General features: G+C 48.1%; 1 protein-coding gene across 1 annotated transcript; it reads right to left on the bottom strand.

Moving 5' to 3' along the window:
- Positions 1-7,015: 7,015 nt before the first annotated feature.
- Positions 7,016-33,979, bottom strand: ATP12A (ATPase H+/K+ transporting non-gastric alpha2 subunit). The gene is made up of 23 exons (XM_065896315.1): positions 33,666-33,979; positions 32,752-32,980; positions 29,644-29,703; positions 28,660-28,863; positions 27,780-27,893; positions 26,720-26,854; positions 26,476-26,593; positions 25,947-26,215; positions 24,593-24,791; positions 24,348-24,457; positions 22,568-22,702; positions 19,049-19,241; positions 17,021-17,196; positions 16,175-16,311; positions 13,444-13,594; positions 10,196-10,364; positions 9,947-10,101; positions 8,680-8,803; positions 8,404-8,549; positions 7,855-7,988; positions 7,625-7,726; positions 7,129-7,220; positions 7,016-7,044 (listed from the first exon to the last, which is right to left on the bottom strand). Exons 1-23 carry the CDS (start codon positions 33,977-33,979, stop codon positions 7,016-7,018), a joined length of 3,495 nt encoding a protein of 1,164 aa, XP_065752387.1.
- Between the last annotated feature and the right edge of the window lie 31,336 nt (positions 33,980-65,315).

Here is a 65,315-nt window from a genome sequence, read left to right as displayed (position 1 = left end):
AAGTAAGGGTGTAAATGCACCCTTACTCCCCACACTCTAGTCAGATATGCCATTAAATGCGGGTCACAAACTCTGGTTATGATTCTAACAGGATGGCCTCCATTGGATGGTGGCTTCTGGGAGAAGATGAACAAATGATGGAGGCGTGTTTAATTAAGCTTGCTGTGGTGAAGGGGAATTTGAGAGCTACGAGGAATGGAGGCTCACCAGGGAAATTTAATTCTCAGCCTGTCTCAGACACTCTCCTCTTACCTTCTCCCACCTCCTCACCTTTTATCTGAATGGCAAATACAACTCACATCTGAATTGACAGGAATTTTCTGGAAACCAATACACTCATTCCAATATTCACCGGCCCATCTCATTTTAGTGAAAACAGTATATTAAATGTCATATTTCACCATGGTTTTTATACATAAAGCTGCTTCCTTTTGTACACAAACCTTCCCCACCAGGGCTGAACCCGGGTGGTGGATTCCCAGCAGCACCAAACACTCTTTTCAAATCTCTTTTTCTGCACCATCCATTTTAGCATCCAATTACTCTCTTTTTTCTTGGTCTTTGTCTCACATGATTAGCCTTGCTTTTTGAGGCAAACTGCATTTTCCTAAAGATAGCCAGCATATACGTTATCCCCTGCAATGCAATGCTGACACCCTTCCTGTTGTCACCCCCAGTCTGGGCTCAGTGTACTTTCTGATTTGTTCACTTTTTTTTGGATGGCTATTGAGAGCCTATTATTTGTCTAAAAGTAGGCTGAGCTCCATGAGGATGGTAAAAGAACTAAACTCACTATTCCTTTTTTTTTTCTTTTGGCCGCACCTCTTGGGGGATCTCAGTTCCCCCACCAGGAATTGAACCCGGGCCTCCAGCAGTGACAGTGCCAAATCCTAACCACTAGACCACGTATTGTGTTCACGGTTAATTCCCTCAACTGCCCCATGAGGTTTTGTTTTTCACGGTTAATGCCCTCAACTGCCCCATGAGGCAGGTATTATTATCCCTCTCCTGGAGCTGACAAAACTATGTGACAAAGAGTGTTCAAACCAGCTCTATCTGGCACCAGTGCCCAGGACACTTTACTCTGAAAAATTGCTCACAAATTCTAGGATCAGTCCGCAAATTCTGGGATCAGTCCGCCCCCTCTTTCCTTTGCCTTCTGAGTGTAGGTCTTTCCATGTTCCTGTTTCTCAGCCTCTTTTCATGCCTCATTCCCTCTCTTTTTCTTTTCTGGCTGCACCGTGCGGCATGCAGGACCCAGTTCCCTGACCAGGGATCGAACCCCGGGCCCCCTTGGGTGGAAGCGCAGAGCCTTACCCACTGGCCCACCAGGGAAGTCCCTTGCCTCTTTCTCTTGTTGACGGTCTGTTCCTTGCTCTCCCAGCCATTCATTCACCAAACATTTACTAAGCTTGTACTGTGTGCCAGGCAGGTCCTCTCCTGAGCAGTCCCTGCCCTCCTGGAGCTTACACTCCAGGCTAAAAGCAGATCAGCAGTAAAGCGTGAGGACAGATGCTGGGATCTGCTATGGAGAAAAGGGAAGACAGGAAGGCGAGGGGAGTGTTGGGGAGAAGGGGTGCTGGTCAGGAGACTCGGGAGGGGTGGGAGGGGAAGCAGCCAGGGGTTGGGGGGCGTCTGGCAGAAGGTGTCTCAGTGGAGCAAGCAGCCAGCTCAAGGCCCCCGAGCTGGGTGACCAGGGCCTGTGTGGACAGGTCAGGAGGGGTCAGAGGCTCACCACAGGGCTGGAGGCCACTGAGGACGGTCACTTTCTGACCGACAGGGTTTGCCATCAGCCTCCCGATTTATGGGGACGCTCTACCATCCCTGCTCCGGCCCTGGGTGCGTGGGTGAGGGTGTTAACCCCACAGGGAAGCTCATTTCTGCCTCTCAGGGGTTTGGGTCACAGATACTGCAGCCCCCCAGGTACGACAGGGGGCAGTAATGGGCCCAGGCTCACAGGAGCTCTGAGGGCGGAGCTGTCTCCACCCTACCGTCACTTCCCCCGGGAGCTTGAAGCTGCCCCAAGGGCGCCGGCTTCCAGGGCCACATCGTGACAACCGCCGCCCCACCCCCCACCACCGGTGTGTGCATCTCTGGTCCCTGCCGCTTCCCTCCCCGGGTGCCTGTGAGGCTCTCCCTCATCTCTGCCACTGAAATCCCACCTCGTCAAACTTGAGCTGGGCCCCTGAGGGTGGCCCCTGAACTCCACAACCCTCCGTGCCTCTGCTGTGGCCTCCAGTCGTGCCCCGGACGACAGTTTATTTACAGTCTGTCTTTCCCGTCTCACCGTTCCTGCTCCGAGGCGGCACCATGTTGCTCATCCTCAGCTCACACCCTGTAGCCTCGTGCCCTGTCCAGCAGGTGCTTCATTTGTCAAGAAATGAAAGCAAGAGGAAGAAAGCCCATGTTGCAAATATAAAATGTAGGCAAAAACACCAACTAATAAATTCTAGTACTTTTAGGCTTACAAAATACTTTTCTCCACAGTATCTCAGTTTATCTTCACAAGTCCGTAGAAGGGAGTTTCTATCCCTTTAAAATGAATCAGGCTTTTGCCTTAAATTTCCATTACACTTTATCTTAGAACCTCTGGACCAAAAAGATAAAATCCCCTGAGTTGGGTTCTGGTATGTTGCGGGGAGGGCCGGGACCCAGGAATGGGGACAGAGGAGAGGGAACCCGCCCAGAGATCTGGTCTGAAGCGGAACAAGCAGCATCAGTGAAGCGAAAGTGCAGGACAGAGCCGGCCCTGGAGCCCGCGCGCGGGTGCCGGCCGGGGGAGCCCTGATCCTGCACGGCAGCTGAGCGGGCAGGTGTCTGTGTCAAGGCCCAGCGCCCCTGAAAGGAGTAAATACTGGTTTTCTGCCTCTCTTTTCAGTGTGAAAGGATAATGTTCAAAGAAAAGGTAAAATCGTGGCTCCCATCCAGATATAAAATGAACAAGTGTTAAATTTCTTCTGTTCAGTCGCACGTGGGAACTAGGCAGTTGCTAGAACTGGTTCAAGGAAGCAGAGGCCCCCGTTCATCTGGAGATGCCCGAGGGTTGTGCAAGTGCAGCGAAACTGGCTTTTCCAGAGGACGGAGGGCTGTCCCTGTGTTTGCATATCGCAGACGCGGACTATTCTGAACTGCTATCAGTTCTCCATAACCTCGGATCTGCAGTGTGCCTGAAGGGTGCGCTTTGTGCAGTGTGCAGTCTTCTGTCCAAGCACAGATTCTCCTGACATGACCGCACAGATTCTAAAGTTGAGCCGCTTCACTGGAGGGGAACTGACAGTGCTGGACAGTCGTGCAAGGTCGGCACTACTAACTGATGGGGTCGTCGTGAGCATTAAGGAGACCGTGCTTTTAGGTTATCACAGCACCCGGGGCATAATAGGTTTCTGATAACTACCAGCTGCTGACACTGTCCCGTTAGGAGACATCTCACACACACACACACACACACACACACACACACACACACACACACGGGCCCAGGGCTTCACGTGTGGGCCTCACACCTGTCACCACCTGTGCGGTTTAATCATCGTTTCCCTTGCTCCTAACTCACCTGCTCGTGCCCATTCTTGCCTGGATGTGCTCCCACCCTCCTCACAGAAGCCAAAGTGACCTGAACATGTGAACTGGAGCAAGTCCCTGCCTTTGTTAATAATCTTCAACAGCCTGGTGTCGCGTTTGCAATGAAACCCTGGGAGACCCTGTGTTCTAAGATTCCCGCCTGCTTCTCCAGCTGCCTGGTGAACCAGTCTTCCTGTTGCGTCCCTGTTCCTGCCACACCTCCTGGAATTCTCCTCTGTGCTCATTCACCTCGGAAAGGACTTTCCTGACCCCCCCTTTAAAGGGGGCTCACCCAATGCCCCATCCGATAATTATCTAAGCCTCTTTCCACCTATTAAAACCCTGATCGCAATTTATGATACTTTTTCTGCCCCTCCCCTGGAGCACCAGTTCCACGAGTCTGTCTTGTCCCTGCTGTTTTCTCAGACTGCACGGCAGACACTGAGTGAATAAAAATCTCTTATAGTTGACAGATCTTTCATGTCCTATTGACAGGCAAGATATTCACTTTATTACTGCTGGTAGTAATATAAATTGCTACAGCTTATCTGAAAATAAATTTGGCACTATTTATCAAGAGCCTTAAAAATACTCTTAACCCCTTAATTCCATTTTGAGGAATCTATTATAAAATAATAAGAGATGTGGTATAGGGCTTCCCTGGTGGCGCAGTGGTTAAGACTCCGCCTGCCGATGCAGGGGACACGGGTTTGAGCCCTGGTCCGGGAAGATCCTACATGGCGGCGGAGCAACTAAGCCCGTGCGCCACAACTACTGAGCCCGCGCTCTACAGCCTGTGAGCCACAACTACTGAGCCCACACGCTGCATCTACTGAAGCCCGTGTGCTCTAGAGCCCATGCTCCGCGACAAGAGAAGCCACCACGATGAGAAGCCCACACCCAGCAAATGAAGAGCAGCCCCCGCTTGCCACAACTAGAGGAGACTGTGCGCAGCAATGAAGACACAACACAGCCAAAAATCACGAACAAAAATAAATAAATTAATGGAAAAAGAGAGATATGTGGTATAAGATTTAGTGACAAGATGCAACCTTAAAAAAAAACCAAACAGATGACCAGTAGGAAATAGATGCACCATCCTACAGTGGGGATATGGTAAAAGCACTCTCAATATGGAATAATGCGTAGTCATTAGAACCATATCCTCCATGTTAAATAAAAAGGCAGAATGGAAAACTTTATATTTCAATTCTGCCTAAAAATAAATATATGCATAGAAAAACCCTAAAGAAATAACCACTCTTGTTTACGTATATAACTAGGTAGTGAGATTCTCAGTGGTTTTAATTTTCTTTTTACTCTTGGATATTCCAAATTTTCTAAGATGAGTTACAATTTTATAATCAGAATAAAACAGATTGTTTTAAAACATGCTCTATAAATCCAGCCTCATCTCTATATCTCTGAGTTTACTCTGCCACACCAATTAGATTTAAATTAACTGTTATTTTTTCTAAAAAGTGTCTAGGCCTTAGTGGGTCAATGAAGCAGTCTCTCTAAAACAACACAAAACAAAAACCCTCTGATATGAGATTTTATTGCCTCTTTTCTGTCTAAAACTTAATCAAGCTACTTGATATAACTTGATATAATTTCTGTGATTCCTTAAATTTGTTACTTATTCATTTTACAAACATTTGAGTGTCAGCTTTTTGCGAGGGTAGGTACGTACAATATGAAAGTTATTCCAGACAGGGTTCCTCTACTTCAAATTTAACTCCTTTCAAGTGTAATCCAACCCACCATAAACCCCTTACAGCTTTGTGCTCTATTTACAGCCTTCTCCCACTGGCTCTGGCAGGACCATAAGCTGCCAGCCATCACAGCTAGGGGCACTTGGACAGCCTGGCAGGGAAAAGAGTGAGGACAGATTATTCTTAGTTGAAGTTTAGGAAGCATTACTGCCCTGCCAGGACTGGAATGAGAAGGCCGTCATGACGCTGCCTGGAAAGGGTTCTGGTTCACTGAATTACTAACGTCAGATTAGTCCAGTGATAATTGCAGCTGAAGACAGAGATGAAAACCCTCGAGATTAAATACATTATGTTAACTTCAATACACACAGTGACACAGTACATTATGATCTATTTACATGAAGTTACAATGATGGCCCTGAGAACACGGCAGAGAACCATGGCTCCAAGACTCCCTTTTCCTGCTCCAGAGACACAACCTAGTGCCGTCAGCGGCGGAATGTCCTTGCCTGCGCGAATGATGGAGAAGAGGTGGAGAAGCAGCCACTGAATGGGAAAAGCTCACCAATGTCATCCTGTCAAATCAGTTTGTGCTGGGCGTGCAGCTGATGACGGAAAGGCTGTGAAAACAGCTTTCTCTCGCACGCTGCTGCTGACGGACAGACCCTTCCACAGAAATTCTGCCTTAAAAGTGTGCGCACATCAGAGAGGGGACAAAGCAACGATGTTGGTGAGGGAAGAGTTCAGACCTTCCATGGAAAAGTAAAATGACCAGAAGAAGTAAAAAAAAAAAAAAAAAAATTGAAATCACATCTGTCCTATGCTCTGCATTTTAGACAAACTCAAATTAATTAGAACACCACCCTCAGGCCTAGTTTTATAAAACATCTTTTACTTAAAAACGAGGCCTCTCTGGGGTGTCAATATGGGTGTGAGCACACATGTTACACATGAATAAGTTAAAGCATGAAACATAAAATTAGTGCTGCAGAGTGCTTTGCGACTGTCTTACAAGAAATAAATATTACGTGTTAAGTCACAATGGTCCTCCACTGAGGATGAATCCTGGTAAATGAAAACCCTTTTGGGCCAGGGGAGAACCTGGGGCTAGCCTATGCCAACGCCCCCCGGAGCTCCCTTTTGGAGCTGGTGGTCAGGGTGGTTAGCTCGGGAGGAGGGAGGGCATCACAGGACCACGCCTCAGAGTCAAACTGAGGTCGTCCCAGTTGCTGTGATGTAAATGTGCCATCGCTTCATCCCTTGCAAACCTCTAGCTGAATTAGCCTTTTCTGAGCAAGGTGACTGTGAAGTAATAAATTCCCTGGGAATTCACAGGAATCTTAGGGAGGTCACTGGACTTTTAACGGAGTGTGGAATGGAGGTTTGAGCAGTCCTGTCTAGAATTAAGGGACAGCGAGACCCCAGCAGATGTCTGGATTACCCGAGATTATTTAACACGAGTGACCTTTATATATATATAAACACGCCATGCTTCCCTACACCGTTCCCTTGAAATTCACATATTTTAAAATAACGAGCTAGATATATAAATTAAAATCATGTATAAACAGTTAAATCTCTGCTTTAAATTACAAAACATTAGTGAGCATCTTTCCTACAGTTCTGTCATTTCTTAAACGCGTTCTGACGATGTCCCCACGGCTGCAATCGCCCAGCTGGCGGCCGGAAGATGAAGAACATTCTGACGTGCAGCTGGGGGCTCGGGAAGTAAGGTGATCTTAATAGTACATGTTCTTATCCCACCAGCCTATAGAGGTAGAAAACAGTAAGCTAGAAACTGAGGGGAGTCTGTTGCACTAGACAGAGACCCCCAAATCATACTACTACTTACTTCCAGGGTAGAGTCTGATGGCCAGTTTCCGCACCTCATCATACACCCAGATCAGAACAGCGTGTGGTACAGCCACGAACCAGTACTGAGGCCTGGGAGGGGGCGGAGGGAGGGAGATGAGACCCACGCACCCAGAGGGGGGCCCGCCCCACAAGTGGAGGAGCTTCTCGGTCACTTCCCTGCCTCACTGGAGAGAACGACGCCACTGCGTCACACAGCGTAAAACCACACTGGACTGTGACCACTAGAAACAACGCCTGCCTGGGAAGTGGTCTGCCGGACGAGGGTACAGATGGGATGGTGAGGGATGGAAAACCCACCTCATCTTCTGAAAAAAACTAGCAGGTCAAAGGCTCAGACTGATATAAAACCGGTTTCATTTTACCTCCTTTGAAAGACTTGAGGGGAAAGAGTCTCTGGAACCCTAGTGATTATTTAGGCCGTGACAGCAGATGGCGGCTCACTCCTCCCTCCCCACCGTTGAAGGGAACCTCACCGAAGCATCGTGAAGTTCAGGGCCACGATACTCCCGAGGCCGTAGGAGAGGATTAGCGCGATGATAACCTGCGAGGCAATCCCCACCCAGATGACTTTATTTCTGTAAGACACAAAAGCGAACAGATTCTGAACTCCCAGGCTCAGCCCCACACACCCAGCACAGTCAACGCGTCGTCATCCCGGCAGCAAAGGCCCAGGCTGAACCATGAGGGTGGATGCCGGCCGTACCTGAAGAGACCCTGCTGGAAGATGGAATTCCTCCGGGTTTTCCTGATGATCAGATCTGCTATTTGCTGGATCATGATGCCAACAAAGAATGCTGTGTAGCCCGTCCATTCTAGGTATTTCCTCTGGTAGCTTGTCTGTCAACGGCCAGAGAAAGAGAAGTCCATGAGGGCCAGGATGGAAGCTTCAGGGAGGCATCAGCACACTTCCGTAAGCCTCTACTCTCTCCCCCTCACCAAGACCGAGCGAGGATCCCCTCCTTGTGGTTGGAAAGAAACCTTTCTTGCCTTTAACCGGCTGAGTAGGAAAAGACGCTAACTTAATGGATTTGGCCCAACTGTGACAATGTTGGCTGGTTACTCTTACACACCTATCGCAAAGCTAATGTGAAAAGGTGAGCTCTAGGCACCTAACTCGAGAGGTGAGCTGAGCCCCGACAGAGGCAAACCGCTGTGACCAAGGGGCCCACAAGCCCCGTTAACCGAGAAAGCCGTCACCTGCTTTGTCCCCTCACGGTTCCCAGGAGGACACTGCTGGAGGGCCCGCCCTTACCCATTCTTGTCCATAGCTGTCTTCCAAGTCGTTCACGTAGCCCTTTTCCCACTCCACCCGGAGGTTAAGGAGAGTGCTGGGTCGAAAGCCCTCCTGCGCGTACACGGTGAAATATACAACAAAAGCTCCCAGGGCCTGCATGAGGCCTGAAAGAACAGAAGAGGTTCTGTAATGACTTCAGAATTGCCCCGACCTCATTCTCCTCTGGGTTCCTCCTCACGTCCCAACCCCGCCCCACAAGGCGAAAAGAATTCTCTGGGAGGCCCCTCCTCGCACCAATATGCAGGTAGGAGTACACGGCAAGTGGCTTGTTCACCAGTCTGTCCTTCTTCTTGTGGCGAGGCTTCCTGTTCATAATGTCACTTTCAGCTTTCTCATAAGCCAGGGCGATGGAGGGAATCTAGAGGGAGAGAGACCCCGTGAGGCCCGGCCCTGAAACACTATGACACAAGGGGACAGCAGCTGCATAGCCAGGGGCCGGGGCGTGGCAGTGGGGTTAGGGAACGGGTCTCTCCAGGGTGCAGGCCTCAGGGTGTGTCGTCTGTAGAGAATTTAAGAATCAGTTGGCTTCTGATCATTGCCTTGTGCTTCCAGTTCTAAACAATGCTAGTTATAAAGCGCTTTTCTCTCCTGTCGTCTCCCACTTCGCCCGGCCACTGACCAGTGGTCCTCTCACAGGTCCTCCCCCGCTGGAGGGCAGAGAATCTGCATTTCTAACCAGGTCCCTGGTGATGCCTGGAAGAACCACTAGAGTGGAGAAAATGAGCAAACTTCAACAGCCTGGAAAGTGATCTGACTGCAGGCTCTGGGGCCTCAGCTCCCCACTAACGTAAAGATACCCCCAGCCCCCTGCAGCGTGGAGGGTGCCCTGCAGCTGTCCTATGAGACGAGGGAGGAGGCGGCAACTTGCAGGGCTATGAGTTCTGCTGCTGCCTGTCACCTGTGTAAGCCAGAGCCACGGGAATAACTGCCACAAAGCTTTCTTAAAGGGATTCGTCCGAGAAGGGGAGAGGGTTTAGGTGACGTTACTGTAGGTCAGCGTGCCGCTTTACAGAGTGTTAATCGTGGCTACTTCTTACTGTGTTTGGTGAGGGGCTTCGGGGTCACAGATTCTTTTACTTAACAAGGAGTGGCTGTGGGTTATCACTTCAGCCACTGGGCCCCCAGCAGTACAGGGACTACTTTGATGACATCTGCATCTTCTCAAAAGAAAAGGGAGGCCTGTGAGCTGAAACTGACTAATGGCATGCTTTTTCGGAATGGTGAAGAACTTATATCTTGAAAAGTTCTTATATGGAGCGCAGTGGTTTTAATTTTCAAACATATGACAGATCTCTCTAGTCCTTTGCTCTGAAGTGTGGTTGGTGGACCAGCAAACTCGGCATCACTTAAGAGCTTGTCAGAAATGCAGAACTTCAGGCCCCATCACGTCGAGGTTTGAGAAGCATTGATTTAGTGCATCTCTTGCTCTTGAAGGTAATGACTCTGAAGTTTCCATCACCTGGGGGATTTATCAGACGCTGTTCCCTTTAGGGCTACTTACTATGTCTGTGCCCAAGTCGATGAACAAGATAGTAATGGTGCCAATGGGCAGGGGAAGCCCAGCGATGATGTAGATCAGAAAGGGGCAGAGCTCAGCGATGTTCTTGGTCAGGGTGTATGCGATAGTCTTCTTTAGGTTGTCAAAGATCAGGCGACCTAGGCAAAGACGTTACGTTTCTCCTTATAGGACTCGCTTCTGATTTTGCAGGTGGCCCCAGCCCTCGCTAAGACCCCTTGAGACCCCACTCACCTTCCTCCACCCCTGTGACGATGGACGCGAAGTTGTCATCCAGCAAGACCATGTCGGCTGCACTTTTGGCTGCATCAGAACCCGTTATCCCCATGGCGATCCCGATGTCTGCCTTCTTTAGAGCCGGGGAGTCGTTAACTCCGTCCCCTGTCACAGCGACAATAGCATCCTATGGGGACACCAAGAGGAGGTGAGTGAGCAGCCTGGGCAGGAGACACCCACTCCCTTTGTCTTGAGGCTGCGAGGTCAGCCAGAGGCAAAATGAAGGCCCGCTTTGGGTTTGGGGGGAGAGATTAAGACAGCAAATCCCAGAAGCAAGAGCAACAAGCTCCAAACAAGATGTGTGCGAATAATTAAAACCAATGTGAATCCAAATTGGAAAGGAAGAAGTGACACTGTCACTGTTTGCAGATGACCTGAGACTAAGCAAAGAAAACCCTAGACTCCGCCGGAAAACTATTGGAACTAATAAGCACAAAATTAGCAAATAGAAACCTGCTGCATTTCCATACACTAACAACGCACTCTCAGGAGAAATGAAGAAAACAGTCCCACTCACAATTGCATCAAAAAGAATAAAATACCTAGGGATAAATTTAACTGAGGAGGTAAAAGACCTGTACTCGGAAAACTATAAGACACTGATGAAAGATACTGAAGATGACACAAACAGATAGAAAGAGATACTGTGTTCCTAGATTGGAATAATATTGTTAAAATGACCATACTACCCAAGGCAATCTACAGACTCAATGCCATCTCTATCAAAATATCAATGACATTTTTCACAGAAGTAGAATAAGTAATTATAAAATTTGTATGGAACCATAAAAGACCCCAAATAGACAAAACAATCTTGAGAAAAAACACCAAAGCTGGAGGTATCACACTTCCTGATTTCAAACTATACCACAAAACTACAGTAATCAAAACAGTATGGTAAAACAAACAAACAAACAAACAAAAAAAAACAGTATGGTACTGGCACAAAAAACAGACACATGGATCAATGGAACAGAACAGAGAGCCCAGAAACAAACCCACACTAATGTGCGCAATTAACCTACAACAAATGAGGCAAGAATATACAATGGAGGAAAGACAGCCTCTTTACTATATGATGTTGGGAAAACTGGACAGCTACATGCAGAAGAATGAAACTGGACCACTTTCTCACACCATATACAAAAATAGACTCAAAATGGATCAAAGACTTAAATGTAAATGTAAGATATGAAACCGTAAAACTCCTAGAAGGATACATAGGCAGTACACCTTTGACATCAGTCTTAGCAATATTTTTTTGGATCTCTCTTCTCAGGCAGGGGAAACAAGAGCAAAAGTGAACAAGTGGGACTATATCAAACCAGAAAGCTTTTGCACAGCCAAGGCAATTATCAGCAAAACAAAAAGGCAACCTACTGAATGGGAGAAGATATTTGCAAATGATATATCCAACAAGGGGTTAATATCCAAACTATACAAAGAGCTCATACAACCTGACATTAAAAAATAAACAATCCAATTAAAAACTGGACAGAGAACCTGAATAGACATTTCTCCAAAGAAGATATATAGGTGGCCAACAGGCATATGAAAAGATGCTCCATACCACTAATCATAAGGAAAATGCAAATCAAAGCCACAATGATGTACCATCTCACACCTGTGAGAATGGCTATTATCAAAATGACAACCAGGGACTTCCCTGGCGGTCCAGTGGTTAAGGCTTCGCCTTCCAGTGCATGGGGTGCGGGTTCAATCCCTGGTTGGGGAAGTAAGATCCCACGTGTCTCGTGGCCAAAAAACCAAAACATAAAACAGAAGCAATATTGTAATAAATTTAATAAAGACTTAAAAAAAATACAACCAATAGCAAGTGTTGGCAAGGATATGGAAGAAAGGGAACACCTGTGCACTGTTGATAGGACTGTAAATTGGTGCAGACACTATGGAAACCAGTATGGAGGTTCCTCAGAAATTTAAAGATAGAACTACCAGTGGATCCAGCAATTCCACTTCTGGGTATTTTTCTGAAGAAAACAAAAGCACCAATTAGGTAAGATACATGCACCCCAATGTTCATTGCAGTATTATTTACAATAGTCAAGATATGGAAGGAACCCAAATGCCCATGAATAGGTGAATGGATAAAGAGGATGTGGTGTGTAAATTTGTTACTCCGCCATAAAAAAAAGGAATGAAATCTTGTCAGTTGCAACAATGTGGATGGACCTAGAGGGTGTTATGCTCCACATGACATAAGTCAGAGAAAGACAGATAGCGTATGATTTTACTTATATGTGGAATCTACAAAACAAATGAACAAACATGACAAAACAGAAACAGTCATAGATACAGAGAACAGGTGGTTGCCAGAGGGGAGGGTGGGGGTGTTGAGTGAAACAAGCATGGGGGATGAAGACACACTTTCAGTTACAAAATAAATGAGTTGCAGGGGTGAAATGTACAGCGTGGGAGACACAGTCAACATGTAATATCTTTGTAAGGTGACAGGTGGTAATTGAATTAATTGTTGTGATCATTTTGAATTGTAAAGAAATATCAAATCATTCTGTTGCATACCAGGAACTAACAGTGTTGTAGCTCAGTTATACGTAAAAACAAACAAACAAACAAACACATAAAAAAAGAGATCAGATTTGTGGTTACCAGAGGTGGGGGGGTGAGGGGAGGTGGAATTGGAGGAAGGGGGTCAAAGGTACCAACTCCCAGTTACAAGGAGTACTGGGGATGTAACATACAACATTACAGGAAAGCTGTTGAGAATTCATCCTGAGTCCCCATCACAGGAAAAAAATTTTTTTTCATTTTCTTTAATTTTGTATCTATATGAGACAGCTGTTCATTAAACTTACTGTGGTAATCATTTCATGATATACGCAAGTCAGATCGCTGCACGCCTTAAACTTACACAGTGCTGTGAGTCAATTATATCTCCACAAACCTGGAGGGAGAAAACCCAGTGTGTGTGCAGGCGACAGTGGGTACGCTGTCTTATGGCTTTGCGCTTTCTGTTCTGCGTCCACTCACATCCCCCATAGCTCCAAACTTCCTTGTCGCAAGGCCCTTGGGGAGCCTGCAGCAAGGCCCCAGGGTGAGCAGAGGGTCAGCCCCGACGGGTGGAGATGTGGGGTGGTGAGGATGGGGGCCCAGCGCTCAGCGCTGCATGTCCCCGTGGGATGGTGACAGACCTGGAAGGCTCCCCCAGTGCTGCGTCCACCCACCTGCCTCTGACAGCCCTCCACAATGATCAGCTTCTGCTGGGGGGACGTCCGGGCAAAGACGATCTCTGAGTGGTTGGCCAAGAGCTCGTCCAGCTGCGCCGGGCTCATGTCCTTTAGCTCCATGCCGGTCACCACAGCGGCCTTGGCGTCCCTAGAAGGGCAGAAGGAACTGGCTGAGGCTCAAGGTTGAAACACTGTTCTGGGCGGGAGGTGGGCTGAACTTCTTTGATTTTACCTGGAACCCAAAGTCCTGACACCTAGTCCTCTGGTGGGATAACCGGGTGTGTGAGTACTGGGGATACTTTGGTCTCATTTCAAGACAGTGAACTAAGGCTGACAAATAAGGCATTTCCTTGCGTCACTCAACAGTAGGAAAAAGCCAATTAGCCATTTCCTTCCAGGAATGTGTGAGAGGTGGTACTTCCCGGGGCAATGCTTTACTCAACAAGTAAAAGGAGGGTAAAAAAAACCTGCCTGTTTGTACGTTTTGGGTCCTAGAATCCAGCGTATGCCTAAACACATGGGTAACAATTCTTTACTGTCATTTCCTATTTATAGTGTCTGCTATGCCATGAGCTATGCAGGGAGAAAAGTTTATTGAGGTCTTCTCTGAGGAAAGCTTTTAACTGCTGACTATAAAAGTGAGGTTCTAGAAACTCTGTGCAGATCTGACTGTGCTGTCCCCTGTGCACACTCTCCCGAGGCTTCCGCTGTGCTTTGAGCAGACCCCGGAATCCCTACTCGGTCTGCAGGGCTGGGTGCAGCCCATGCCATCTGTCCCTTCTGACTCTTGCCAGCAGCCCACTAGGCTTCTCAGTTCTGAGCCTCCGGACTCTCCGTGCAAAGGCCTCACACGTCCTGCTACGTCAACTTCCCTTCCCTTGGTGAACACTCCAGCCTTCTAATCTCAGCTTAAACATCCTTAAGTACAAAACACTGCATGCTTTTTCCATTCTTAAAGTTCTGAGCTTTTTTCCTTTTTTTTTAGGTCTGTTCTTTCCTATCGGTGCTAAATATTGGAATTCTAGCACTTGACTCAAACTACAGGTCTTCCTATATTCTGGTAAGAAAATGTATATACATGGGGCTTCCCTGGTGGCACAGTGGTTAAGAATCCGCCTGCCAGTGCAGGGGACACGGGTTGGAGCCCTGGTCTGGGAAGATCCCACACGCCGCGGAGCAACTAAGCCTGTGCGCCACAACTACTGAGCCTGCGCTCTAGAGCCCGCGAGCCACAACTACTGAAGCCCGCACCCCTAGAGCCCGTGCTCTGCAACAAGAGAAGCCACCGCAATGAGAAGCCCACGCACCACAACAAAGAGTAGCCCCTGCTCGCCGCAACCAGAGAAAGCCCGCACTCAGTAACGGAGACCCAATGCAGCCAAAAATAAATAAATAAAAAAGTAAATAAAAAAATTAAAAATATATATATACAAATAAAAGTAAGTTAAGAAAGAAAGGGTGTTTCCTTTCTCCCCAGAGCTGCAAAAAGTGTTATTCTATGATCATGAAGCTGGAGTTGATACAGTGGACAATTGAAAACGTTCACAAAGCATCCACCCCTTTCTCCTGTGTGGTAACTTGTAGGAAAAAGTATAATCCTATTATTTAAAAAATCAAAACAGATAAACAAAAGCTCCAAACCTGTCTTCATAGATGAATGCTATTGACACAAAGGAGCAGTGGAGACCCTTGGACTTCAGATACCGTTGCTGTGCCCAGAGGCCATTCAACTGTTTGGTTGTCTTAACCGGTAATTCGTTGCCCTGGTAGTAATTCACTACCTGACAGCTCTATGTTCCTAAAAGGCATAAATGCTTGGGTAAACTAGAAGAGGCTCTTTGGTTTTTCCCTTTTTTCCCCACATGCATGAAAGTATAATAAAGCCAATGACACTAATTTTCAAACTAAGACTTTGGAGCCTTTGACTCATATAAATGATCAACAGTCCAGGCTCCCACTGCCAGCTCCTTCATCCCTGTGTGTCCTTCACTGAACTTACCACATCACAGTTAATTTATTTTTCTTCCCTTCTGGCTCAATGGAAAGCTCCCCAAATGTGGGGAGAGTGTCTGGTCTGTTTCTGCTATAGCTCCAGTGTCTGGCACAGTGCCTGGTAGACACTAGGCACTCAACAATTATTTGTTGAAAGAATACAGAACAAATGGACAGATGACTGGACTAAAGGATGAACATGATTTAAAGAATTAGGAGACACAAGAAAAACAGTCTTTCCTTACGAAGCTTCCATTCTATTTACTACCAAGTAAAAAGTAAAGAGAAGTATGTTTCCACAGCTACACATTATGAAGCCAATGGAATAAATACGCAAGATGCAGACTGGGAGGGCACATGGAATGCAAAGTGTTCTCAATATTCTTGATTATACAACTGCATCAATGGCTGGTAATTTCCTGTAAAGTCTTTGCTTCAGTTTCTTCACGCTAAGTCAGGCACTTAAGTTTTCAGATCTACTTCATTGGGTTGAAATTTCATACAAGACATGCATACAGGTAACCCTCATGGTATCAGTACCATGCCTGGCACATGTCCGGCGCTCAATCCAATTTTGAGGAAGGAATGGATACATACATTATAGAGTAAAGCAGCCTCGCATAACCCTGAGAGGATATCTGGCAGGAAGGGGTTTGCACCCACAGCATGGCTCTTTAGAGGCAACAGGGCCCCGTGGCTAAGAACCTGAGTTCTGCTGGGTGGGTTCTGAGCTCACCGCTTGTTAACCTGTGCCACAGCAACGTTGAGGCGTTTTGCAATGTCTTCCACCGTCTCACTGTTGGCGGAAATGATACCTACACTCTTGGCAATAGCTTTGGCTGTGATTGGATGATCGCCAGTAACCATGATGATCTAGAACACAAACAGTGAGAAGGGCATGTGGACGGTGAGGGACTCAGGTACCCGAGCAGGGACCACTCTGGCATCGCCTGCTCCACCATGGCCCTGTACAGCACGGCTAGGGGTGACTATGCTTTGCCCTAATGAGCCGTCCTTGATCTTTAGGTCAGAGAAGCAGCTGTCTTTGAAGGGCACACTGATCCCACGAGATCTACCCTTGCTCCTAAGCTTCTTACATTTCCTCCTCTGACATCCAGCCTTTCCTTCGGACATAACTTATCTGTGAAAGGGCTGACAGGATGTCTCCTTGGGTAGCTTCATGACGCTGCACAGCCTTGGGATTTACACGGTAATGGAATTCACATTTTGGCTTTTGTATCAGGAGGGAAATGGAGTATGGAAGCTGGACCTCGAGATTAAGCAATAAAACCTATTACTGTCTATCACAGTCTAGGGCAAGATGTGACCACCTCATGGCACAGGGACACAGCTTTCTGCTCGCTGCAGTTACTCTTGTGGTTTATTCCACACAGACACAATCACTTTGCTTTTATGGGACAGTTACTAAAATCTTAGTACAGTGAAAGTGGAGACTAAAAAAAGGGGAATTATGACATTTAGTTGAAGAGACCTAAATACTGACTCTCCCATGACAAATGTTCCTAGAAAGGGATCCAACATCAATGGAGGACTTGTTAATTCAGGAATGTGTATGTCCCACCTTGATCCCTGCACTCCGGCACTTGGTGACCGCATCAGGGACCGTGGACCGAGGCGGGTCGATCATCGATAAGAGGCCCACAAAACAGAAGTTGGAAGTAGGAAAGTTCATTGTGTCTACATCAAATGAATAGGTTGCTGGAAACTCGTCTGCTGGCAGGTAGAGATGACAGAAACCTGAAATGGGTATAAATTTGGGAGTCAATGAAACTAGGATAAGAAATGACACAAGAAAGAAGGAACAACAACAAAGAAAAAAGAATGAAAGAAAGAAGGAACGTTTTCATACACTCTCAGTCCTTTGTATTTTACCAATACTTTAGAGTTTAACCAGAACTGTTTAATTCCTTCAGTTCCATAACACATGTTGTTTTTAGGAAAGACATGTTTCATCCCAAAATAATTTACTCTGTGCCCATTAGGTTCTCTGTTATGTTCTGGAAACAGAAAGCCCAGAAGTGGACAGCCTTTACTTCTCAAGAGGTTGCAGTTTAGTGGGGGACAGACACAAAGAGATGAAGAGCCCGGAGCGTGGTGAGTACCACAGAGCAGGGCTACGCTCAGCCACCTGAGAACAGGAAAGACTTCACCAAGGAGGTCATGTGAGCTCACTCTTGAGCAAGGAGTCATTGTTTCCCGGGGAAAGAAGGGAGGACAGGCGGTGGGAAGGCCCTTTTCGGCAGAGAAAACAAAATGTGCTCCTGCGTAGACCAGGGAAGGAACTGGGGCGTCAGGGGAAGGGCACGATGTTCAGCCTTTAATCACGTGGGAGGGAAAGGTCAGACGTGAGGGTCCTAGAGCAACTCAGACGGGCAGCAATCCTGCCTTGAAAGGATGCTTGGTGCTGGGGGCGCGCTTCAAGCATTATCAACTCATTTATGTATTTTATTTGCTTTACAGACTCAAATGTCCTTTAGAAACACACATTCCAGATTCCATCTCTACTGGCAAGAGCTCTCACGATGTTTAACGAGCCTTATCGTCAGTATGAACTTCTGCTACCTTGAACCCATCCATCACCCTGTAGTTCAGAGCTGCTGTTTCGTTGGCCCCCGATTCTCCCAGCAGAACATGTCCTGTGATACCCCTTACGTTGCCACTGACAGGCTTCTGCCACGGTGGCCGTGCTTCTAAGGTTCCTTCCACCTCTAACGACACCTTCTCTCAGTTACTGGCAGTACGTTTTCCCTAACTGCTCAGTGGGAAACTTCAACATTTTTTTTTTTTTTCTTTCTTTTTTTTGCGGTACGCGGGCCTCTCACTGCTGTGGCCTCTCCCGTTGCAGAGCACAGGCTCCGAATGCGCAGGCTCAGCGGCCATGGCTCACGGGCCCAGCCTCTCCGCGGCACGTGGGATCTTCCCAGACTGGGGCACGAACCCGTGTCCCCTGCATCGGCAGGCGGACTCTCAACCACTGCGCCACCAGGAAGGCCCCTCAACATTTTTTTAAACTTACTTTTCCCCTCTAATTAGCTGCTAAGTCTTACCAATTCTGCCTCCACAGTCTCTGTATGTGACCTTCACGTTCCCGTTGCCTGGGATCAAATCCCTTTTCGCCTGAGTGAGGGCAGCACCTCCTGCTGAGACCCACTCTGCTCCTGTCCCCGCCAAGAAGGGCGCTGCAAGCCAACCTCCACACGACCCTTCTAGCCCTGTGTCCCAGGACCGTGGTACCTCGTCCACCTGCAGCCTCGACAAGGCGCGTGCCACTCCATCCGTTCCCACCGCTGTGCTCTGGCCCACGAGGTTCCCTCTGCGTGAGTGCGCTCCCTACCTCCCTTCAAGTTCCCTCACTCAAAGTCCAGAATGAAATGCAACCCGTGCCACGGTAACTTCCCAGATTTCCCTGATCTGGAAGGGCCCGCCCCTCACACTATCCATCACAGTGTGTCTTGTACGTTGACCATTCCTTCTTTATGACTCAAGTGGACGCCAGAGCTACTCCGCTACATCACAGGCCCGTCTCCTCGTGTGCCGGAGGCCGGCAGAGAGCCGCGGGCCTCACGGGCGGGATCAGGGCTCTGCTCACCCAGCACGCGCTCCCCCAGGCCGCCCAGCTCCATGTACGCCGTGTGGAAGGCCTTGGCCGTGCTCTTGTCCAGAGGCTGCTCCTGGCCGTTGACCATGATGGTGCTGCACTTCTCCAGGACCCGCTCGGGGGCCCCTTTCATCACCATGAGGAAACGCTTGTCACTGGGGTCGTCTGTCTCGTGTATGGAGAGCTGCGGGGGAAAGGGGTCGAGCATGTTCAGTGTGGCATTGGGCAATGACACCGTCTTTGCTACTAAGGGCCTGAACTGGACACACCTTTAAATGAGCAACACGACAAGATTAAAAACACCCCTTTCTCTGTTGGCTACTGGTTCTTGATTTATAAAGAAGGAGTGTTCTCTGCAGGTGCATCCTGTCCTTTCTACCCAAGCAGTATGCAGAGAGCTAGACTCTGTCCCAGCCCAGGGGAACACCCTGAATTTGAATCAGGGTGTCTCGCGGGGGAAACTCAGCCTGTCTCTCAAACAGAAACTGGCTGCTTTAGGGAGGCCCGATGCGCTGTCGTCCTGTGAAAGCTTCGGCCTTGAACACGATCTCCTGGGGCGACCGTGGGGTCAGAGGGCTGGGAGCCGCCTTGTCTCACCTCCTGCCTTGACTGCCCTCCCTGCAGACCCGAAACGTCCTGCACTCAGTCAGGCACGTGGACAGCGTCACGGCCTGGATGTGACAGAGGACGCGAGGGCTGTGAGGACAGCCTCTCACGCACAGGCCTCTGGGGGGACAGCTAAGTAACAAGAATCACAACTTTACCGTCATTACCCTTTGACCTCACAATTCTACTTCTAGATGTACCCTAATGAGATAATCGGGAAAACTGTGGAAAAATTTATAGACAATAATAAAGTGTCTAAGTCTAGACCTTATTTTATACCAGGTACCCTTCTAAGCCCTGGAAAGAATTTTAGGAAGCTGGAGTGTTTGGGAGAGAATGAGTAAGTTACAAAGAAAAATTCTATCATTTTGGGTCTACCAGTTGATTCTAAACCAGTAGTTTATAGACTTTTGGATATCAGAGATGAGTACAAAAAAAAAAAAAAAAAAGAAAACCATGGAGGGCAAACGTAAGGTTGCAGCTTTTTTCACATTGCCAAGTAGCGACATTAAAAAAACCAACTAACCAAACCAAAAACCTCCGTCTACTGTCACTATCATTTTCTGAAAGGTAGGGCATTTTAACACTTAAAGTAGGAATAATAAATACTTTTACTGTGTATACTGTTCTGAGTGCCCAGAAGTTAAATGGACTCATTTAATTCTCAAAACTATGGCCATGGGTACCATTATTACTGCCTTTTACAAGGGAGGAATCTGAGGTGCAGAGGGTTCAGTGACCGCTAGCAGGGGGCTGAGATGGGACCTGAATTCTGGCCAGCAGGCCCCAGAGTCCCTGCCCTAACCATGCAGGACATAAAGGATAATCTTCTAAATTCAATACTTCCATCTCTATATAAAATTTTATAAAATATTGTCCTAATTTTTCAATTTGCCATAAACTGTGGAAAATATTTTAATGGACCAGTCTCAGTTTGGGGAACTGCTATTCTAAGACTGTCCACTTTGTTTCCTTGGGTTGAACGATGCCCCAGAGACCCTCCAAGGTCATGACACCCAACCACCTTGCTTAGTGCTGAGTGTTGCTCGTGTGTGGATATAAAATGGCACTAATAGCATCCCAGAGGCTCTTTGGCCTCTTCTGAAGGACCCTCTCCTTTCTAGACCAACTCTGGGGAGCCCACTTCTCCCTCAACATTCTGTACACGAGGCCTCACAGCACCCGCTTTTCCTCACATCTCACACGACGAGGAAGCCTTCCCTGGAGGAGACAGAGCCCCGGGGGGACTCTGAGTCTCGTTCATGGTTGGAAGGCCATCCTGCCTAGTCCTAAGAGCATGGTCCCCTGGGTCTGCTGAGTCCTGGCTCTGTCCCTTGCTGGCTATGTCCTGTTTCCTCCTTCTCTACTGCCTAACAGAACTGTTGTGAGAAGTGTGGAAATTAGCACATGGTAGCTATTGTTACAATCATTATTTTAGAATTGCTACTCATTCTATTTTCACTATATTTTTGAACAGAAATCTGATTTCCTCTACATTTTACATCATACATTTTGTTAGTTGTCTGTTTTGCTAACCATGATTTTTTACTGTTCAATCATCCACAAAGATGTTTGCTCCACAGTTATTTTCCAGTCCTAAATTCCTTCCAAAGAAAATGTGTGGGTGGGTGGGACTTCCTGGTGGTGCAGTGGTTAACAATCCACCTGCCAATGCAGGGGACACGGGTTCAAGCCCTGGTCCGGGAAGACCCCACACGCTGCAGAGCAACTAAGCCCGTGTGCCACAACTACTGAGCCTGCGCTCCAGAGCCCGTGAGCCACAACTACTGAGCCCGTGAGCCACAACTACTGAAGCCCGCGTGCCTAGAGCCTGAGCTCCCCAACAAGAGAAGCCACTGCAACGAGAAGCCCACACACCACAATGAAGAGTAGCCCCCGCTCGCTGCCACTAGAGAAAGCCTGTGCACAGCAACGAAGACCCAACGCAGCCAAAAATAAATAAATTAATTTAAAAAAATAAAAGAAAATGTGTGGGTTATCACCAGAAACTTGTACACAAACATGGTTATCCTATTTACATAATTTACTGTTATGCAAAGACCAAGTCACGATGCCCCACTCTCAGCTTTGGAGTCTACAGGGAATCCCACCTGTGCCAGCACCTTGGGCTAGAAACTGTCCTTTGTCCTAACATGACTGCTGGGCACCCCTGGCATGAGGGGTGACAACTAGGCAAGGATCGCCATTCTCTTCCTGAGCCACGGGGGAGAGGAGATCCCTACGTACTGCCTGTGGGGCAGAACGGGAGAGCAGTGTGGCTGGCACTCATTGGTCTTCACAAAGGGCAAGGCTTACCAACATGGCCTGAACTGAACTGCCCAGACTCTGAGCTGCGGTAGAAAAAGCATAGACTCAGGAGTCAGAGGTGTGAAAACTGCTTGTGCCACTTAGATGCTTGTGTGACTCTGTCACCTCAGCGCTTTCTAAGGCCTGTTTCCTCACCCTTCAGTTGGGGTTACTTGGAGCTACCTCACAGGCTTATAATGAGGATTAAATGAGACAAAGCATGTAGAGTGCCTGACACAGAGGAGGGGCAGCGCTGCTTCTCCCCATGCCCCACCCTTCTCTCGTCCTTTGGGATGTGGCCGCTGCCCCTCCCTGGCCAAAGTTACCCAGTGCGGGTGCTGTTGCGTCTGTGTGCATGTGAGTGTGTACGTCACACAGATAGCTCACGCGTGGGAACGGCAGGACCTTCACCGTTCTTTTTCTATACTTACTTCAGGGAAACCTGTTATGGGTTTACCAGACGTCCAGGCCCTGCATCTCTGAGGACTATTTTTGAAGTCAAGTGTCATTCACAATACATATTAACCAAAGGATACTTACACAGGTGGAAATGCTGTTCTAGTGATGATAAAGATTTAGTTGTGACGAAAAACTCACCTGAAATTTGTTGGTCGAGTTAAAAGGTATTTCAGCTACTTTGCGGTTTCTTTTTCTAATTTCCATCACGTTACCCAAAATGACCTCTGAGAATTTCAAAAGAGCAGTTTCTGAGGCATCTCCAACCACAGCTTTCTGCGAATCAAGAGACAAATAGTTGCAGCACATAATCTGGTTCTTCTCTGATCAATTGCAACGAGCCAACACGTAACCTAAGCTTACTATCTCCTGGAGAGAGAAAACAATTACCGCACAGCCAGTGACTGACTTAGGACTGTTAACTGCAGGGCGCCACCTGCTGGCATTAGGGGAGTTCAGAAAAGTAAGAGCTCTGAGAGCAGGAAGTTTTCATGAAAAAAGCAGTTACGAACTAGATCTTGAAAGACAGGTGGGGAGAGTTCCCTGGCGGTCCAGTGGTTAGAACTCCGTGCTTTCACTGCCAGGGCCCGGGTTCAATCCCTGGTCCGGGAACTAAGATCCTGCAAGCCGCAAAAAAAAAAAAAAAAAAAAAAAAAGAGAGAAAGACAGGTGGGTTACCTAAAGAGAGAGGAGCAGAAGAAAGCCTTCTAGAAACCAGAAAGCCGTGAAGGAAGGCACGTGGTGGGGAAACTCTATTGTGAGTGCTGAAGCACAGGTGGACACGGAGAATGTGGCAGATGTAAAGAACCCCAAAAGGCAAGCACTGAGGCCTACACTCGAGAAGCAGAAAATAGAGAGGCATGGGAAGTTTTTGAGCAAAGTTAGATGAAGTAGTCCATCTAACTAATGAAGTATTGAAGGAAAATTAGTGGCATGCAAGAAAGACAGGGGAGGGATAAACCAGAGTCATGGAGCCTGTTAAGAGGCTGGTACAGTTGTTCCGATGAAAGGTATTAGTGATAACAGAAACGTAAAGTTGGATGCTCTGAAACAAGAGTAATAGGCCTTGTTGACTCACTAGACTTTTGGGAAGGAGTAAGTTAAAGATGACTTCCAAAAGGATGACAAGTAAAATGGTTACAGCATAGAAAAATAGAAAATTTGGGATAAGATATTAACTTGGAGCAAGTTTGGGTACAGGTGGAAGGTGACAAGTATAGTATGTTGAGTGTCTAGCCTGCAAAACCTCCAAGTGGAAACACACACAGCGAGCTGGAGATGCATGGAATTTGGGTGAGAAATTAGAACTGGAGATAAGGACTTGAAAGATACAGAGAAGTGATTGGCCAAAAGGAGAATTAATGAGCTGGCTGATAAAGAAAAGCAAACAAAAAATATAAGTAAGAGTCAATGAAGGAAAGAGATGGCAAACAGAAAAGCCAGAACACAGATTCAGTGACGCCTGAGAGGGAGAGGGAGAGGGAGGAAAGGAGGGGAGGAGAGAGACAAGTTTCGTATATTGCAATTATACAAGAGCTCCAGGCAGCCCAGAGGAATACGCTCTAAGACCCCTCCTTCTATTTCTAGCCGATTACATGTTAAACATCAGTGAATGGCATTTATGTAATAAGTAACCTTTGATTATATCTTCTTAGCTGATAAAGAAGTTAGGAAAGTAACTTAAAGGCACATTCATTTTCTGGCAAGAGACAGAATTTTCAAAAGGCCCAAGTGAATATTCTGAGAACTTTTAGATTTCTCCGAGCTAGTTACAGCGAAAAAAGTTTTCTACAGGTCTTGTGATTAGACTTGCTCTTACAGCATAAACCTACTCAGCTGGAGAGATTAAGTCAAGCACCAAATCAGAACAAGAAAGTGCCGTGGCTCTGCCTGTAACTGAGACCGTGTGCAGGGCCTTCACCTTCATGATGGGGACGCTCTCCTGTCCTGGTCTGAACTCAGCACGGTTACACAGCGTTATGATCTTTGACAGGGAGGCCCAGGTTGCAGAGCTTTGATCAAAGACTTGATCTGGAAAGAAGAACAGGGGATGCCAAGGGTGCTGGGCTCGCACCCACGAACAGCACTATTCACCCCAAGGCTGCAGACCAGACCCTCTGCCGAGTCTGCAGTGCAGGGCCAGGCTGGATGCGCCCGGAGACTCACTCGAATGGTCTTCGCTAGTGTCCGCCACGAAGACCTGGTTGTCGAACCACAGATGGGCCACGGTCATCCTGTTCTGGGTTAGGGTCCCCGTCTTGTCTGAGCAGATGATGGAGGTGGAACCAAGGGTCTCCACTGCCTCTAGGCCCTTCACCAGGCAGTTCTTCTTGGCCATTCGTTTTGCTGTCAGTGACAGAGCCACCTAGACGGAGGAGAGAGGGAGAAGCTTGGAGAAAAACCACCCTTTTGAACTCGGGTTCAATAATGTAGAAACAGGTAGAGCTGGACTAGTGTCAGGTATGGTTATAGATGCAGTAAAGCTGCATCAGCCCCAGTGACTGAGAAAGCATGTAAAGCCCTATACATGGACATGCCACAGTCCTTTCTTCTGTTAAATGTGGAACACTCTTTTGTCCCTTTGCTCCTTCAGGAAAATGATCCTAAGGCACCCACAGGTCGCAGAGCCAGGCAAGTCATGTGTAATTACAAAGGGGGCCTTGGCTGTCATTCACAAGCAAGGACGCGTAAGACGGACTTCCACCGCTACTTGCCAAAGGGCTTGTCCCAAAGGGCTACCTTGCTGCTTTGGGGAATCAAGAAGCATCTGTTTCACTTTAAGAGCTCCATATTTAAACATTCTTCCCTCTCTCCGAACCCTGCAGATCTCAAAGGGTTCTGTTTGCCTCCAATTCTGTCAGATTACTCTCTGCTGGAGTCAGAGGAGACCTGGAATCAAAAACTTCTGCCGTTGCTCAGGATGGCACCAGGCCACCTTCACACAGGACTGAAGATACGAAGCCCCCTTCCCTGCCCGTGGGGCCCGCACCGCAGAGAAGGGCCTTGTTCAAGGGTGAGCTAAGCAGGGAGAACCAAAGCTGAACCTGGACGTAAGCACAGGAAGGGGCTGGGCTGCTGCGGGAACACACGGAAGGCATTTGTGTGTGTCCGTGGGAGTCTGAGAGGGAAGAGGAGCGAGGTGAAAAGGGTGCTCAAGTCCCTCAGCTGTAGAAACTGCCAAAGGAGTCTGTTGGTTTGTTTTCCTTTTAAGAACGGTGGAAATGTGGGGGGAGGTATCCGGCTTCTAGAAAATCTGTAAATGGTGGTTCAAGACTGTCTTATCTAGATCTTAAGGGATTTGCAGACAGATCTCCTGAAAATGAAAATATAAGTTTTCAAGGACATTGCATTCAAATATTAACAAATCACAATTCTTTTTGTCCCTCTAAGAAACAGTCTGTTCAGAATGTACCACGGTTGCCCCTGACGGAGCAGACTCAGCTGTGGTGGGCGCTCACCCAGCACGGCAGGATGGCACGTGAGCGGGGTCAGCGTACGACCACTAGCAGTGCAGACTCACAGTGACAGTGGCCAGGAGACCCTCAGGCACGTTGGCCACAATGATGCCAATGAGGAAGATGATGGAGTCCAGGACATGATACTTCATGGACACTGCGATGATGAAGAAAAGGACGCCGATGGAGACTGCCACTCCTGCCACAATGTGAACAAAGTGCTCGATCTCGATGCCAATGGGCGTCTTCGAGTTCTGGACTCCTGAAGCCAGCGAGGCGATCTGCCCAATGACGGTGCGGTCACCCGTGTTGATGACCATGCCAGTCGCTGTGCCTGCGGGTGGAGCAGACATTTTATTCTAGGGGTCCTCAGCTAGGAGGGACCACAGTCTCACGGACCTCTCTTTGGTGGCTTACGTGGCCAGTCAGCTCATGACATTACTAAGGCCAAACACCAGCTCTCTAGGTTCTCCAATTCCACGTTTTCTCTTGGAGAAGCTTTGCAGCAAGTGATGGTAAAGAGAGGAAAACAAAGCCTGAAGACAGAGAAGCGCTACGAGCGGAACATGCGGTCCTGCGAGCAGCTGGACTTACCTTCCAGACAGGTTGTGGAGAAGAAGCTGATATTCTTTGTCTCCAGGGGGTTGTCATGGGTGAACTCAGAGGAGCGGGGCTGGGGCTCAGACTCCCCGGTGAGAGATGAGTTGTCTACCTAGAAGTTTTGAAACAAGTTCAGGGTCAGGCACCTTGTCCCGTCCCCAGTTACGCCGAGACCTGGAAGGACCATAGCAAGCCAGCTGGTCGTGAGCACGATCCTTGGGGTGCCTGTGACGCTCACCTTACACCCCTGAGCAGACAGCACCCTGATGTCCGCGGGGATCTGGTCTCCTCCTTTAATCTCCACTATATCCCCCACCACCAGCTGGTCTGCAGGAACTGTCTTCTTCTCTGAATCTCGAACGACAAGAGCTTGCTGCGAAGGAAAACCATGACCCAGGCCTCAGATTCCCTCCTGGAATGTGATGGCAGTCCTGCACCCTCCCCAGACCTCGGGAAGGGAGGCACTAGGACCCACAGCTGTCAGAAGAGCAGAAAATGAAACAAAGACTTTTACTTGGGGCCTAGAGACCCCAAGAACTATTGTTTCTTGAGAAGGAGCTCATGGAGATATTCTTGGACCCAGAAAATTCTGCCATGGGAGGGTACGGCAAAGCGACAGCCCTGAGCCTGGCGGGAAGGGAGACCATTAAGGATGAACGATCCTGCTGGGAGGTCCAGGAAGACTCCTGAAGGTTGAGCCAAAGGGTTTAACAATCTTGCTCAGGTCGGGAAAACTTTAATGGCGTGAGAGAAGAGTCTCCACTTCCTAGCACAGAAGATCCCACCCAGAGTCCCCTCTATCCAGCAGCTCTGCAGACCAGCGAGGGTGCGGTTTTCCTGCCGCGCTGACAGCAGTGCACGGTCTCCCTAGAGGACCCCTCCTGGGTTCCTGTGGGCGGAGGGACGGGGCCTCCCATACTGAGAGCACATGCGGGCAGGCTGAGAAATGGGAGCAAAGAGGGTGACACTTAAAGAATCCCAGGTTGGCCTCCTTGGTTCCCGCTCAGAACCCCCTGGACTGCTTTTGTCTAAACAGTTCACCAGCGCTGAGGAGAAACCACAGGAGATGCTGTGCAACGACTCATGCTCCTGCCCCACTTTGCTCCCGACTAAGCGCTTTTCTCCATTTTATCTCGCTGATCATCTCAAAACCCTGGGAGGAAACAGGGGCTCCACAGAGATTAGGTCACTTTGCAGGCAGCAGGGAGGGGGCCCAGGCCTCCAAGCTCTTCCACTCCCCCAGCCTGATGCTCGCTCATCTCAAGTCTCGCAGACACCACAGTGGGTGCCGCACCCACCTGTGGGATCATCTGGCGGAAGCTGGCCATGATGTTGGTGCTTTTCGCCTCTTGGTAATAGGCAAACACCCCGGTTAAAATAACCACCAGGGCAAGCACGGAGCCCAGGTACACCTGGGAGAGGGGGACAGGCATCGATCAGAAAAACAAGCGTCAGGAATGAGCCGGAGCCTAGGGCCAGGGTGCTCCATGGCCAGCGAGAGACATGGCAGTAGTGTCCTGGTGTAAATTGCAGGCCACACCATTTACGCACTTGAAGTATGTAACTAAGTGATCGTTACTAAGGTACACAGTTGTGCGACAGTCACCATGATCCATCATCCCAGTAAGTCCCCTTGAGCCCACTGGCCATCACTCCCCACTCCAGCCCAGCCCTGGCAGCCCCGACGGGTCTGCTTTCTGAATCCAGGGCGGGTCTGCTCTGAACATTTCACATCAATGGAACCGTGTAGCATGCGGCCCTTCTCATCTGGCTTCCTCCTCTCAGCATCGTGTCGGCCAATACAGTTTTGTGTTTCAGTCCTCTGTGATCAGCAGGCACAGAAGCTCTCCACGGCAGAGGGAGAGAATTCGCTTTGAGGAGAGGAAGCCCCAAAGCGCTTCACGTGGATATGGACCCTTTTTCTCCACGTAGGAACTTCTGTGTTTCTCTCTCTCTCTTAAAAATCCATGCTCACACTGCCTCTGAGACACCAGAACGTCAGATATAATTTCTGTTTTACACTTTGGAAAATGACTGATTTTCTCAAACTCACGTGGTGACTGATCAGTGGTGGACCCCTGACCCCAGCCCAGTGCTCTGCCCTTGCGTTACGGTGCTGACTCCTCACCGCCCCCCGCCCCGTTACCACCAAACCCAGGAGGAGCCCCAGGGCCTCACGCTGTCCAGGGAGGAGGACTTATCGTTGGAGTACTGAATCCCATATGCGATCCAGCACAGGACGGCTCCTATCCACAGGAGGATGGAGAACCCCCCCACCATCTGCTTGAGGAACTTGATAATCTTCGGGGTTTCCTTGGGGGGGGTGAGTGTGTTGGGCCCATCCCGAGCCAGGAGCTCAGCAGCCCGGGTGCTGGAGAGACCCTGAGAAAGCAGAGCCAAAAGAAACAGAAATCAGACGTTTCTCCCCCGTTGGGCTGGATGTCACATTTCTGCAGAGGGTGGGTAGCGGTTACTATGTCCCAACTCAATCACTGCGCCACCCAGGGAGCCTCGCCTGTCAGACTCCGCCATTCCCTCAGCATGCCCTTCGGCCTCTCACATGCCGTCTCGCAGAGCAGCATGGCTGCTGAGCGCTTTCCTACACGTCTGCCTCCCCCGCCCACTGCGAACTCCTGAAACCCAGGCATCGCCTGGTCCTCACACTGCAGGTATTCTTGTTGACTTGAACAGGTGCACCCAAATCTCCTGATGTTAAGACACCAAAACTTTTGAGATTTGAATTCACGGAAGGAAGCCCTACTTCTGCGGTGGGAGATTTTATGAGGCACATGGTGTGCCCTGCAGCCTTGTCCCTTTCTGGAGGAGGCCTTGATAAGACCCTAATACGTCCTGGGCACAGGGTTTAAAAGCAACCCCTGATCGTGACAACGAGGAAGCATCCAAACCTTCCTGGGGTCACCACAGCTTCACTGCGGTCACAGTCAAAGAACTGCCTGTGACCAAGCACACAGCTCAACGGAGGGCTTGGCCAGGGCGGTTCAGACGAGCCAGCTCCCGCGGGGAACCAGCGCTGTCTCGCATGGTGGGCATATGGGTGGCTGGCATTCTCAGAGTCGCAGCTTTGGGTCACTCATTCTTTTCCGCAAACCCTGAGCATAGTCCTGGGATTCTCTCCCCATCACTGGTTCTCCGGCGACTTACCGTAATGATGTTTGTCCCGTATTTTGTTTCCAATTCCTCCTCGCTGAGCTTGTGATCGTCCTGAAGCCCGTGAAAAGAGAACCAGAGCGAATTAGATCATCCCAAGGCTCAAACCCTCGGCCTCGGCAAGTGCGTGGAAGCTGGGAGTAGCGCTGAGGAAGGCAGAGCGGCCAGGGAATGTGGGATGAAGAGAAGGAACCTTTGTCCCAGGGGCTACTGCGGCCAGAGAAGAGAACCTCGCTGCAGGACAGGTCACTGGCCAGGGGATTTTCTGGCCACCTCTGAACAGTTCAGACTTAACTTGCCATTTACCACAGAGCAGCTGTCCTTAGTTTTTCTGAGCAAAGCAATGCATTTCACCTCAGTCTGGTCTCCAGCACATGCAAATCCTAGCACACCTGTTGTCCAGGCACCAGTGATCTGGACACTTAACTCAGACCTGAACTGTGGGATCCATGGAGGGCTGTGAGTAGTGCCAAACCATTTCATGTCCTGACTGTTACCAATGCGGCCCTCACTGGGCAGGCGGTCTGGTACAGAGAAGCATGCCTTTCCTTATTCCAGTACTTGAGACTCAGTTCACTGTCAGAGAAGCCCCCAGATTAAAAACCTGCCAAATAAATACCGGCCGGGGGGGGGGGGCACACTTGCTAATTTTGCCACAGAATCATTAGGCTAAAGCAGAGTCTCGGAACCTTGGCATTATCGACATTTGGGGCCAATAATTCTGTTGTGGAGGCTTCTAGCCACCAGTGCCCTCCCTTAAGAAGTGATGACCATAAATGTCTCCAGACATTGCTGAATCTTCCCTGGGGAGCAAAGTCCCCCTCTCCTCTCCCTTTGAGAATCTCTGGGCTAAAGGACTAGAAGCCTCTTCCTGTGGCAGAAAACCCCGGGCTAAGTCTTCCTCACCCCACCTAGAAAACCCAGCATTCAGGATTCTAGAACTCTGATTGTCTGAAACAAAAATTTATACTGTGACTGGTACCAGAACCATCTCTTTTCTCAAGTATATGCAAAAAAGTTTCATGTTACAAAAGAGCTTTTTTTTTTTTTTGCGGTACGCGGGCCTCTCACTGTTGTGGCCTCTCCCGTTGCGGAGCACAGGCTCCGGGATGCGCAGGTTCAGTGGCCATAGCTCACGGGCCTAGCCGCTCCGCGGCCCAGACCGGGGTGCGAACCCGTGTCCCTTGCATCGGCAGGCGGACTCTCAACCACTGCGCCACCAGGGAAGCCCGCGAAAGAGGCTTGATCTGCCTTGCTCGTTTGTTCATTGTACCAATATCAACTGAATGTGGTACTGCCGGGGAGTCAAAGGATTAAGACACAGTTCTGTGTGCAGTACACCAAGTCCTGGGCAGAGAAAAGTTAAAGGATGATTAGAGCCATTGGTTTCATGGATGGACCTCAGATTTTGAGGGGCTGTACTGCACTATCGTCTCCTGCTAGCCCGGCTCTGGGGATGAGAGCAGGCCAGGGTGCGGGAGTGAACTCTGCTGGAACAGCACAGGGCAGCACCAGGTGGCCCAGGCTTGAGTCACTGTCTGCCTGCGTCTTCAGAAGCCGGGGATGTTAGAGTTCTCATCAAGGTTCTAACCTGCTGGAGGGGTCGGGTTGCAAGGGCATCCAAGTACGCAGTCACGAGTTATAGGACTCTTGTGAGAAGGTTGTGAAAAGGGAGGGAAAGAAAGATGTATCTCAGCAAGGAAGCAAGGGGACACTTTGGCCAATACTATGGAAATTATTTTTCTGTATTATACATCTTCACAAAATGCTCCAATCTCAAGGGAGGTTCTCATTGTAATTTACAGGCATATGATACAATGGATATATATTCATGTTGTAATTAGCAATTTCAAGTAAGACTAGTTATGTCTTCACCCTAACTGCTAGAGATACGTAGGAAATAAGAATGACTATCTCAGTCTTTCTCCTGCTTTCTCTGTAACCCTCTTAACAACTCTAAGAGGGAGGTACCATTTTTAATTCCAATTTTTCACAACAGGGAACTGAATTTCAGTCAAACTGGGATTTCAGTTCAGGTCAGTCCAGTTCCAGGGCTGTGGTCTTAAGTGTCATCAGAAGATACATGGACAAATGCCTAGTGGTGTGTGCTGTTGAATGCGCTCTCCAGGAAAAATAAATAAAGAGCTCCGATTTGTAGCATTTACTGATTGCTCAGCCCAGTCACACTTCACGCTACTAATACAGTATGAGTCAGCTTGCCGAATTCCTGAGTGTTTAACAATTGGCTCTGGAGCACACATAAGCACACACTACTACCAGCTGCTCAAAGAATCACAGCTTTAAGGTCTGCAGTGAAGTGCAGGGACAATCTAGCATAATCTCAAACTCACGTAGAAGTTTCCCCTTTGGCATTCCTGAGATGCGGTGTCACATTTCAGTCCCAGGGCAGCTCTTTTCCAGGGCAGCCAGCTTTACTAGAAACAGGGTTGCACGTCCACAAAACACTTCCATTAAGAACACTCTCACTCTTATCTCACTTTTCTCCTGACAGACCCACAAAAATTGTTTATTTCCCATTTTACCTAAAGAAAACGGAGCTTCAGCAAAGCTAAGTAGTTTGCTCCCAGTCACAGATCAGCCACGAGAACTGGACCTCAGCTGAGCCTAAGGTTGTCTGAAGCCAAGCCCAACTCTCTTACAGCTGAAATTCTTTCTCGTGGGGCAAATATACCCAGAAACCTAGCAAGCGTAGTGCTTTTGGTTTTCCTCCGGGGTGGTTCTGCCTCAAATAGTTCAATCTTATCCCCTAAAATGTGGCAGCTGGCTGCTTGTATCATCTCGGCGAAGCCACCAGGAAGGAGAGCGGTCTGGGCCTTCCATGCCTGTGGGGACTGGAGTCAGAGACTCCCTCTGAGTGAGTCCCACCTGGGCGCGCCTACAGCCTGAACGCAGGGAGCCTTCAGAGGCCTGACCCCTGGGCAGATATTATCACACCATTGTTTTTTTAAAAAAAACAAGAAAACAAGTCTCAGGGCTTTTCAAACTCTTGAGACCTAATTTTCTTCTGTGGGAGGTGGGTTATAGGGGCGAGCTCTCAGCGGGGAGGGCAGTGCTCAGGGGCACCCGGTTGGCTCAACTGACCAGATCGAGTTCTTTCTTAAGCTCTTCTTTCGGCTGATGCGTTTTGCGTTCCAAGCAGTCCTTTTTCAGGCCCCCGTACTTCTTGTCATGCCCCTTGTCCGTTTTCTCAATGTCTCCGCTTCCGCTGAGCTCCACAGAGTAAATTTCTGTTTTCTGAAAGAGAAGCAGAGGTGCGGTGCTGGCCCGAGGTGGGTTTTCCGAAGCGGAGCTGAGGCCTCCCCGGCGGCACCTGCAGGGAAGACGCGCCGCCCTCCCTCCGGCCCCTCCTCCCGGGAGCTGCTCCCTCCCCGCCCGGCGAACAGCGCCCCCCGCGCCCTCTCCCTCCTCTGCTCCGGGGTGGAGGGCTGGCTGGTCGCGCGCAGGGCTGGGCAAGTTATTTCCCCGGCTCGAGACAAGATCCCCCAGGAGGGCGGGGTCTCCCTCGTGCCTGGTCCCCAAGGCACACGCCAGCGCGCCGTTCCTCGGCGGGGGCGCCCACTGAACTCCTGGGCCTCAGAGGCCGGGGCGGCTTCAGGACCACAGCGCACCGGTGGAGTCCCCAGCCCCGCGCCGCCTGCGAATCAGGACCCCCGCGGCCCCTGCCCCGCGTCTGGCTTCGCGTCTTCACGCCGGCAGCCCTGGGTCTCCGCGCAGCGGAGGGAGACGCGCGGAGCCCGCCCGCCCTCTCCTGCCGCCCCGCGCGTTCGCGCCCCGGCTGCACGCACCGGCCTCATGGCTCGGGCTGGGGCCCCGGGGGGCGGGCGGGGGCCGAGGCCGGCGGCGCGCTCCCTGCTCCTGCGGCAGCCGAGCGCCTGCCTGTCCGGCTCGGGCGGCGGTGCGGCCTTAAATGGGCGGCCCGCCCCTCCCCGCCCCTCCAGCGGGCTGCGCGTCCGGCGAGCTTGGGCCGGGTGGGCAGTGCGGTCCCGCGCCCCGACCTGCCGTGCGCCCCGCCCAGAGGAGAGCCCCCGCCCACCCTTCTCTTCGAGACCTCATTGCTCGTCGGTGGGGATTGCAGCTCCCGGTGTCCCGGCAGTAAGAAGCCCCGGATGATCGGAGAATCGGCTTCAGGGGACGGTGATGGGGTCAGAGCGAACCGGGGGATAACCTGGAGACCCCCCGAGGGGCAGCTCCGTTCCTCTGCAGGGTCCAGACGGGGATGGAGGCGCTGTGAGGCCCGAGGGCTCCGGACGAGGCGCCCCGTGGGGATGGAGCCTCCCCTCCTCCGCAAGGGCTGCCCCACAGTCGCCATCACCCCCCTTCCCTTCTTCCCGAAAGGGCAGCGTTTGAACTCAAATCCCACCCCCAACCCCCCACTCCCCCCGCCCCCGTGCAGCAGGGCAACAGCAGTGAGTCACCGAGTCCTAAGGGACGGGAAGACTCCGGCGACATCTGGTTACAGATACACATCACAGGTTCTCCAGCGTCGCAGCTCAAGCAGCAGCGTACTCCTGGGGAGGTCTGTGTAAGGAGATACAAACTTGGTGTGAAATGTATTCCCGCTTTGCTGGGAATCCGGGAGAAGGGGTCTTGCAGGCACGGAGTGGCTGCCCCTGCTCTATGTTTTTGGACACGCGGAGTAGAGGACACCTAGAGAGAGGCCCCTGGACTCGAGCTTCCAGAGCAAACCCGATTCACACTGACTTGGTTAGGGGGCCAGGAGAGAGGGAGGTGGGGAGAGGAGATGGCGCAGGTTTAAAAATGAGTAAGTTGGGGACTTCCCCGGTGGTCCAGTGGTTAAGACTCCGCACTCCCAGTGCAGGCGGGCCGGGTTCCATCCCTGGTCAGGGAACTAGATCCCACATGCACGCCCGCAACGTAAAAGATCCCGCATGCTGCGATGAAGATCTCGCTCGCGGCAACGAAGGCCCAGCGCAGCCAAATAAGCAAGCAAGCAAGCAAGTAAATACATAATAAGTGGAAGCAACCCCCTCGGAGAAGACTGCTGTCAATCTTGTTGGTGTCCAGTTTGGAAAAGGTCTCAGTTCCTACCAACTGCGCGGCAGAGAACACCGTCCTGCCCGGTACGGCCCCGCAGAGGTCCCGGCTTCCGCCAGGTGTCCGTCTCAGCTACTGCTGCCGTGGCCCCTGTGGCAGCCTCTGTTGCCGTTAGGTGTCCTGGGTGTGACCTTTGCCACTGCCCCACACCCACCCTAAGTCCAGAGGTCCTGCTTTGCCGTTGCCAGACACCTTGCCCCAGAGTCCCGCGAGGAAAGGGCCTCTGGGTGTGTGTGATGCAGGCACCTGGAGTAGTCCTCACCTGAGAGAGACACAGACTCACCTCTCTCAGGCCCCAGGGCCTATCGACCCTGACCTCCACCCAGTTCTGGTGACCTCTCCTGGGCCGGCCGGAAAGGCCAAGGTACAGACTGGGACACCTTCTCAGCCCGAGCCTGCAGTAGCAGCTTCTGCTGAAGCTGGGTTCTCCTGTCTTTGAAAAGAAGCATATCCACGCTGGGTCTCTTCTAGGACTTTTCTGAGTGACAGGTATTACATATTGGGACAGGCTGTCATATGAAACTATTCCTAGCTCATTTTAATCAACTAATGCACTTAACGTATTTGAAATTGCACTAGACATAGGGGGTGGTTGGGAGAAATGGTCCTAAAATTGTGTTATTCTCTGCCCTGGAGGAAGTTACACTTGAGTTGAAGACCCAAACTCAACAAATAAACGATTGTAAGTGATCCCAGGAAGAACAGAATTTAGCACTAAATGGTATAGGTTTTAAGTGCTTTAGGAGTTTAAAGATGGGACGATCTCATTACTTAGAATTAGTTATCCAGATTTTTTCTCTCCCTTAGCAGCCTCCACGAGAGGTGGGAGAGAGGGAGGTGGGCCTGTGTGTGTCAGTTACCCCTGGTCCCTGAGAGGCCCCTCCTGCTGCAGTTCTGGGGGACAGATGTCGTCCTCTGGCTCCCAAGGTGGAGGAAGAGGATCCAGGTGACAGTGGGATGAGGAAGATTCCCTTCCGGCCTCACACCCACCACCCTCGTCTCCCAGGCACACGGCAGCCCCACACACCTGTGTCCACGCGTCCTGCCAGGTTATGACTGGACAGCATTTCTCCACCCATGAGGGCCTCCTGGAGTTGCAGTCAGAATGAAAAAACAAAAACAAACAAACCTTCCGTCAAGCAGGCTTCTGCACTGTTTCCTCATTTCTTCATTTATATGGGCGTATGAACATCCTGCAGAAAGGAAACTGGCTTCCAGAAATCAGCACCTGGTCTGTGGTTATAGCCCTGCCTGCAAAGCCCAGGGCCAGGTGGGCAAGATGCTCCAGGACGGGTTGGAGCCTGCGGGGGCTCAGGCAGGCTGGGGGCTGCCACACTCACCTTTCTCCTCGTGGATATGCTCCCCCAAATGTTAGGGCACTATGGCATTCGTTCTCTGTGACTGATTTTGGGTAATAAGAGCCTTTTTCAGAAAATTACCATTTTCCTTTTAATAAGTGGTTGAAAATACTGATTGCATTCTGAAGTCTTTGATTTGTGTTTTTTAATCTTAGGGGGAGCACAGATTTTCCCCACCTGAATCATCTTCCTCTTTGTCATGGAAGTTATAACATATATACATATGTAACATATAAAACACATAATATGTATGATATGAAGGATATCGTTCATACAGATATATTGGGCTAACTTTGCAGGAATTTGCCTCTTCTGATGAGTGAGGTGGTGCTCTCTTGGCCACCAGCTCCCACATTCTTCAGAGTTAGGGAGCCAAACGCAGACACTCGATATTTATTTATTCCTGGAATATTTCTTGGAGGTTTGTGATATGTATGTCGCATCACACCAGGTCCTTCCTGGGAAAGAGCTTTCCACCTGGTTGACGAGGCAGGCTACATCAGCCCAGGGAGGATATTCACACATGACAGTCAAAGGCCTGACGAGGTCTAGCGCTGAGTCGGTGGGCAGAAGCCGGACTCCAGAACAGCCGAGGAAGGAGCAAACCGTGCAGTGGAATGATGGGCACTTCCCGAAGTGGGTTGAGTGCCAGTGCATTTTGAAGGCTGGGTCACCTGACTCAAGGGGGGCAGGGGAGGGCACTGGCTCCTGCACAGACATGACTGAGAGCGTTTCAGGGAGTAGCAGGAGGCCCGGCTCTCAGGATGGGCTCCGTCCGTATGCCTTGGGGAATGCTTGACGATGAGACGGCATAAAGGAAACGACGTTTTGGGAAGATGAGAGGTTCTGCAGCAAAAGCGGACGGCCGGGCTTGCGGCTGCCCCGACGACATGAGACCTGAGCCCAGCTGCGCCCATCATAGGCTCCCGTCAGCCAGAAGAGCGTCAGCGAGGTTTGAGTGTCGGCACCCTGATGCCCTGAGCATGTTTAGGCCCTAAGCAACCGTTATTTCAGATATAATTTGTTTGTTCTGTCAAGAGTCTTTGAAATGAAACAAGGGAAGGAAGGGCAAACGATGGTCACCCAATCTAAGTTAGAGGAGTTTCTAGACTCTCCCCTCTGGGTACCCCCCATAAATGTACATTTATCCTGTGTTTCCAGGGACATGCTCCATCTCATCCACAAAGATCAGCTTCAATCTCATAATAGTGATGAGGGGCTGTCATCCTTTACAAAGATCTAAGTTAATTAAAAAAGAGTGTGGGGCTTCCCTGGTGGCGCAGTGGTTGAGAGTCCGCCTGCCAGTGCAGGGAACACGGGTTCGTGCCCCGGTCCGGGAGGATCCCACATGCCGCGGAGCGGCTGGGCCCGTGAGCCATGGCCGCTGAGCCTGCGCGTCCGGAGCCTGTGCTCCGCAACGGGAGAGGCCACGGCAGTGAGAGGCCCGCGTACCGCAAAAAAAAAAAAAAGAAAAAAAAAGAGTGTGACCTTTCCCCAGCGATGTTAGTAGAACTGTCTTCATCTCCCCCAGTTTTCACGCCTGGTCTGTCCCTGTGAGATGCCATGTTCGGTGTTGGGGCGAGAAGAACGACGTGATCCTTATGGGGTCAGTGTTCCATGTAAGCCAGGCACAGAGAACAGTCGCTTCATCATCTCGGTTATCTCTCGTCCTCTCTGATATACTTTAAATAGCTGTCTGTGATAATCCAGCATCTTAAGTCAGCATGAAGTAAGCTGGCCTGGCTCTATGAACGCATCTCTCCCGGGATCAGCGCTTCAACATTCCAAAAGTTTACTCTAGAAGCAAACGGGAATAAGAGAGAAGGAAGACAGCCCAAATGCCTGGCTTCATTCACACCAGGGCCCGACTTAGTCCTTGCTGATCCAGAAAGGTGCCCAGGAATGGGCCGTCCACAATGTGGCGCAGACTCCACAGCGTGGCTAGGCTCGGAATTTCGTACACAAGCCCGAGGAAAGGAAAGCAAGTGAAGGAACTGAGAAACTGCTTTCCAGGGACAAGCGGGAGGAACCGGGCAGCTGCTTGGCTGCATGTTCTACTGGGAAGTTCCCCGAAGAGGCGAGTGGGCAACTGAGGTTCTGAAGTTGTGTCTGCCGTCACACGGGAAGGGGTCAGACCTGCTGGGTAACGAGCCGCTGGGCCCTGGGGAGAGGTGGAAAGCCAGGAGGAACACGAACATGTTTAAGGAGGTCCTACTGCGGCTGCCAAAGTGTCCCCTGAAGAAAGGAGGCCACCGGCTGCCGAAGCACAGCTTGTGTGAGTGAACCTGCGACCAGCATGAGAGCGGGGGAGCCTCGGGTCTGATGGCTCAGCCTTCACCAGCTTCCAGCCTTCTTAGACTCTGGACTGACCTTTCTCCTCACGTTAGTCTCTCTTTCCTCCCTCTTAGGGTTGCCAGATGAAACGCCAGAACGAGATATGGGAACATGTGTATATGTATAGCTGATTCACTTTGTTATGAAGCAGAAACACACCACTGTAAAGCAATTATACCCCAATACAGATGTTAAAAAAAAACAAAAAACCCCTCAGGCACCTGTTAGTGTTGCCTTTCAGATAAACAGTGAATACTTTTTTAGTAGGTCTCAAATATCACATACGACATACTTATACTAAAACTATTCATTGTTGAGCTAAAGTGCAAATTTAACCAGATGTTGTTTGCTAACGTTGGCAGCTGGCTCCCTCTGGATGCCGTGGGGCCCCATACATCAACAGGCACAATGGGACCCTGGCCCAAGCTCTCCTGTCTTCCGTTTCTCCACCAGATAGGAAAATAAAAATATTCAGACTTTCTCTTTTTGCCATGCCAGTCCCGGATTTGTCTTAAGACGGCCAACTTGAATGGGTGTGGAAGTAAGTTTTTTTTTTTTTTTAATCCCCTATCTCTTTAGCCAGAAAATTCTTAGCACTGTGCAGAGGTCACATTCTTGGAACTGAGGGAATTCGGTGCCGCCTCAAGACCAGCTGTGAATTCTAGAAGAGACCAGCAGAGGGCGCACATCCCACCACCACACCTGGACTCAGCATCCCTGGTGAGCTCATCACCTACCGCCAGGCCACCTGCAGTGGCTCAGGCACCAAGAATTTACAGAACACCCGCAGGCGTGGCCACTTCGTGCCAAATACTTCATTTCTGGTGGAGCAAAGGACAACCTGGTAAAAGACAAGTCCCAAACAAACAAACCATTAAAAAAAGAACACCAGTAAAAGAAAAGAAGCAACAATAAAATTCCAGTGATAATTACCACAAAGAAACAGTGAACTACAACGTTACCAGAAAAAGCAAACTGTCACGGTTTCCCTACTCCTACGGCTGGATGGGATTTGGAAACACCACATTCAACCTTCCAAGTCTTGCTTCTTCCCTGAGGCATTCTCTGAGGAGTAGCCCACCTCACCCGCTACCTTCTCCAAGGGGCTAATGCTTTCCTAGTGAAGGGGAGCAGAATTTGCCTCCCCAAATATGTCTCTTGGGCGTATTACTTACTTTAAGCTGGTTATTTTTGAAGAAACAGCAGGCACGGGGAAAACTCTGAAAACCAAGTAGGAGCTGCCCTCTTGTGAGAAACATTTGCATCTGTAAGGGAGATCTCCGTTTGTAAGGGTGTCTCCCAAACCTCCAGAGACATCAGTGGAGCAGCAAGGACTTCCATCTGTGTGACCGCCCTGCCCTTGTCTACTGTGCTTTGCCTGGTGGCTGCCCCTAACTGCTTCCCCATCTTCAACATCCTCTTTGGTCTTTGGCTGAGGACGGTGCATGAGGTGAGGACTTCGTCCGTTTTGGCGAGTTACTCCGTTTTCCTGGGTCTCTTTCATGTGTATGCGTTATTAAACTTCTGTTTGATCTTCCCCCTGTTCATTTGTCTCATGTCAATTCAATTCTAGACCAGCCAGACGAACCTAGAAGGGAGAGGAGAATTTCTTCCTCCCCAACAGGAGTCTTGGCCCTACAGAGCCCTGATGCTTCAGTTCATTTGTTTGTCTCCCCATCAAGGAGATATGCGCTTCGATGCCACGTCACAGGCTTTCTTGGTCTTTCAAGACACGGCCACGTCCACTGGCATGTAGTAGGTGCCTCCAAGGCTCAATTCTCTTGGAAAAATGAAAAACTTTTTAAAATGTCATTTTATTTATTTATTAAAAAAATTATTTATTTATTTGTTGTTTATTTTTGGCTGCTTTGGGTCTTCGTTGCTGCACGCGGGCTTTCTCTAGTTACATTGAGTGAGGGCTACTCTTCGTTGCGGTGCGCGGGCTACTCATTGCGGTGGCTTCTCTTCTTGCGGAGCACGGGCTCTAGGCGCACGGGCTTCAGTAGTTGGGGCTCGCAGGCTCAGTAGTTGTGGCTCGCGGGCTTAGTTGCTCTGCGGCATGTGGGATCTTCACAGACCAGGGGTTGAACCTGTATCCCCTGCATTGGCGGATGGATTTTTAAGCACTGGGCCACCAGGGAAGTCCCACTGTCCCATTTTAATAAACACTGTTTTAGAGCCAGATTCCTTGTCGTTTGTTCTGAAGCCATTTTTCTAACCTTGGGGTGTCTGGGTAGCAGTGGGGGGCAGACGATGAACAGTCAGCTCCAGGAGAGAGAAGTGAGGACTAGAGGCTCTGGTTTTGAAATATTTGAGAGGCTGCAGTGAAGTGACTTGAGTTCTTAGATTTCCTAGGAACTCAGAGAGGCCAAACTACTTCTGCTAAATTTTATGCTGGTTATAAGCTCTGTTTTCAAATGTAGCATGTAAACTGTTTCTACAAAATAAAAGGAAAAAGGGAATTCAGCAACTTTCTGGTGGATTTGATCAACATAGACTTCACATCTACAGCTCACATGGTCCCCTAGACTTGGAGGTTTGGGTACCGGAAAGATCCAAACAACCTCCTAAACACCCTTGTTTTCTTGGCCCCTTTGGTCTCAGCCACATAGACTCAGATTATTCAGCTATAATTATTAATGCATGAGAAGGGGAAACACAGAAGGGTGGCTTCTTGAGGATTCTGTTTATCTTATCTGTGGTTCCCCAAATGTGTGCCATGGAATCTTAGTCCTGCAGCATCGTCATAAGGACAAATATTGATACATTCAACAATGTTTTATACTGTGCACTTTTCATCCTTGGAGAGTTGCTAAGCTATTAGCATTTAAAAGGTGCTAGGACCCCAGTAACCTCCCTCAGACGGACGTTTACTGGAACAGAAAATCTGATTTTACAAGGTCATGTTAAACCAGAAGGAAGAGGTTAATTTGTCCAAACACAATTCACATGCAGCATCTAACCCCGCACTGAGAATGTCTCCTGCCTTTCGAAGCCTGCAGACTTCTTCATATACCCAGCCTGCTCCAGGAAACTGAGGTAAGATCCTTCACTTCTCCTCTGCCAGGTGCTGAGCAGGGCAGGTGTTAGTGCAGCATCTACAATGGGCTTGATGATTTGGAGGATATGAAGAAGTAATAAGAATGGTTTTATTCAAAAGTTAAAAAAATTATTTGCATAAATATGTCCACAGTAGTGATTTTTATTTATTAAAATTTTTAAAAAAATTTATTTATTTTTTTTGGCTGCGTTGGGTCTTCATTGCTGCATGCGGGCATTTTCTAGTTGTGGAGAGTGGGGGCTGCTCTTTGTTTTCTGTGCACGGGCTTCTCATTGCGGTGGCTTCTCTTGCTGTGGAGCACAGGCTCTAGGCGTGCAGGCTTCAGTAGTTGTGGCACGTGGGCTCAGTAGTTGTGGCGCACGGGCTTAGTTGCTCCACAGCATGTGGGATCTTCCTGGACCAGGGTTCAAACCCGTGTCCCCTGCATTGGCAGGCGGATTCTTAACCACTGTGACACCAGGGAAGCCCCACAGTAGTGATTTTTAAGTGGCAAACATTTGGAACTATTCAAATGTCAAAAAAGGGGCTATGACTTAAAATTATAGCATAGTAACATGAATGAATGTCATGAATTAATTGGAAAATATGGCTATCATGTAGAAAATATCAGTATGAGGGCATGCTTAAATGAAATAAAGTTAGGTGAAGATAGCAGAAAATAGGTTTTGTGTACAATGATTACCATGATGTGGAATTATATGTATGTACGTTAGCAAACATGAGAGAATTTGAATGAGGTTCCTGGTTTAGAATGCAATATTCATTGGGCTTTTTTTTACCCAACTACTCAAGTTTCTAAAAGAGAGCAGGTGGAAAACCTCCCAAGTGTGTGGAGTGGGGGGCCGTCATTTCACGTACCTGGGGCTGGGCAAGGACAGACGTTCAGGCCGGGGTCAGCTTGATGTGTCCACTTGGCGAAGCTGCAGTCTCAGGTAGTTCAATCTAATGCCCTTGTCGGTGCTGTTGTGAGGCATTTGGAAGCGGGGACTGACGCCGAGAGTCAGTTGACTTTAGGGAGATGGCCCTGGATTATCTGGGTGGGCCCCGTGCAAGCAGACCGAAGGCCTTGAGAGCAGCTCTCGTGGCCCCCAGCCCACTCCCTGACGGCCTTCAGACTTGCCCTTCCAGCCTGCACAATGTCGTGAGCCAGGTCTCTTACTTACCTGTCTCTGACTGGTTTTGCTCTTCCGGTTGAATTTGAACTAAGTTGCTAAAAGCACTTTGGCAAATGGAAACTCAGTGGGGAGCCCAGAGCAAGTGAGTGCTGGTGAGGACGATCCAGACCTGCAACCTGGAGTTATCTCTGCTGTGCAGCCTCTTCTTCATTTTTCTGACTTGGGGCAAAAGGGAAGGGTGGCCTTGTTGAACCACCCTTAGAAGGGTGGCCTTCTTTGTAAAGTTCCACAGAAGTTTTATGAGAGCTGATAGAACTGCCTTCGAAATGCTAGAAACTATGTGTCCAGCCCCCTCCCTGCTCCAAGCTCAGAGAAGAGCACCGGCTCTTGAGGGACCCGTTTCACTGCTGCTCTCCTTGGTGAAGGCAGGCAGCCACACTGTGGGGTCCCGGGACCCGACAGGCAGTGTCCCAGGGAAAGGTGGCAAAAAGGGATTCCAAGGGGAACTGGTGGTTACAGCTGCATAAGCTCACTTCCCGCCTCGTAGCCACACAGGAAAGTCAGCGCCCGCAGTCCCCAGACTTGACTGGATTGCAGGTGGCGGAAGAACGAGGCGGAGAGGAGTGGAAGCCGTGTTCTCACAGGCAACACGCAGCATCTAGAGGCAGGGAGACAGATTGGAAAGTCTTGGAAAGTTCCCTCCAGAAAAAGTGTTTGTATGTAACGAGGCACTAAATTTATCCTTCCACGTCAGAGGGTTAGCTCCTCTCCAGCCAGGTAAAAACCCTGGGCATAAGAAGGGAGAGGACACCCCAAGTATACATACTTAGGATTAAACTTTGTAGTTTCCTTATGAGTTCATCGTATCCTTAAAATAGAATTTCCATCTGTGTTCTCATAAAGTCTGTGTAAATACGGATTCTAACATAGGTTGGAAAATTATATCTTCAAGGCCAGATGTATGATTTGCAAGGAAGATTCAGTTTCCTCTAGTAATCCCCTCATTTGGGGAGCAAAGAACCAGGAAGGATGGAAAAATAGAAATGAATTTTATGATGGCCCTGACTGTATAAGGAAAGCTTTATGAGTTTGATAAGGGCCTTTGTACAACATTTTTGCATGTTGTATGTAATATGAGTAATTCTCTTTTCAAGTAAACACAACATACAATACTCTATGCTTAATAAAGCAGGGAAATAATTTATGTATTCTCCACCCTCAAAATTAAAATGCCATGTGTTAGACTGTAAGGTGTGAGAGGACTACGCAGCCTTGTTAGGTAATGAAGGAGGGCAAAGCCACAAAGATGGAAGCAGTGGGTGTAAAGCTGGGGATCATGGGAAATTCTGTGGTTCAAGAAGGAAAACAGGTAGGTAGATGATAGCGAACAAAGATGCTCGGGACAAAGATGTTTGTGGGAAACTCAAACTGTGAAGAGGCGACTGGAACCATTGGTTCGTGTTCAGTTGTTTGATTTCCATGACAAGCATTTTAATAATAGCCTCAGACAAAAAATTTTCAGACTAGCATATTATTTCTCCTACTCCTTGTCATTTATGATAGAAAACTATGGGAAATTAGTAAGAAAATAATTTTAGGAATCACTTTATTAAAAAAATTCATTCTTCCGTAAAGTAAGATACATAGGATTTCCCTGATGGCGCAGTGGTTTAGTCTCCACGCTCCCAATGCAGGGGGCCCGGGTTCGATCTCTGGTCAGGGAGCTAGATCCCACATGCATGCCGCAACTAAGGAGCCTGCCCACCTCAACTTAGGAGCCCACCTGCCTCAAATAAGACTTGTGCAGCCAAATAAAGAAATAAATAAAATATTTAAAAAATGTTCTCAAAATAAAAAAAGAGATACACTTGTAATCTTTGGAAGCACCCACTTAAGTATCAGGTTTTATTTGAATTTATGTATTATGTTCTGTTGTTTAGAACTTGTTAATATTTACATTAATTAATTGATGAAATACATGATTGGTGAGTCAAAATACTCTAAAGATTGGGCAGAATAAACAACAATAATAATAAAAGCGAATCTTCATTGGAAAGGACATAATTTCCTGTCTTGTAAGAATCATTGCTCCACATTGATCTTTCCACTGGTAGCTATCATTTGGTGAGTGTTCTTATGCAATGGGTATACTATAAATATAACTTTATTAAAATTTTTTGAATTGAGATATAATTGACATAAAGGTCTTTTTTAGTCAAAAATTTTAAATTACAAAAGTAACATAGCACTGTATAAAGTGCCACCCACCTCCATCCTTGTTCTCAGAAATCATCACCTTGACATCGCTGGGGAAGACAGTTTCAAGAGGCCACAGATTTCTGCCACTCATGGAGGTCACCCAAGCTGCGACGTCTGTGATTGAGGTTAAGGCTCGTGATCCCTGAATATTCATTGAGCACCAATAGTGTTCAGGTGGTGGGAATGAGACTCAGATCACAAACTTGGGCATGTGAGAAAAAGAACTTTATTTTCTATAACTAAGGTATAATTTCTATTTCAAGATCCATTTGCCAGGTGGTGGAAAGTCAGTTTTGTTATGATGGGGTTATCCCAACTATCCCTGGTGTTGGGTCTGTGTAGCTCCAGGTTCTGTTCCTGGAGTTTTCTGTCTTCCTAGAGGGACACCGGCTGTTGCTTGAGATGGAAGATGGGAAGCCCTGAGTTTGAATCGTTAGGGTTACGGGCTTGGTGGGGAGCCACCTGGGGACGTGAGGCTGCCGCACAACTGCTCTCCTGGCCAGGCTGGTCTGGAGTCGTGACCGTGATGGTCTCATGCTGGAAGGAGATGTAAACCTCTGATCCTAATAGCTTTTGCTTCTCTTTCTTTCTTTTTTTTTTTTTTGGCTGCGCCGTGTGACTCGCGGGATCTTAGTTCCCTGGCCATGGACTGAACCCAGACCCAGGCAGTGAAAGCGCTGAGTCCTAACCACTGGACCGCCAGGGAATTCCCTAAATCAGGGGCCCCAACCCCCAGGCCACGGACCGGACCGGTACCAGCCCTTGGACTGTTAGGAACCGGGCTGCACAGCAGGAGGTGAGCGGCAGGTGAGGGAGTGAAGCTTCAACTGCGGCTCTCCATCGCTCCCGTTACCGCCTGAACCACTCCCCCGTCACCCCGCCATCCGTGGAAAAATTGTCTTCCACGAAATCTGTCTCTGGTACCAAAAAGGTTGGGGACCGCTGCCCTAAATGCACTACTTCTAATGTTCACAGTTAGATTTGATGTGTCTAGCACATGTCCTTAATCGGGTTAAGGAAATTTTTGTTGTTGTTTGTTTGTTTGTTCGTTTTGCGGTACGCGGGCCTCTCACTGTTGTGGCCTCTCCCGCTGTGGAGCACAGGCTCCGGACGCGCAGGCTCAGCGGCCATGGCTCACGGGCCCAGCCGCTCCGCGGCATGTGGGATCTTCCCGGACCGGGGCACGAACCTGCGTCCCCTGCATCGGCAGGCGGACTCTCAACCACTGCGCCACCAGGGAAGCCCAAGGAAATTCTTTTTTATTCCATATTTGCCAAGAGGTTTAATAAAAATAATTCATTTATTTATTTAATAATAGTTCAGTAAATAGAAACTACTATCTAACAAATAATAATTGTTGAATTTTGATTATTTATGTGGCTTTTTGTGACTACGCTACTTGTTAGAATAGTTTTAGATTTACAGAGAAATTTTTTTTCCACATCTTTATTGGAGTATAATTGCTTTACAATGGTGTATTCGTTTCTGCTTTATAACAAAGTGAATCAGCTATACGTATACATATATCCCCATAACCCCTCCGTCTTGAGCCTCCCTCCCTATCCCACTCCTCTAGGTGGTCACAAAACACTGAACTGATCTCCCTGTGCTATGCGGCTGCTTCCCACTAGCTATTTTACATTTGGTAGTGTATATACGTCAATGCTACTCTCTCACTTCGTCCCAGCTTACTCTTCCCCCCTGCCCCAGCCATGCCCTCAAGTCCGTTCTCTACGTCTGTGTCTTTTTTCCTGCCCTGCCACTAGGTTCATCAGTACTGCTTTTTAAAATTCCACATATATGCGTTAGCATGTGGTATTTGTTTTCCTCTTTCTGACTTACTTCACTCTGTATGACAGACTCTAGGTCCATCCACCTCACTACAAATAACTCAATTTCATTCCTTTTTATGGCTGAGTAATATTCCATTGTATATATGTGCCACATCTTCTTTATCCATTCATCTGTCGATAGACATTTAGGTTGGTTCCATGTCCTGGCTATTGTAAATAGAGCTGCAATGAACATTGTGGTACATGACTCTTTTTGAATTATGGTTTTCTCAGGGTATATGCCCAGTAGTGGGATTGCTGGGTCATATGATAGTTCTATTTTTAGTTTTTTAAGGAACCTCCATACTGTTCTCCATAGTGGCTGTACCAATTCACATTCCCACCAGCAGTGCAAGAGGGTTCCCTTTTCTCCACACCCTCTCCAGCATTTATTGTTTGTAGATTTTTTGATGATGGCCATTCTGACCGGTGTGAGGTGATACCTCATTGTGGTTTTGATTTGCATTTCTCTAATGATTAATGATGTTGAGCGTCTTTTCAAGTATTTGTTGGCCAGCTGTATGTCTTCTTTGGAGAAATGTCTGTTTAGGCCTCCCGCCCATTTTTGGATTGGGTTGTTTGTTTTTGTGACATTGAGCTGCATGAGCTGCTTGTATTTTGGAGATTAAGGATTTACAGAGAAATTGAGCAGGTAGTACAGTAAATTCCCTTTACCCTCTACCCCACACATACATTTTGCCCTATTATTAACATCTCACATCAGTGCGGTACATTTGTTACAATTAATGAACCAATATTGAGACATCATTATTCACTAAAGTTCATACTTCATTTGAATTTCCTTAGTTTCTTCTCAATGTCCTTTTACTGTTCCAGGATCCCTTCCAGGCCACCACACCATACTTAACTGTCAGGTCTTTATCAGCTCCTCTGGCTGTGACAGTTCCTCAGACTTCCCTTGTTTTTGATGACCTTGGCAGTTTTGAGGCACAGTGGTCAGGTATTTTGTAGAATATCCCTCAGTTGGAATTTACCTGAAGTTTTTCCTTTCTTTTTAAAAAATTATTCATTTAAAAAAAGAATTGTGATATAGTTGACGTATAGCATTATATTCGTTTCAGATGTATAACATAGTGATTTGATATTTGTATATATTGTGAAATGATCACCATGATAAGTCTAGTTAACATCCATCACCAAACATAGTTACACATTTTTGTGTGTGCGATGAGAACTTTTAAGATCTACTTTTTTAGCAATTCTCAAATATACAATACGGTATTATTAACTATAGTCACTGTGCTGTACATTACATCCCCATGACTTATTTATCTTATAACTGGAAGTTTGTACCTTTTGACCCTCTTCATCCATTTCCCTCATCCCCACCCCCCTCTGACTCTGGCACCCACCGATCTGTTTTCTGTTTCTATGAGTTCAGTTGTTTAAGCTTCCACGTATACGTGAGATCACACAGTATTTGTCTTTCTCTGATGTATTTCACTTAGCATAATGCCTTCGAGGTCCATCCATGTTGTTGCAAATGGCAGGATTTCCTTGTTTTTTATGGCTCAGTAATATTCCATTGTGAATATAGACTACATCCTCTGCTGTTGGACACTTAGGTTGTTTCCATGGCTTGGCTATTGTAAATGTTGCTATAAACACAAGTGTGTAGATCTCTTTTCAAGTTAGTGTTTATGTTTCCTTCAGATAAATACCCAGAAGTGGAAATGCTGGATCATATGGTAGTTCTTCTAAAAATTTTTGGAGGAACCTCTATACTCTTTTCCATAGTTGCTGAGCTAATTTATATTCTCACCAACAGTGCACAAGGGTTCCCTTTGATGCTTTTTCTTATTATTAGACTGGGATTATGGGTCTGGGGGGAGAAGACCATAAAGGTGAAGTGCCATTCTCATCACATCATATCAAAAGTACACACTGTCAATATGATTTATCACTGATGATACTGACCTTGACCACATGGCTGAGGTCCACTGTAAGGTTACTCTCCCACCCCTGCCATCCATTCTGTACTCTTTAAAAGGAAATTTGTGTGCAGTGCACAAGTAAGGAGTGGGGAGTTATAATTAATTCACTTCCCTGATGGTGGAGTAGCTAAATAAATGATTTGGGATTCTTCTGCATGAGAGATTTTTCTATTTCCCCCATTTATTCCCTGGTATCTTTCTTTTTAAAAATTTTTTGAGTATTGAATCAATTTCTTTCTATTCTTTTATTTTTCTTTCTATTCATTTTTTGGTTAGTTTTGGTAAGTTATACTTTATTAGGACTTTTTTATTTCATGGAAGTTTCTAGATTTATTGACATAAAAGTCATTTGTAGTATTCAGATGATTTTTAAAACTCTGCTGCATATGTAAGTGTGTCACCCTTTTCATTCTAAAGTTGTGAGATGTGTAATCTTGCAAAGGGTTTGTGTATTTTAATACTCATTGTGAAGAACCAGCTTCGGTTTTGTTGATTGCCTCTATTATTTTTGTATTTTTTAATTTCATTACTTTTAATCTTATCTGTATTATTTATTCTCTTCCTACTACTTTCTTTACATTGTTGTCCTGTCCCCAGTTCACTGTGTTTGTTTTCAATTTTTCATGTTTTCACAAAAATGCATATAAAGTTTAAATCCTCTCTATAGCTTGCCTTAGGTATTATCCACAGGTTCTTAAAATGCAGGCTTTTTTTAAAGTTAGAAATATTTCAAAACTTTCATTGTGTTTTTCTGTTGAGCCAATGATATTTAGAAGTGTGCTTTACAATTTCTAGATATAGGTGCTTTTTAAAACCATCTTTATTATTGATTTCTAATTTAAAGATATTATGATCAGACATATGGTTTGTGGAGTATCTAAAATTTTTTTAACTAGCTGCAGGCTTCCTTTCTGACCTAACACAGAATCAGATTTTCTAAAACATTTCTTGTACACTTGAAAAGACTGTATATTCCCGTATTCCTGATGTTGGGGTATAGGTTTCTACATATATTGCTAGATTAAGCCAGAGACTTCTGAAACTTCTCAGCACCTAGTATCTTGGTAATTTCTTTGCAGCACCCCTAGACCTGGGTCTGTTTAAGTAGTTAGATCCAAATGACTTAATAAGTATTTGTGTTCTAACAACATGTAGATGTTTGAAAAAATAATACTTATACTGACAGAAAAAAATTTGTTTTCACTTCTTCAATCACCATGTAGCTTAGGAATGGGATGCAGCTGCCTGTTGGGCCTGCATGAGTTCTCAAACCCTGGAAGCAGATTGAACGCTCTTGCCACCCTCATTTCCCAGGCAGCTTTACGTTCCCATGGTAACTGGTTTTTATCACGACAAGTGCTGAAACCCCGGCTTCACAAAGATAACGAGGTTGTGGAAAGAATGTCATACGATCTAACGTTGAAACGGTGAACTCTCTCAAGCTCAGGCCTTGAGTGTCTGACCAGATGTTGAGTGTGGCTGTTTTCCTTGAAGCTTGAACTGTCCCAGGGCGTCCTCATGACTCCTCTTCTGCACCAAGCACCCTGGGGTGCCTTGGTGTAGAGTTTGGGAACCTTGGGATTAGGCTCATTACTTATGTTGCTCAGTCATTCTATAATTTTATTATTATTTTTACATGTTTGATCTTTCAGTTTCTGATTTAGAGGTGTCTAACAATCTCGCTTTATGATTGTGGATTCGTTCATGCCCTCTAGTAATTTATGCCAGTTTTTGCTATATGGCTTAGAGTCTCAATAGCGCTGTTATATCTTCCCAATGAATTTTCCCTCTCATCGTTAGGTAGGCACCTTCTATCTTTATTAATATTTTTGCCTTATATTCTATTTTTCTGGTATTAATATTGTGACACCCTTTTTGTTTTGGTTGGTATTTGTCTGGTAGATCTCTTTCCATTAATTTATTTTCAAACTTTGTCAATTTCTTTTAAGGTTTGCCCCTCGTAAGTGATACAGAGGTGGGTTTAAAAAACAACACAGACTGATAGTGTTTGATTTTTATAGGTGAGTTTAGCCCATTTTACTTTATTTTTATTTTTTGGCCACGCTGCACAGCATGCGGGATCCCAGTTCCCCTTCCAGGGATCAAACCTGTACCTGCCTCAGTGGAAGCGCAGAGTCTTAACAACTGGACCACCAGGGAGGTCCTCTAGTCCATTTTATTTTGTCCAACTTATGTTGGCTACTTACATCTACCTTCTGACTTTGGAACTGCACCCTGTCCTGAATCACTGCAGACTCAGACACGCAGGAACTGGGCTGACAGATGCATCTTTCCCAAGAAACAGGCAACAAGGAGGAAGCGGTGGGATGATGGCTCCTTTCCAACTGGCCTTTGGGTCCATGGCCTTTTTCTGGCTAGAGCTGGGGCTAGGAATCACCCTCTCAACAGGCATCTTTATAGTTCGTTTGGAAAAATAGTTGTCCAGACTCAAACGTATTTGTCCAAGGGGAGGTTTGATATAGAAAAAAGAACACTGGATAAGAAACTGGGAAACCTGTGTTCTTCTCTCAGTTAGTAGCTGTGTGACTCACCCCGTTTCCTTCTGGAATAACACCGGCCTTGCCTAGTTCATAGGATTGCCCGAGGATCACATGAGACAAGGATGGAATGCTTTGTGTTCTACAAGAGCTTGTACCTGGTGGGTGGATCCGTGGTCCTCAAGGCTGGCTGCGCACACATCTATCACCAGCCCTTGGCTTCTCCTCCTGCTTTTCCTCTTTGACTGTCACTGTCCTTTTGTGATAGAGTCTCCTGTAGAGGGTAGCAAGGCTCGAGACCTGGAAGGGCAGCACGGGCCTGTTCACGGTGCTCTGCTGGGATAACTCTGGGAGTGGCTGACCAGGGGGAAGAGGAAGTGGAAGCCATAATAAAAATCGCTCGCATTTTCTTTGAGCTCAGTCACTTTACGTTTCACCGAGCAACTCTTTGCATGGGGCGTTCAAAGTCAGTTGTGTTACACGTGCCCTCTTGCCAGCTGGGAGGAGAAGGAACCAGCAGCTTGCACTTCTAGGGCTACTGCATGGCCACCACTTCCACAGCGAGACTGGCCAGATGATCTGGGGTCAGGAAAAGCTGCTGGCGCTTGGGACTCGTGTCCTGGGGTGCAAATGGTCTAAAACATTTACTGGGTTATTAGTACCCACGGGGTGTGGTTTGGGCAGGCTCTGCAGCTCTCCATACCTCTCCAATATCTGTGAAGGGCTTGAAATCCTATCATTATAGTTTCCTCTTCATGGACCTTGAAAGCTTTTTGATTTCTAAGAGCCTTATTTGAAACATACACATCCTTCAGCGATTATCAGCTGGTCATTTTAGAGGGGTGCCAGTCAGCCGAAGGCAAGACCGTGACAAGAAGGGTGAAGCTGGGGTCACGGGGGCACAGAGGTGGGGAGAACGGGCAAGATAAACTCTGCGTGCTTCCCAATTTTGTTGAAGGCTGGTCTTGGTTTTAGTTTGTATCATGTTAGGCAGGGGTCCCCGATCCCTGGGCCACGGACCAGTACTTGTCCATGGCCTGTTAGGAACCGGGCTGCACAGCAGGAGGTGAGCGGCGGGCGAGTGAGTGAAGCTCCGTCTGTATTTACAGCCGCTCCCCATCGCTCGAATTACCGCCTGAGCTCCGCCTCCTGTCAGATCAGCAGCGGCATTAGATTCTCATAGGAGTGCGAACGCTACTGTGAGCCGCGCGTGCGAGGGATCTAGGTTGTCCACTGCACGTGAGGGTCTAATGCCTGATGACCTGAGGTGGAGCTGAGGCGGTGACGCTTAGCCCTGGGGAGCGGCTGCAAATACAGATCATCACTGGCAGAGAGGGTTGACTGCACAGAGACCATAATAAATCAATTGCTTGCGACTCATATCAAAACGCTATCCGTGAGTGGCAAGTGAAAACAAGCTCAGGGCTCCCACTGATTCTGCATTATGGTGAGTTGTACAATTATTTCATTATATGTTACAATGTAATAATAATAGAAATAGAATGCACAGTAAATGTAATGCGCTTGAATCATCCCCAAACCATCCCCCACCTCCGCTCTGTGGAAAAATTTTCTTTCGCGAAACTGGCCCCTGGTGCCAAAAAGGTTGGGGACTGCTGACGTAAGGTACTTCCCACTATGTCCACACAAAACAGCACTGAGACACACAGAGTTGGGATCAAGGCGGGAGCAAGCCCGCTTCTGTGCTCAAAGACTTGTGGTCTGGCAGGCATGAGACTCACTCTTGCCGCGATGTGGGCTTCTGGAAAGACTTTGGAAAGCCAAGCTGCCGGTACAAACACATATGGTGGCAGTGTACGGTGGCCACGAGTTCTCTTGGAAGATGCCCTTCATGTTTGTTCAGTGGCAGAGGGGGTAACACTGCAGGAGTGGTGATCCTGGACCACTTCCTGTTTCCATGAATCTCAGCCCTGCATCTCTCTGGCTTAAGTAAACTGTTAAACTGGTCTGGAGAGGCAATTCCAGAATAGTTAGCATAATTCCACACTGAGGTATGTTCATGGAGGAGAAGGCGGGTGAAAGGTCTTGGGATGCCCATTAAATCTAGCAACTGTGGAAAGACCCACCCCTGCTGATCTGAGCCAGGCTCCATCCAGCCTCACCCAGCCAGTGGCCACTGGAAGCTGGAAAACCTCAGGGCTTTTTCTGAATCTCTGGCTTTCTTTTTTTTGTCCCATCTTTTAATTTTTTTTAATATACATTTTCATTTTTATCTTTAGTTTTTCAGTTCAAGCATTTTGCTTCTTACACTTTCTTACTCTTCATTTTCAGTCCTCTAATTTCACTTTCCCGTTTTATTTTGGCCACACCATGTGGCATGAGGAATCTTAGTTCTGTGACCAGGGATCGAACCCGTGCCCCCTGCAGTGGAAGTGTGGAGTCTTAACCACTGGACCTCCAGGGAAGTCCCCCCATTGTTTTTTTCTTTACTTGTGGGGGACATTTGCTTATTGTCTGTATTCTCAAAGGCACCTGTCAGGACTTCCCTCGTGGCGTAGTGGTTAAGACTCTGAGCTCCCAATGCAGGGGAGCTGCAACTAAGAGCTCTCATGCCACAACTAAGGAGCCCACAAGCCGCAACTAAGGAGCCTGTGAGCTGCAACTAAGCAGCCAGCCTGCCGCAATTAAGACCCGGTGCAACCTGAAAAAAAAAAAAAGCCACCTGTCTGCATGGTTGGAACCGACATGTGCTTTAGCGGGGAAAATTGTATCCAGATCGATCCATCAATGCATGAGGGCGCCGTGCAGAGGCGGCTGGTACCCTCCCCACATCCTACCTGTGCCCCGTCCCCCCAGTCTCTTTCCAGTCACGTTGCCCATGTGACAAGCAGTGCTGCTGGGCTGAGTGGAGGCCGGGGGCCACTGGGTAGAGTAGTTAGGAGCAAGTGTGAGCCTTCAGCACGCTCCTTCTTTCATCTGAGTGGCTGCATGTGAGGACCAGGGGCAGCAGAGGCGCTGGAGGAGCCGCCAAAGAGGCCGCCGGACCCACACCTGGCATGGCATGACGCAGAAAACCCTTTGTGGTGCTAGCTGGGAACTCCTTGTTTCCACGTGGTATAGCTTGTCCAGATCGATGACTCAGGTGCACAGACGATGGGCCGTGGGATCTACTGGGGGTGGAGAAATGGAAACGGCAAGAGCTTTTGTGGGCCCAAGTCAGGTCACCTTGTTGTGACACTGAATCTGAGGAAGGCTGGGAATGTTCCTTAGGAAAATGACAGCATCACTGTCAGTTTGTGAGCAGAGGAATAACGGGGACAGCTTTGTTTGGATTTAGAGAAAAGGATGCCTGGAGAGGAAAGGAAATAGAGCCAGGCAGGTCAGTTAAAGGGGAGAGAATTTCTCTGACTTCAAGTACTTCTAGTTGGAGACCTCAGGATTAAGCAGGATTATTAAGCTCATGAAATACAATTCAAGCGACTGTACAAATATTGACTGAGTGGTATAGAATGTAGCAGATATTTGTAAAAAGAGAGATTACTGTAGGCTGGGAGACCAGGAAGAGGAAAGACTTCACAAAGAGCAGGGATGTGAGACGGCTTCATAATATAGGCCGAATTTAGAAAGAAGGGGAGAAGAGAGTGGGCCTTCTGGGGGAAGGATTGACGTGCACAGAACTTTTGAGGCCAGAAAATCGCGTTAGACTAGTTTGGAGCGTGCTATTCCGGGAATGCTGCATGACTGGGAGGTGAGACTTCAGAGTCAGATGGAGGACACATGGAAGAGAACCTCATATGCCATGGGATACCTTTCAACTTTATCTTGAAAGATTGCTCTTTCAATGTCACAGTGAAGAACTGGCGACAACCCAGACGGCTGTCAATCAGGGGTGGTTAAATAAGTTAGGATGCTGCCCATTGATGGCACACCATTCATCAGCTGTGCAGATTGACTTGGACCTAGGTGAACTCACATGGAGAGATCTCCAAGGCATTGTTGAGTAAAACCATCAAGAGTAAGTAACGCCAGGGACTTCCCTGGTGGTCCAGTGGGTAAGACTCCGCGTTTCCAACGCAGGGGGCCTGGGTTTAATCCCTGGTTGGGGAACTAGGTCCCGCACTCAATTCTCAACTAAGAGTTCACATGCCACAACTAAAGATCCTGCATGCAGCAACGAAGATCCCACATGCTGCAATTAAGACCCGGCACAAACAAATTTAAAAATAAATAAATAAATAAAGGGAATGCTTTAAAAACAAAAAAAGAATAAGTAACGCCACTGTGTAAAGCGGGCCATGCCCGTCCCCGCAGCACTCCTCTGTACTCTTGAAGTTATGTGTGATCAACACACACAGATGTAAGCGAATGCATCCTGGTTCTGGAAGGATACACACAAACTGAGAACAGTGGTCACGTCCTGGCAATGGCCTGGGACTGGCCACACAATCCTGCCTGCTCTGGAGGGTCAGAGCCTTGTCCTTGGAGAGTTTTTCCTAATGAGATCACTTACCCAGACCCAGCTCAAGCTGGATTTCAACCGGCGTTATCATTTAGGTGGACCAGACTGGACTTGCCTTCCTTCCCGTCAATTAAAATGCATTTACGGTAATAGGAGGCAGTAAATGTTCTTGCAGAGATACGCAGAGCTCCCTTTTACCTAAAATTACCTTTCACTGAGGGAAAGTATTTCTGGTCAAGAAACACTCTTATGAGAGTGATATTTTTGTTTTCCTGTTTGAGAAACTCTTTGATATCCTGTTTATAATCTATTTTCAAGAAAAATCTGAAGTGGACAATAACGTTAAAATACATTAATCAAAACCACAGGGTAATTAAAATATTTTAAAAGAAAGACAAAAAATATTTGGATCACACACCAACGGGAAACACACGAATTCTTCAATAGATGATACAGGAAAAATTAGCTATAGGATAAACTATATTTTGCTCAGTGGAGCTGGCGGCTGGCCGGAAATCCTGGCTCCTCGGGCTGGGGGCTGGGGGCGCCGGCCCAGCTGCTGCAGCCTGCAGGCTGCGACACAGGCTTCCTGGTGCACGACAGCCTCACCCAGAGGGAAGACCCTCGGACGGTGGGCAGCATGACGCCGTCCACCATGCAGCTGTGGACCAGCAATCTGGAGTACACACACCTGGGCCGTACCTGCTCATGCGCTGGATTTCATTTAATTCAGAGGATCCTCACCAGGGTTTTGGGTGCAACATCATCACGGTGATGTGAGTTACAGACATGGGTAATGAAGTAACCAAAGAGCCAACGAGGGGCTTCCCTGGTGGCGCAGTGATTAAGAATCCGCCTGCCGATGCAGTGGACACGGGTTCGAGCCCTGGTCCGGGAAGATCCCACATACCGCGGAGCAACTAAGCCCGTTAGCCACAACTACTGAGCCCGTTAGCCACAACTACTGAGCCCATTAGCCACAACTACTGAAGCCCGCGCGCCTAGAGCCTGTGCTCCGCAACAAGAAAAGCCACCGCAGTGAGAAGCCCGCGCCCTGCAACAAAGAGTAGCTCCCGCTTGCCGCAGGTAGAGAAAGCCCACGCGCAGCAATGAAGATCCAATGCAGCCAAGAAAACCCCAAAAAACAAACAAAAAAACCCCATTATGCTGAGCAAAGAAAGCCAGAGACAAAAGGTTTATGCTGTATTATTTCATTTGTGTAGAATTCTAGGAAAGACAAATCTGATCTGTAGTGCTACAAAGCAGATGAGTGAATCTGTGGTGCTCCAGGTTATGGGTAAAGATTGGGAACCATTATGAGGTGATGGAAACATTCTGTATCGTGACTGAGGTATCGGCTACATGAGTGTATATGTTTGTCAAAACTCATCTAACTGTACACTTAAAGTGTGTGCATTTTATTTTGTGTAAATTATACTTTAATGAAGTTGGTTTTAAAAAATTAATAACACCTTAATGCAATAACCAAATAGAAAATATAGTAAAAAAAAAAAAGACAATAGCAGCAAACTACAAGTTACTTCAAATGAAAACAAACAAAAATGTACAAGAACTTTATGGAATCAATTATTATATATTATTGAAAGACATGGACGATCCAAATAGAGAAATAGGCCAGGTTTCATGAATGTAGAGATCAATATCCAGGAAGTGTAGATTCTACAGAAATTGACCTGTAGATCCAATGCAATTCCAACAAAAATTCCAACAAATTGTTTGGTGAAATGTCGCCAATGAAAGAGTAAAATATCTAAGAATAGCCAAAATGTTTCTAAAAAAAAAAGAATTAAGAGGAAGAACTTGAATTATTGGATGTAAGAAATTATCATTAAGCTATAGTATTTAAAACACAGTGGTATTGAATCAAAGTAGGCAAATGAAGGACAAGAGATCAAAGATAGATCAATGGAATAGAAAACATGTGTTTATATAAGAACTTGATGTAAGATAGGGAAGGTGTTAAAAGTAGAGGAATAATATTACATGTAAAAACTGAAATTAGATTTCTACCTCATAGCATACACGAACCAAGAAACAAAAAAATAGACAATAGGGCTAACCTTGGGATAGGGAGGGATGGGATAAGCAACGGAAGAAACCACAAAAGAAAACATCAATAGATTTGTCTATACAAACTTTAAAACTTCCAATGTCAAACATTAGAAGGGAAGGTGCTAGAACACATTATTGAAGTTATCTGTAAATGGTGTTTTGTTTTTTCTTGAGAATGTGGAAACCAGGCTAGTGAGCCCAAAGAGCAAGTGGAAAGTGGCATCGGAATAAGCCCGGTTCTCTCCTTGATTGAGTTGGAGAATCTGGAACAGGCCCCGTTATATGCCAGGAGAAGGACGGCAAGCCGGCACAATGACAGCCTCGGTGGATTTGAACCTGCGGCTGTGATGGTGCTCGAAGGACGTCTGCACTGCTTGTCCCCAAAGGAGCCTGAGGGCACCAGGACCAGGCTAAGGGGGAGCCTGCAGCGCGGGCAGGTGCGGGCGGTTCTCAGGAAGGGGCGTGAGGACATGAGGGCTGAGCAGCGGCCAGGCAGGGCGGCCAGGTATGCTCTGTGCAGAGGCGGAGAGAAACAGGGCCAAGCGGGCAGGGCCCCTGCACCCCAGGGGGTGGCGAGCCTCTGTCACTTGGCGGATGGTGCTGGTGTTGGACGATGGGGTCGCCTGCTTCAGGGTTGATAGTAAGATATGGAGCAGAACAGAAGGGGTGGCAACCAACCCCCCCGTGGTGCACCAGTGCGCCACGCCAGCCCTGGGACCCAGCCTCCACTCTCCCCTCCCCAGCTCTCTGGTGGCCAAAGTCATGGGTTTGCAGAGAGACTGAGGGTGCATGCTGTAGCTGCTAAGCGGTGACCCCCAAAGTGAAAAAAGCCACTCTCTGAGAACTGGCTGATTCAGGCATGGGGAGAGTCCACACGAACAAACACCCACACCCACCCAGGGACACAGGTCAGTGCAAACCAGTCCGGGGGGCCCTCCCTCGTCCCACGGACAGGCCTCCAGGCACCTCACCTCCCTTTGCTTCCCTGTCCACCCACTTCAGGGCTCAAGAGATTAAACATTTGCGTAATGTTCACAAATAATTATTTACCGACAGTGTTTTTCCTTTCCAGTTCTCACCCAGTTAAATTCACAGCAGATTTAACTGCTCTACCCTCAATTTTGATAAAAATAGCTTCAAACCCAAGGAATGGCCAGTGAATAGAAGCTGATTTATGGTTCAGCCTGTCCTGCTGTCTGAGTCAGGCCAGTCTGCGTTCCTGGCGGGAGGAGCTGTGTAGACGGACAGCGCTGGGCTGCCCACCCTCTAGGTCAGCTTCGTGGCTGCGTCATGACCCTCTGTTGGCCGAACAGAGTAGAACCAGCGGACGGTCGCACAGGAGTGGCCGCGCTTCCTGGCCCACCTGTTTCAGGCTTCATTAAAGCAACAGCGATCTCCTATTTTCAGTACTGCTTTCCTGCGGGCCGTTCTTCCTGATGCAGACAGTTCTGCGAGGCTGCACGTCACACCACCCACTCAATCCTCTGAGCCTTGAAGACTCAGGCGGATGAGGGAGAAGCCCACAGTCCCCGGGGCTGTGGGCTGAGATGGCTCCCTAGGCAGACGTGGTGATGCTCATCTAGTCTGAGTGAGATGGGAATCAAGTGTTTTCTGGAGTCTTTGTGTCTTGCCTTGTATACATTCTTTCTAGCCCCAGATGGTCGTGTGACGTGCCCGGTGGAGATGGCTCTTTCACAACCTAACGTCCTCACCTGCACAGCGGCCAACGTACTCACCTCCCTGGAATGTGTCAGCACATGGTCTGGGAGGTAGTGAGCACTCGTCAATGTAGCTATTATTGTGTCCTTTCTAGAACAGTAACCTTTGTTAAACACACTCCAATATCTGACGCAAAAGAGGCATCACTGGGAATATGTCCATCTCAGAAGATTTGGGTGTTAAATGGCATTACTTTATATACGATAGTGATCTTATCAGTTTGCTAATTGACTTCAGAAAGAAATGCTTTGTCTTACTGAAATCCTAGTGATATAAATGGAAACACATTTATGTGCAGTCATTTAAACATGACTAAAGCACTCTTTAGAGGCCATTTTGGGGACAATTGCATATTTATAGTCTAGGTTTTTAAAAATTTTATTTATTTTATTTATTTATTTTTGGCTGCATTGGGTCTTCGTTGCGGTATGCGGGCTTCTCCTTGTGGTGGCTTCTCTTGTTGCAGAGCATGGGCTCTAGGCACACGGGCTTCAGTAGTTGTGGCACGTGGGCTCAGTAGTTGTGGTGCATGGGCCTAGTTACTCTGTGGCATGTGGGATCTTCCCAGACCAGGGCTCGAATCCGTGTCTGACTCCCACTTCATAGTAGAGAAAGTGTAACCATTTTCACTCAAGCTTTTTTATTAATAAAAGTAACCAGTGCATTTTCCCACAGAAAGGGCTTGTAGGCACAATTATTTGTCATCGTTACATAATTTCTCCTGTTCGGAGAAGTTGTGGCTTCTCTGCACGCCACAACTACAGAGAGGTCCACGTGCCGCAACGAAGAGCCCTCCAGCTGCAACAAAGATCCATATGCCGCAACTAAGACCAGACACAGACAAAAACAACAACAAAAACAAACAAAAAAACCCCTAAAAACCTGTCAGCAGCAATGTGTCCAGACTTGCAGGTATAAAGACCATTAATAATCACAGTAAGAGCCCAACGAGTATGGCAAATAGGAGAGCCACCTTACCAGTAATAAAGATTTGGTAAATGCTAATGAAAATGTTATTTTCATTAAGCCATGCTACTTTTCCCAGCCTCAGCGGCTCCTGCAGAGAAAGCCCCTCCTGCCCTCCTTTCCTTTCCTGACCCCTTTCCCACCTTCCTTTGCTTCCTCCCTTCTTCCATCTGGTTGCCTTCCTGAAGCTCCTTTTACTCCAATTCCCTTCTCCCTCCTATTTCTGCTCTCGTGGTCTGTCCTGCTGATGACAAAATGGAAATTCATCCTCAGTGAACAGAGATACACCTGGCAACAGCAGGACTGCAGTTTTGAAGTGTGCTTCCTTTTTTCTTCACTTCTTCAGTTAGGATTTCTACTTATTTATACTGTTTTGGACTTGAAGTTCTTGAATCTGAAGATTTAAGAAACTTGTCTGCCACCGTCTCTTTGTACGTGTCCCCTTCCCTGTTCTCCAGGGAGGTACCTGTGAGTGTGATGGGCTTTCTCACTCTGGCTCCCACGTCTGTCCCGTCACTTGCAGATTTTTGATCTCTTTGCTTTTCTCTGCTGCAGTTTCCCTAAGTGCACCTTTCAGTTCTACCAAATCTCTCTTTAGCTGTGTATATCCTGTTATTTGACCCTATGTTTTTCATTTCTGAAAGTTCTGTTTGGTATTTTTTCAAGTCCCCCTCCCCCCTTATTTTTAAATAGGACCTTACTCTTTTCTAGAAACTTGATTTTTAATGGTTCAACACATTTTTACATTCTCTTCCATGCTGCCATTCTATTACCTCCAATATTTACTGCTCTAATCTTGCTGTTAATTTTGTGTGCTGTCACTCACATTGGCTATTTCCTCATGTCTTTTCATTTTTGGTCATGGACTTTGTTTTAGTGGGGCTTGTTTCCACCATGAAAATCCCTTGAAGCTTTGTTATGAAAGTCCTCCCAGACCAGTTTTGCAACCAGTTTTATGATAATATCATGGCTTGGGGATCCAGGGTAACATACATTCAAGTTCCACCTCTTTTTGAGGAGAAGGCCTGGGATCCTGAATTCTCAGGGAAACATTTCTTTCACCCAGTGCCTAGAGCAGATACACTCCTTTCCAGCAGCCTGTTCCTAAGCATGTGAGCTTTTCGTAGTCCACCCCTCTGACGTGAGGAGGGGTTTTGGAACTAGGTATTGTATGGGCTGTGTTCTCAGCTCCAGTTACCCTCCTTGTGAGAATTTTTTTTAAATTTACTTTTGGCTGCGTTGGGTCTTGGTTGCTGCTTGAGGGCTTTCTCTAGTTGCGGCGAGCAGGGGCTACCGTTTGCTGCACTGCACAGGCTCTAGGCACGCGGGCTTCAGTAGTTGTGGCTCGCGGGCTCTAGAGCGCAGGCTCAGTAGTTGTGGCGCACGGGCTTAGTTGCTCCGCGGCATGTGGGATCTTCGCGGACCAGGGCTCGAACCCGTGTCTCCAGCATTGGCAGGCGGATTCTTAACCACTGCGCCACCAGGGGAATCCTCCTTGTGAGAATTTAAATCTTGTTTTCTGTTTAAGCTCTGAGGGGATTGGGAGCACCCTGCCCTGAAGGCAGCCACAGCTCAGCTCACACAATGACTGCTCCAGTTCTCAGTTCCTTCCTAGCTTATGGCACCTGAGAATTACCTACCCTACCCAGCCCCACACTTCCTTGTTTCGAGATCAGCCTTGCTTAAAGGTTGCTCTATTTTTAGCAGTCCTAAGGATTTTAGGCAATTTAAGTCAACTGTATTGCCAGATATAGAAATCTCACCAATAAAGCTGGTAAAGTGTATGTTTTACGGTTGTTTCTGCTTATCAGTGGTGATTGGATTGACAGGCCAATCTAGGTGATTGGATTGAGCTGCCAGTGTTTTAAAATCATGTTTTGCATCATTCTATGCTATAAATGCTGCACGTCTGTATCTATTCAGGTCGAGATGCTGATACACAAGCCAACTTTCAGGGAGTGTGAGGACGCCCTCCCCTGTGCTCCTGCCGTGCCCTGGGGAGGTGGCCAGGATGCCACAGCAGCTCAGAGCAGAGGCGCTGGGGTTCCTCACCTCCGGGTCTCAGCCCCAGGTCTGTCACTAATCTTGCTTGAGATTGTGGGCTGACTGTTTTCTCAACTTTGGTCTTCCCAGGTATGAAATTGGGACAATAATACCTGTCTTACCTGGTCATGGTTAGGATGAAATGTGATACTGCATGTAAAGTGCTTAGAATACATGGTGCCTTCACACGGGTCAGCATGACCATCATCAAAAAGTCTACAAATAACAAATGCTGGAGAAGGTGTGGAGAAAAAGGAACCCTCCTGCACTGTTGGTGGGAATGTAAGCTGGTGCAGCCACTGTGAGAAACAGCATGGAGGTTCCCCAGAAAACTAAAAATAGAATTACTATATGATCCAGCAATCCCACTCCTGGGCACATAACTGGACAAAACTATAATTCAAAAGGATACCTGCACCCCCTACGTTCACAAGAGCCAGGACTTGGAAATAACCTAGATGTCCATGGACAGATGAATGGATAAAGAAGATGTGGTCAGTGAAATACTACTCAGCCATAGAAAAGAACAAAATGCTGCCATTCGCAGCAACATGGATGGACTAGAGATTGTCATACTAAGTGACGTCAGACAGAGAAAGACAAGTACCGTATCATTACCGAGTGCAAGCTCACTCTGCTCGCGGCACGACAGGCCAATGAATCGGAGACGAGGTGCTGAGGCAAGGAAGACGACTATTCGGAAAGTCGGCTGACCGAGGAGATGGCAGACGAGTGTCTCTGAAAAACCACCTTATTGAGGTCTTCACGCCAGTTTCTTTTATAGACTCAGGGAGGGAGAGGTGATGAGGAAGTAAAGTAAAAGGGCCATCAGTCTTGCAAAACATCTCCTGAACGACCAGCCTCTGGGAGGGGATGTGTTAGTTTCTTTTTTCTTGCAGCCATTCACAGGTGGCCGGGGTTCCCTGAGGCAGGCCATTTTGTATGATTATAATAACAAAAGCAACGAAAAGCAAAGGTTAAAGTCAAAGAAACAGATTGAACATGGAGTCCGATTTAGCTCTTCCCTGTTACAATAGGGTATCACTTATATGTGGAATCTAAAATATGACACACATGAACCTATCTATGAAACGGAAACAGAATCGTGGACATAGAGAACAGACTGGTGGTTGCCGAGGGGGAAGGGTTGGGGGAGGGATGGAACGGGAGGTTGGGGTGAGCAGATGTGAGCTTTTATATAGAGAATGGATCAACAACAAGGTCCTGTTGTATAGCACAGGGAACTATATTCCATATCCTATAAACCAAAGTGGAAAAGAATGTAAGAAAAAGAGTGCCTGGATATAGTAACTGCCGCCAGTAAACAGTCAGTATTCTTGCCATTAGTCCCTCTCCTCCCTTGAGACTAAGGCCGGCGATAAAACCATCTCTAAGCTCAATAATGCCTCAGTTTTATAGTCCAACTTTCTGACTCTCTACTTTATCTGTCTTCCGAGTCATCCAAGGTAAGTGTGGGAGATAAGGAGGTCACAGGCTTTGGGTTCAGAGCCTTGCTCGGCTGCCTGCCGGCTGTGGTACGGGACAGCCTCCCCAGGCCTCGCTTTCCTTCACTGCACCCCGGGGACGTGAGCCTCTTGCTTTCCGGGTGACTCTGCAGGACGCGTGTGGAGGGGCCCGCTCGGCTCTCTGCCAAGTCTGGGCCAAGCACAGGACCGCACGCCCTCGGCAACAGAGCCCGGGACCCTTCACACCTTCCGGTGCCACCCCAGCTTGGTGAACACCGGGCTGAACGGATGGAACTACGGATGAAACCAGGAAGGAGAAATGAGACACAGGGCAGTAGGAGACAGTGGCAAAGTCTGCAGGAACTGATTTTGTGTGTGGCCACAGGAACGGGGACGTTGTTTCCATCTTCTTTATCTTTCCCCTGTCCCAGGAGAAGCCGGCACCAGGGGCCTGTCAGTCACGCTGAAGCCCTGGCTCAGGCCCGCCCCGAGGTGGGTGGAGAGGCCCAGAGGGAAGCTGAGTCACTGGGCTGAAGAAGGAAAAGCTCTGAGGAGCTGGCAAGGGGTGTGGAGACCTTGAAAGACTGACTTGATTCTCTTTCTACTTTACATAAGAATCTTGAACTTGACATTTCCACTTGAATAGGACGGAAGGTACTGGAGAGTTACTACAGATTAAAGCAATTCTACTTCTCCAGGACTCAGGCGTTTCCCTTGGGCAGTAGAGGCAGCAGTCGTATTAAGTCAGGACAGACTCACTTGGATGTGGATGTGGAGCCACATCAGTTGGTTGCTCAGACCCCCAGCTTCGCAAAGTCTGCCCCCGTCTGCTGGCCACTGTCCTATCCTCTCCCTCGTGACAGCCTCTGTGCACCGAGCTGTGGCAGCCCGAGGCCCCTCTCATCCTCCCAACTTCTCCGCCCCATACATATTAGCGTACATGTGTTTACAGATGGGAAGCGGAGGGTCAGAGGATCCAAGGGATTTATTTGCCCAGGAGGAGGAGACACCACCATGTGGGAGCCCTCGGCTCCAGAGGTGGATTTGCCCCTTGTCTCCCACGGCTCCCGGCTTGCTGTGTCTGCTCCGTGTCATCCTGGAGAGCCCAGTGGGGACCCGTGGCCCAGGGCCTCCTCTTCCTCCTGACTCACAAGCTGTGTAAACTCAGGGAAGTCACTTCCACCTGGGAGCTTGGCTTCTTCATCTGTAAAACGAAGGGTTGGATGAACTCTAGGGCACCTTCCAGCTCCAGCTTCCATGATTCTCCTGACCCAGATTTTAGGAGAACTCAGATTTCTGCCAGGCTACCTCCTGTGTCTCTTCACCCCATAAACCCTCACCTGAAAGCCCCATGAAACAGAAGACAGAAAGGTGACGAAAGGGACTAACATTTACTAAGAGTTGAGTTTGCGGCGGAGCTGTGCTGGGTGCTGTTAGCTAAAGTTCCTGGTTTTCATTAGGTGTGACACTCTCGTCCTTTAGAGGCAGTCC

This window comes from Phocoena phocoena, chromosome 18 (genome assembly GCF_963924675.1).
Source record: "Phocoena phocoena chromosome 18, mPhoPho1.1, whole genome shotgun sequence".
Taxonomy (NCBI): Eukaryota; Metazoa; Chordata; class Mammalia; order Artiodactyla; family Phocoenidae; genus Phocoena; species Phocoena phocoena.
This window is presented reverse-complemented; position numbering and strand designations above follow the sequence as displayed.

Coding starts and splice junctions, on each gene's coding strand:
- ATP12A (XM_065896315.1), bottom strand. CDS start 33,979: ATGGCGACTGTGGGGCAGCCCTTGCGGAGGAGGGGAGGCTCCATCCCC. Junction 26,855..27,779: donor TCCGCCAGATGATCCCACAG/GTGGGTGCGGCA, acceptor TTTCCTTCGCAG/CAAGCTCTTGTCGTTCGAGA. Junction 7,989..8,403: donor ACAGCTATGGACAAGAATGG/GTAAGGGCGGGC, acceptor GGCCGTTGACAG/ACAAGCTACCAGAGGAAATA.